The sequence below is a fragment of the Mobula birostris genome, chromosome 17 (assembly GCF_030028105.1).
Source record: "Mobula birostris isolate sMobBir1 chromosome 17, sMobBir1.hap1, whole genome shotgun sequence".
In the NCBI taxonomy this organism is placed as follows: domain Eukaryota; kingdom Metazoa; phylum Chordata; class Chondrichthyes; order Myliobatiformes; family Myliobatidae; genus Mobula; species Mobula birostris.
Window position 1 is genome coordinate 24,492,102 of NC_092386.1, and position 53,706 is coordinate 24,545,807.

Below are 53,706 nucleotides of genomic sequence, written 5' to 3' on the forward strand. Positions count from 1 at the left end.
ATGGAGTTTGCCCATGAGAAATGTGTGTACTTTGATCGGTGGTGTGCTTCAAAAGAGGCGGATGAGGATATTGACAACTTGAAAGAGTTGATGTTGATTGAAGAGTTTAAAAACTGCGTCTCGGCTGAAATAAGGACACACTTAGATGAGAAAGTGGCAGCGACACTGTCAGAGTCTGCTCAGTTAGCAGACGAGTATGCCTTAACTCATAAGGTTTGTTTTTTTCCGAATAGGAATTACTAAAAGGGTAATAGAGATAACCCACCGGCTAAACCAGAAAGTAAACCGGGGACTAGTGACAAAAGTAAGGAGGAAGGAAAGAAGTCGGGGGAAAATTTCCCAGTTTCAAGTGTTATTTTTGTGGGAAGCCTGGTCATGTGGCATCCAATTGTTTTGCTAAGAAAAGGGAAAAAAGAAAAGAGAAAGAGAAAACCGCAAATGCCTGCATCCAGACAGTTAAAACACTGCTGAAGAAAAAGGGGTCTGACCGAGTTCAAGAGGGACTCGAGAGATTTATTTCAAATGGGTTTGTGTCTGTGAAGGAGGGGTCAACCCCAGTTCCTGTGAGAATCTGGAGGGATACCAGAGCTTTTCAGTCACTGATATTAAAGAGTGTTTTGGAATTTGGTGCTGAGTCGGAGACTGGTGAAGTAAATACTATCAAAGGCATTGGAAAGGGAACTGAGGCTGTGCCTTTGCATAAGATAAATTTGGGATGTGACTTAGTATCCGGACCAGTCACAATAGGGGTGCGATCTGACCAATACACAATGTTGATGTCTTACTCAGTAATGACCTTGCAGGTGGAGATGTTTACCCAGCAGTTCGGCTCACAAGTAAGCCTGCTGCTGCTGAGGACCCGCCCATAGATGCTGATGTGTATCCCGCATGCGCAGTGACCCGAAGCATGTCCGAAAAGGTTGCTGTTGCTAACGTTGATTTATCCGAGACTTTCTTACCATCCCTATACCAACAGGACATAGAGGGTAGTAAGGCTGATGAGAGCAAGGAGGAAGGGAAAGACTTGTCCTTATCGAGGAAGGAATTTATAGAGGAACAGAATAAAGATCCTGAAATTGTGGCTTTAAAAGAGACAGCTCTTTCTGAGGATGAAATTCAGAAAGAGACAGTGGGATATTACCTTAAGGATGGGGTGTTGATGAGGAAGTGGAGACCAGCCAGTGAGGATTGGGCGATTGTGCATCAGTTAGTGGTTCCAAAGGTTTACAGGGCTGAAATTTTAAACCTGGCCCACAAGATGCCCTTAGGGGGACATTTTGGAGTAAAGAAGACAGTGCACAGGACTATGAGGGAATTTTATTGGCCTAACGTGAGGAAAGATATTGTCAATTACTGCAGAGAGTGTCATACGTGCCAGGTGGTGGGAAAACCTAACCAGGGGATCCCAAAGGCACCACTTCAGCCAATACCTACTTTTGGTGAACCTTTTTCTAGGGTCATAGTGGATTGTGTAGGCCCGTTGCCAAAGACTGCAGCTGATCATTAGTCCTGACGAAAGGTCTAGGCCTGAAACGTCGACTGTACCTCTTCCTAGAGATGCTGCCTGGCCTGCTGCGTTCACCAGCAACTTTGATGTGTGTAGCTGATCATTAGTACTTGTTAACAATTATGTGTGCTTCATCTAGGTTCCCTGAAGCCGTGGCTCTCAGAAACATCCAGGTCAAGACTGTGGTAAAGGCACTCAGCAAGTTTTTCGCACTGGTAGGTTTACCTAAAGAAATTCAATCTGACCAGGGTAGTAATTTAGTTCAAGAATATTTCAGCAAATAGTTTCTGAGCTGGGGGCTAAACAAATTGTGTCATCTGCCTACCACCCAGAGTCTCAAGGAGCTTTAGAGCGGTTTATTCCACTTTAAAGACCATGATTAAAACCTACTGTTATGAGAATGACAGGGACTGGGATGAGGGGATACACTTATTATTTTTTGCCGTGAGAGACACCATTCAAGAGTCCCTGGGGTTCAGCCTGTTTGAGCTCATTTTCCGCCATAGGCCCAAAGGACCTGTGACCTTGTTCAGGGAGCAATGGTCTAACCCAAAAGTGTGTGTCAGCGTGTTAGATTATGTTTTAAAATTTCGCGAAAGACTTAACAAAGCTTGTGACCTTGCCGGGAAGAATCTGCAAAACTTCCAAATTAAAATGAAACATTGGTTTGATAAGAGAGCGAGGGAGCAGGTGTTTGAGGTTGGAAATAAAGTGCTGGTGCTGTTTCTTCTTGTGACCAACCCCATGCAAGCACAATTCCATGGACCATACCACAAAATTAAGAAAATTGATTCTTTGAATTATGTTATCGAAACTCCCAACAGAAGGAAGGCGACCCAACTGGTACACGTAAATATACTGAAGTCCTATTATGATCCTGAGATGGTATCAATAAGTATTGTTATGAAAACAAATGGGGCTGAGGAATTTGATAAGGAGTTACAAGATCATTTTACCAAACTGAATATCGTATCAACAAGACTTGAGAATTCCACTATTTTGAAAGACCTTACTGATAAAGTCTTGTCATCTAGAGCCTGCAGAGAGAGAGCAATTGCAAGAACTGATTAGCAAGCATAAAAATTTATTTCCTGACACTCGAAGACGATGCACCGGTGCAGTGCATGACGTTATTATAAATTCAGCCCAGCCCATTAAACAGCATCCTTACAGAATGAACTTAGAGAAAAGCAAAATGGTTGAAAAAGAAATTGGCTACATGCTGACAGCTGGTATCATTAGGCCCTCTACCTCAGACTGGGTGTCACCCTGCGTCCTTGTCCCTAAGCCGGATGGTAGCATAAGATTTTGTACTAACTACAGAAAAATCAATGCAATAACCAAGACAGATGCTTATCCTATCCTGAGAGTGGTTGACTGTATCGTAGCACATGTAAATATCTGGATATTTAGCATGGATTTCTTGTTAAAACACAGTGACGCTGTTTCTGTTTACAAATTTGAACGATCCCATCCGAAAATCTGCGCATGCACGGAGAGTTTTCCATTTCTGCTGGTTCTTTAACCCATCACGAGGTACGTGACAATACCCTTCCAGTAGTTAACCTTCCTGATACTACAGGTCTGCTCTGGAGTTGATGTCTTTTGGTAGTATGAACATAGCTCATTCTGTATTTCTTGAAGAAAATTAAGTTACCTTGAAATTTTAGCCTCAATTTATTTTTTGGAACCCGCTAACTACTATTGAATATTCAAGTGATTTTCATTTTCGCAATGTTAATCGAACAGAGCTTTAACTCATAATAACTGAGTATTTGTAGTTTAACTTTCATAGCCCATCTTTGAAGGACAGAATATTAACATTTCAAGTACAACTATGTCAAAATCTGATGTTGCATGTTATATAAATAACTGGATGTGACAAATATTAAAGCTAATGTACTTTCTTTCCCTCTCATAGAAATTCTTGTTCCACCTACCTGAAAAATACTGTCTTCCTCCTTTGCTATCTCAAGCTCTCTCCTGACCTTGGCATACTGCTTGTGATGTGAGGGAAGTTTTAATGTACCCTAATTCCATATCAGCATTGTTTCTGTAGCAGCAAGTGATGTCGATGGTCATGAAGCTCAATTTCAGTCCATTCAACTCCAGATGAAAGTAGCTTTTCTTCAAACTTTAACGCCAAATCAAAATACTGCTGTTTGGATTCCATTTTGTCACAAATTACAATCAATCACCCTTTACTCTCATTTGTAATGCTAATGAACAAATATGTACGTATTCTGACAACACAGGTCTTGAAATTCTACCATTCGTTTGACATTACACTTGGTGAACTATACAACAGTATTAGAGTTCCACAATGGCGTTTATGCTGTGCAATGAAGGATCTGCACTTTCCTCCTTAAACATCTACACCTCTTCACTCTACACTGCTTTTAAAACCTAACTTTTCAACCAGGATTCTTTCAAATTAGTGAACTGTTCATGATCCCCATCAGTAGTTTAAAAAAAAAGCGGTACTGTATTTAATTCACCAACTTGTCTTTATTCAGCTCTGTATCCAAACCATTCACATACACTGAGAATGTTGTATTTACACTCCTCATGACCTGAGGCTTTTTTCTTATCAGTAAGCACAGATTTGACTTGCTCCAAGAACAGCTCAGAGCCACTTTTCCCCCAACATTGCCAGCTGTGGTAGTAAGTTTCAGTTCATTCTAGACTGCATCCTAAACCCTCTACCTTAAGATTTGCAGTGTTATGAAGTTTCTTCCTACCTGCACCCATTCAGATCTATAAATGTCTGTGATGTATGAGACTTGCCAGATTCATCTTTGAAGGAATTTTACTTCTCTTGCTAAAGACACACAATTAAATTGAACTGTTTTTCAGTCACCTGCTGTGAAGACCTCTGGATCTTGTAGCTTTTCCCAAGAAATTGTGATATGTACCTTAATATGGACTTAAATACCAATAGACAATAAGTGCAGGAGTAGGCCATTCGGCCCTTTGAGCCAGCACCACCATTCACCGTGATCATGGCTGATCATCCACTATCAGTATCCAGTTCCTGCCTTATCCCCATAACCTTTGATTCCACTATCTTTCAGAGCTCTATCCATCTCTTTTTTGAAAACAACCAGAGACTTGGCCTCCACAGCCTTCTGGGGCAGAGCGTTCCATATATCCACCACTCTCTGGGTGAAAAAGTTTTTCCTCAACTTCGTTCTAAATGGCCTTCCCCTAATTCTTAAACTGTGGCCTCTGGTTCTGGACTCACTCATGCTTCCTGCCTGCAGCATGTCCAATCCCTTAATAATCTTATATGTTTCAATAAGATCCCCTCTCAGCCTTCTAAATTCCAGAGTACACAAGCCCAGTCGCTCCAATCTTTCGACATATGACAGTCCCGCCATCCCGGGAATTAACCTTGTGAACCTACGCTGCACTCCCTCAATAGCAAGAATGTCCTTCCTCAAATTTGGAGACCAAAACTGCATACAGTACTCCAGGTGTGGTCTCACCAGGGCCCTGTACAGCTGCAGAAGGACCTCTTTGCTCTTATACTGCTAAATCAGTACCTATATTGCTAAATAAACAGTTTAAAACACAGCTAGGTCACATAGTCAAGAGTCTTATTATGAAATGTTTTTTAATAAGGGTGACAGATTGTAAGTATATAGAATATGAAAATTTCATTAGAAATTTATAGTATCCTGATGCGTGAAAAATACCTTCTATGTCTTGCCTCTATCGTGTGATATTCTAGTTTAATTCACAGTACTAGCTACTGATAACATGGCAAAATGCTACAGAAACTGTACTTGCAATTTTAGCATATTTGGCAATTTGAATAAATTGTTCAAAGGAAAAACAATCACTTGATAAGTTTATTGTACATTCACCATACAATGAAAGGACAAGACAAACCAGGGAAATTTCACTCAGAATTAAACCTCTATCATTGACACAGTTCAAGAACTTCTTGCAAGCAATTAAATATTGAATGTAGTATTACATTAAATTTGAGTAATACATTTTCCACTTGCTTTTGGTAAAATTGAGTACATAGATAAGAAACACATTTAAAGTGTGCATTTTTAAAACAACTTTCCAAAGGCAATATCTTAATACTCTGGATGCCAGGGAGCAAAGAATAAAGGCAAGCTTTTTAAAGGTATTGCTTAAGTGCTCTTTTTCTCTTCAAAGATTAGGTTTGCTGTCGCTTTCTTGGCTGGAAAAGACACAAATACACAAAAATTAACAATTTTGAAATACTTATTTTACTTAATCCTAATGTTGCCAAAGAAGTCACAAAGGAACCACCCCACCATATTACCAAATTAATTTTTTCAAACACACTTTTGAAAACATTCTTCACTTACATGTTGCCAGATAACACTTTTCTAGTACTTAGCCCACTTACATGTCTTTGGCCCATAGCCTTCTATCTGTTGGCAATTCAAGTGTTCGTATGGATATGTTGTGGGAGCATCTGCCTCAACCACCTAATCAGTCGGTATTGCTCTGACTTATTTTCCAGCATGACCTACCAAATTAACAAGCAGAAAGCTGATCATTGCAGCCAGGCTTGATCTGATATCTCAGCTCAGTACCTAAAGCAGAACCTTCAGAAGTAATTTGCAATGCAATCTTAAACACAGGAGGTTCTGCAGATGTTGGATGTCTTGAGCAACATGCAAAATGCTTCGTGTCTGCGAACTTTGCAGCGATTTGCCACGCTAATATGATGACTGATACCCAGGCTTTGGGCCAATTCTGGGGATTTGGATCTAAGGATTCAATTTGGGTCCGAATGCTGTTGTTGCTTGCTTCTATTGTTTGCATGATTTGTGATTTTTTTCCCTCCTCTTTTTTGCACATTGGGAATTGTTCTTTATTTTTTTAATAAATTGGGCTCTCTGCTGCTGCCTGTAAGCAGACAAATCTCAAAGTTGTATAATTTGTCCATTCTTTGATAATAAATGTACTTCAAATCTTAGTAGGGACTTTCGGTCCGATGCTCTTCTCCTCACATACCCGATGGAGGTGCAGCTTGATGAACATGAGGAAGCCTGCGGATGCTGGAAATCTGATCAATACACACAAAATGCTGGAGGAACTCAGCAGGTCAGGCAGCATCTATGGGAAAGAGTAAACAATCGATGTTTTGGGCCCTGACCCTTCATCAGGACCGCAGAGGGCCGTGTGCTCAGCACACAGCTGATGTATGACTGGGTCGCAGGATTCAGCTCAAACTGTGTCACCAATTTTGCAGATGACACAACCGTGGTTGGCCTCATCAATAATGATGATGAGTCTCCACTCCTCATCACGGGTCTTAGGCCAAAATGTCGACTGTTCACTCTTTTCCATAGACGCTGCCTGACCTGCTGAATTCCTCCAGCATTGTGTGTGTGGGGATGCGCTTGTCAGGACGGTCTCAGTGGTGCTCCTATAAATTTCAGTTAAAATGGAGGAGGGAAGGGAACCCCATTTGCCTCCGTCTCCTCAGGAAGTGGAGACTCGCCTGTGCCTTCTTATTCAGGGAGGTGATATTGAGGGACCAGGTGAGGTCATCCATGGTGAACTCCCAGGAACTTGGTGCACTTAACTCTCTCCACGGAGATGCCATGTATTTGCAGGGGGGGCTGGTTCATCTGCACCTTCCCAAGGTCCACAATAATTTCCTTGGTCTTTTCCATGTTTGGATTTGGGTGGTGGTTTTTTCACTAATCCACCAACCTCTCCACTTCCTCTCTGTACTGTGACTCACCATCGTTACTGATGAGGCCAACCACTATTGTGTCATGTGCAAACTTAGCAACACAGTTTGAGCTGAATCCTGCGACAGTTGCGTGTCAGCAGTGTGAACGGCAGCGGACTGAGCACACAGCCCTGGGGAGTGTTGGTGTTCAACATAATGGGACTAAAGACGTTGCTACCCATGCAGACTGACTGTGGCATTTCTGTTAAATCCAGGATCCAGTTATAGAGGGAGGTGTTGAGACCCAGTGAGGACAGTTTCCCCACCACTCAGCATGGCAGGCAGCGTCTATGGAGGGGTGTAAACAGCTCAATGCAATCAGACAATGTTTGTAACTCTAGGATAAAGACTCTAGAGTGATGAACGATGTTTGCCTATGGAGACTCTTCATCTATCCCACTCAAAGGACCGAGCATACTGAAGGGTCCTCCTAATAATTATCCTCCTTTTGAATGTTTGCTTTGAGAGAGCCATGTTGCAGGCTCACCAAGCACTCGTTTATAGAAGCAGTTCAACCAATCTACTCACAAAAGCACCATAGTGAAATATGCCTTTTATTTATCTTACCATTTTCTCTAATGCTATCTGAAGCTTCCGAAGCCCTGTCACCTAGATCCTTCACGACCTTATCCAGTCGAGCCTCGTGCTTCAGAAAGAAAGTGCGGATAAAGCGCTTGTAGATTAACTGAGAGCCGTTGTTTGAGATGGGGGCCATACACCAAACCAGGAATGCGCACTAAATGTCAGAGAAAAATACACTTAATAACTGGTGATACTTTAACAGCCTATAGTGCTATTGCATTAAATTACTTGTTATATCAACTGTCACAAAATAATTTGCATGATATCTTGATTTATGAGTTATTAGTTGGATTAGTTGTTAACAAACTTCTACAATGATATCCCCTTGCCATGGGATTTTAAATGTCAGAAAAATATTCAGTCTATCTTTGACCTAAATGGTGCTATAAATCAGGAAGGTAAGATATCCATCCTTTCATTGATGCTGGAAGGCAGAGATAGAGACTTCACCTTATTAATTCTTGGAGATATAAGATCAGGAAAGGTAATTGTCTCTCCAGCGGAACATGAACTGCAACTCACTGTGGGACAACTTACCATTAACAGACTGGTTTTCATTACTGCAAATTATTCAATCCCTTTTGTTTATTAAGTCTGTAGGGGCATAGATCTGTTTAGAGCAAAGCACCACTCTAAAGCAAATCCTTAATGATTGATTGGAAAGTTTTCTGCTGAGATTAGCACTGTGGGAAGCTATCATTTTGACAGGTGGTCACAGAGCCTAGATGCCCTATGAAGCATCTTCAGGATCTATTGGTTGCTGAATGAATTCCTGTCCCATCTAATGAGTGATTCACTCAGGAATTCACCAATTCACAGCACCATCTGTTACTGAAGTTTAGAGTGGAGGTCCTGTTACAAAGCCTGAGTGGAGTTCTAGAATACCTTACTACATGGAGATACTATATTCATGCATTTATCTCACCTCCTCCTCCCCACCATATAAATGCAACCAGCCCTAGAGATATATTCTTACTTTCATAATATTTATTCTATTGCAGAACTTCACATCTAAAATATTCAATACATTTTGAAATGTAATGTTGCAACGTTTGTCCTTTTTTTTACAGTAGCAGTTCTTCCGGTTCTCACTAGAATTTGGAACGACTCAAAAGCTGATGATCATAAATTTTGACTACCTCAAGTTAAAATCTGACCCCTACCCTAGTTCTATGCTGAATAACCAATTCTGGTCTTTAAACAGCAAATGCTGCTTTATTCCACTTTTGAAATGGCCTTTTATGTTCTTTTATAAACCCATAAAGGATCTAGATAATCCTTTTCAGAATTCCTCCCTTTTTGCTTGTTCTTAAGCTAAGCCAGATCAATATTAGTCGTTAGGTTCCTTTGTTGTATCTGGTCTCCCTGAGGAGCACAACTCTAAATGCAACTAAAGGGAAATGGAGACAGCAACCCCTTCCCCTCTACACATAAAATAACTGAAACATTGCGCAGTGTCCTTTATCTTCTCCATAAGGTCAAATCAGCAATGAATCGAAGGCCCCCAGCAACGCTACACCCCACTCCCACCAGACTAGACACACTGTGCAAGGTACGACTCTAGCCACTGTAGTGCTTCCTTTTACAGTGTAATGACTTTAGTGCCTCAAAACCACACTCAGTTCACTGGCTTGAACTGACTTTATTACCTACATCCTTCATGTACATGAGGCGTCAAAATCTTTACGTTACGTCTCTGTCTAAATGTGCATTGTGCAATTTATAGTAATTTATAATAAATAGTATGTACAATACGACAGTCAATATAACATAGAAATACAGTTGTATCAACATGAATTAATCAGTCTGATGGCCTGGTGAAAGAAGCTGTCCCGGAGCCTGTTGGTCCTGGCTTTTATGCTGCGGTACTGTTTCCCGGATGGTAGCAGCTGGAACGGTTTGTAATTGGGGTGACTCAGCTCCCCAGTGATCCTTCTGACCCTTTTTACACACCTGTCTTTGTAAATATCCTAAAAATTGGGAAGTTCATATATACAGATGCGCTGGGCTGTCCACACCACTCTCCGCCGAATCCTGCGATTGAGAGAAGTACAGTTCCCATACCAGGCAGTGATGCAGCCAGTCAGGATGCTCTCAATTGTGCCCTGTAGTAAGTTCTTAGGAGTTGGGGGCCTAGGATTTAGGATTTATGAAGCTTCTTCAACTGTTTGAGGTGAAAGAGGTGCTGTTGTGCCTTTTTCACCACATAGTCGATATGTACAGACCACGTGAGATCTTCGGTGATGTGTATGCTGAGGAACTTAAGAACTTGAGAGCTGTTCACCCTCTCAACCCCAGATTCACTGATGTCAATAAGGGTTAGAACATAGAATAGTACAGCACAGTACAGGCCCTTCGGCCCACAATGTTGTGCCGACCCTCAAACCCTGCATCCCATATAAGCCCCCACCTTAGATTCCTCCATATACCTGTCTAGTAGTCTCTTAAACTTCACTAGTGTATCTGCCTCCACCACTGACTCAGGCAGTGCATTCCACGCACCAACCACTCTCTGAGTAAAAAACCTTCCTCTAATATCCCCCTTGAACTTCCCACCCCTTACCTTAAAGCCATATCCTCTTGTATTGAGCAGTGGTGCCCTGGGGAAGAGGCGCTGGCTATCCACTCTACCTATTCCTCTTATTATCTTGTACTGTTTCCATTCCTCCTGTAGTCCACAACCAGCTCCTTTGTTTTTGCGACATTGAGGGAGAAGTTGTTCTCTTGACACCACTGTGTCAGGGTGATGATTTCTTCCCGGTAGGCAGTCTTGCTATTATTTGACAATAGACCAAGCAGTGCTCAGGCAGGACAGATTAGAGGGCTTGTCTACTGAGTCCTTGTGGGTGGAGCTGAGAAACAGGAAAGGTATGGCCACATTAGTGGCCACATTAGTGGATTGTATTACAGACCACCCAATAGTCAAAGAGAATTGGAAGTGCAAATCTGCAGAGAGATAGCAGGCAACTGCAGGAAACATAAAGTTGTGGTGGTAGGGGATTTTAATTTTCCATATATTGATTGGGTCTCCCATACTGTTAGGGGTCTAGATGATTTAGAGTTTGTAAAATGTGTTCAGGAAAGTTTTCTAAATCAATATATAGAGGGACCAACTAGAGGGGATGCAATATTGGATCTCCTGTTAGGAAACGAGTTAGGACAAGTGACGGAAGTCTGTGTAGGGGAGCACTTTGGTTCCGGTGATCATAACACCATTAGTTTCAACTTGATCATGGACAAGGATAGATCTGGTCCTAGGGTTGAGGTTCTTAACTGGAAGAAGGCCAAATTTGAAGAAATGAGAAAGGATCTAAAAAGCGTGGATTGGGACAGGTTGTTCTCTGGCATGGATGTGACCGGTAGGTGGGAAGCCTTCAAGGCAGAAATTTTGAGAGTGCAGAATTTGTATGTTCCTGTCAGGATTAAAGGCAAGGTGAATAGGAATAAGGAACCTTGGTTCTCAAGGGATATTGCAACTCTGATAAAGAAGAAGAGGGAGTTGTATGACGTGTATAGGAAGCAGGAAGTAAATAAGGTGCTTGAGGAGTATAAGAAGTGCAAGAAAATACTTAAGAAAGAAATCAGGAGGGCTAAAGAAGACATGAGGTTGCATTGTCAGTCAAAGTGAAGGATAATCCAAAGAGCTTTTACAGGTATATTAAGAGCAAAAGGATTGTAAGGGATAAAATTGGTCCTCTTGAAGATCAGAGTGGTCAGCTATGTGCGGAACCAAAGGAAATGGGGGAGATCTTAAATAGGATTTTTGCGTCTGTGTTTACTAAGGAAACTGGCATGAAGTCTATGGAATTAAGGGAAACAAGTAGTGAGATCATGGAAACTGTACAGATCGAAAAGGAGGAGGTCCTTGCTGTCTTGAGGAAAATTAAAGTGGATAAATCCCCGGGACCTGACAGGGTGTTCCCTCGGACCTTGAAGGAGACTAGTGTTGAAATTGCAGGGGCCCTGGCTGAAATATTTAAAATGTCGCTGTCTACAGGTGAGGTGCCAGAGGATTGGAGAGTGGCTCATGTTGTTCCGTTGTTTAAAAAAGGATCGAAAAGTAATCCGGGAAATTATAGGCCAGTAAGTTTATTGGAGGGAGTACTAAGAGACAGAATCTACAAGCATTTGGATAGACTGGGACTTATTAGGGAGAGTCAACATGGCTTTGTGCGTGGTAGGTCATGTTTGACCAATCTATTGGAGCTTTTCCAGGAGGTTACCAGGAAAGTGGATGAAGGGAAGGCAGTGGATATTGTCTACATGGACTTCAGTAAGGCCTTTAACAAGGTCCTGTATGGGAGGTTAGTTAGGAAAATTCAGTCACTAGGTATACATGGAGAGGTGGTAAATTGGATTAGACATTGGCTCGATGGAAGAAGCCAGAGAGTGGTGGTAGAGAATTGCTTCTCTGAGTGGAGGCCTGTGACTAGTGGTGTGCCACAGGGATCAGTGCTGGGTCCATTGTTATTTGTCATCTATATCAATGATCTGGATGATAATGTGGTAAATTGGATCAGCAAGTTTGCTGATGATATGAAGATTAGAGGTGTAGTAGACAGTGAGGAAGGTTTTCAGAGCCTGCAGAGGGACTTGGACCAGCTGGAAAAATGGGCTAAAAAATGGCAGATGGAGTTTAATACTGACAAGTGTGAGGTATTGCACGTTGGAAGGACAAACCAATGTAGAACATACAGGGTTAATGGTAAGGCACTGAGGAGTGCAGTGGAACAGAGGGATCTGGGAATACAGATACAAAATTCCCTAAAAGTGGCGTCACAGGTAGATAGGGTCATACAGAGAGCTTTTGGTACATTGGCCTTTATTAATCAAAGTATTGTGTATAAGAGCTGGAATGTTATGATGAAGTTGTATAAGGCATTGGTGAGGCCGAATCTGGAGTACTGTGTTCAGTTTTGGTCACCAAATTACAGGAAGGATATAAATAAGGTTGAAAGAGTGCAGAGAAGGTTTACAAGGATGTTGCCAGGACTTGAGAAACTCAGTTACACAGAAAGGTTGAATAGGTTGGGACTTTATTCCCTGGAGCGTAGAAGAATGAGGGGAGATTTGATAGAGGTATATAAAATTATGATGGGTATAGACAGAGTGAATGCAAGCAGGCTTCTTCCACTGAGGCAAGGGGAGAAAAAAACCAGAGGACATGGGTTAAGGGTGAGGGGAGAAAAGTTTAAAGGGAACATTAAGGGGGGCTTCTTCACACAGAGAGTGGTGGGAGTATGGAATGAGCTGCCAGACGAGGTGGTAAATGCGGGTTCTTTTTTAACATTTAAGAATAAATTGGACAGATACATGGATGGGAGGTGTATGGAGGGATATGGTCCGTGTGCAGGTCAGTGGGACTAGGCAGAAAATGGTTCAGCATAGCCAAAAAGGGCCAAAAGGCCTGTTTCTGTGCTGTAGTTTCTATGGTTGCTATGTAGTGTCCTCAGCAAATTTAATTAACAGATTGGAGCTGTGGGTCCGACACAGCCACGGGTATACAAAGAGTGAAGGAAGGGGCACAAGGCAGGGTGAGGGCCGAGGTCTTTGAGCTTCTTGTCAAGCCTGGAGGGAATCATGGTGTTGAATGCTGAACTGTAGTCCAAGAACAGCACTCTTACATAAACAGCCTTCTCCAGATGTGTAAGGACGGTGTGTAGAGCTGTGGCTACTGCGTCATCTGTCGATCAGTTATATAGGTAGGTGAATTGTAGGGTGTCCAGTGTGGGTGGTAGCAAGCTGCAGGTGTAGTTCTTAACCAGTCTTACAAAGCACTTGCTTATGTAACATGCTGTAAGTTTTCACTGCTAATGTAACGGACTCTGTAATGCCGCTATGACACTAATTTCCTTTAGGGTCAGTAAAGCATCTAAATTTACATGTATTCATATGAACAGTAGAAACCATTATCTTAATGTTTTTTACCTATACTATTTGAGTAGTAGATGCCAAGAAATATCAGTTATGCTTCAATTATTCCCAATGTACGCTCTAATTTGATTGCAACACCGATCCACTTTTACCCACCTTCAATATATAATACAAAGGAAACCAGGAAAAAAGTATGTCCGAAAAGAATTCAGCGACACTGAAGAGACCGTAAACTACCCAGTACATCAGCCATATCGTGTCATCATCTTTATCAGGGCTTTCAATGGCCTTGATTCTGTAGGAATGAAAAGCAAAACAAAAATTAATTCTTGCAGGCAAGTATTTCAAGAGCATAGAAAATCTGTTTTTAACATTATTTTTAAATAGGCGGTCATACTGGAAGGCCAGATGTAGATACACTGGGATACGGGTTGAAACTCTCTAGTGCAGCACCCTTGGGACTTAGCCAGTGTCAGACCATAGACAAGGACCTGATCATTTCCCTCCGAGTGGGAGAACTGTTCTGACTATAGAACGAAAGACAGAGACCGCACCCCCTCCCACCCTGGATTATGGAGGGTTTCTGAGAATGGCTCGGAACCTAAAATGTCAGAAATTTTGTAGACTGAGATCTCAAAAGTCAAACTGGCAAGTTAATTTGCTCCATATTAGTACAGTTACTTTTAGATCTTTGTCAGATTTAACTAATTAATGCAGATTTGTACTACAGATTCCATCAGTTCTATTCCCCAACATTCCTCCGTAGCCTAACCTCTCACATGTTCAGGAACTCTGCCACCCACCAGTTTACAGCAGTTAATTGGCACCTTGGTGTATCTCTGGGATTTCAGCAGAAACTAGAGAACCTTGAGGAAACCCACAGAGAATTTGGTATTGGTTTATTATTGTCACATGTACCAATAGTGAAAAGCTCGTCTTGCACTCTGTTTATGCAAATAAAATCATTGCCTGATACATTGAGCTAGAATAAAGTGAAACAATAACACTTCAGAATAATATGTACTGTAAAAGCTACCAAAAATGCACAGTGCACGTAAACAAAGTGCAAGATCGTAATGAGTTAGATTGTGAGGTCAAGCATCCATCTTATTGTACAAGAGATCTGTTAAAGAGACTGATAACAGCGGGATAGAAGCTGACCTCTAGCCCGGTGGTATGTGCTTTCAGGCTTCTGTATGTTCTGCCCAATGAGAGAGGGGAGAGAGAATGTCTGGGGTGGTTTGGTCTTTGATACGCTGGCTGCTTTTACTGAGGCAGTGAGAAATGTAGACAACGGGGGGTGGGGGAGGGCTGGTTCCTGAGCTGCGTCCACAACCCCCTGCAGTTTCCTGCAGTCATGCGCAGAGCCATTGCCTTACCAAGCCATTATGCATTCAGACAGAACTAAGACCAACTCAAATTTGCAAACACCAAACAGTGAACACCATAGGTGGCCTTAGCTATGTTTTACCCGTTTCAACTGAAACGGGCCCCGCCCTCCCAGGGGTCTGACATGCAAAAATTTAATGCACAGCTCCCAGACACCACAATATTCTCCCGCTATTGCCAGCCGAACCACCAGTGGGCGCTCGCTGACTGACATCTGAGAAAATACATTAATATTTACTTCACTTGTAAACATTGCTCCCAGCAAAGAAGGCTACTTTTCGTTGAGAGGAAAATGAAACACTTTTATCCTAGTGGCGCTGAAAAACTGAAAATATTAGACAATAAAACGTCTAAATAGTATCCCAAAAGTTATATCTTTCTTTGGTCCAACACCTGTAAAAGGCCCGCCAACCGCAGTTGCTGCTGCACCATCATGACAGCATGGGGCTGCAGTGCCAAGTGACAGTGTAAGCGGTACAGGAGATGTTGATAATCAGAGCAATGAAAATGAGAAGAACAATTCTACTCAAACAGATGGTGATAATGATGACCAAACTTTGTTTGATGAACAAGCACCACAGCTTGATGACAATCCTACAACTGAGACAGGTGAGGGAGATGCCACCACCAGCACACCAGACAGACAGAAAGCCCCACTAACATTCACAGAGACTGATCCGACACGTTGGCCAACACATATTACCAGTGACCAACGGATCGACATTGTTCGGAGAGGTCTCATTCAGTTAGAGGATGTTAACTTTCCACAGAGCCAATCACACCGTCATTTTACCAAGGACAGATATCTTATGAAGATGAATAAAGGAGAACCCATTTGTAGGTCATGGTTAGTGTACTCAGAATCATCTGATTCAATCTTCTGTTTCTGCTGTACCCTATCTGGCAAGCGAAATCACAGTCTCACCTGCGGAGGTTTCAGAGTGTGGGAGCGACTCACTCTCACACTCCAGGATCGTGAGAAGTCAAATGCGCACCATGCCAACATGGATAGCTGGCACAAGCTGGAAACACACTTAAGAATGTGCAGTGCCATCGACAGCACGTACCAAGAAATGCAAATGCTGGAAAAAAAACACTGGAATGATGTCATGAAGAGGTTCATTGCCATAGTCTGTCATCTTGCAGAATGAAAACTTGCTTTCCATGGCTACAATTCCACCCTACATGAACCAAATAATGGGAACTTTCTAGGTCCGGTGAAGCTGCTTGTTGAGTTCAACCCAGTGGTGAGCAAACATGTCAGACAAGCAGAGAAAAAAGAGATTACTGACCACTACATGGGGAAAACCATACAAAACGAGTTAATCACACTTATTAGAAACAAGACACTGGAAGCGACAACAGAGAGAGTAAAACAATCACGTTACTACTCGGTGATAATGGACTGCACTACTGACACTGCACACATAGAGCAGCTCTCTGTGACACTGCGCATTGTCACATGCCAAGTAAATGTCGGAGCTACTGTTAGTGAGCATTTTGTCCGTTTCCTACCAGTGCTTGACACAACAGGTGCAGGCCTAACTGACGTTTTCTTAATGCATATGGAGAAGTTAGGATTAGATATCTCAAAATGCAGGGAGCAGGCATATGATAACGGGAGCAATATGCGGGGGAAAAATAGCGGGGTGCAGAAGAGGGTGCTAGATATTAACAAAAAAGCACTGTTCATGCCATGCGCCAGCCACAACCCAAACCTAGTTATTGTCGATGCTGCAAAATCAACAGTGGAGTCTGTGAGCTTCTTTGGGGTGCTGTAACGTCTATACACATTGTTCAGCTCATCGACACAGAGATGGGAGCTTTTCAAGGAGGGCGTGCCACAGATGATCCTCAAGGCCATATCCAACATGCGATGGGAGTACCGCGTGGAAAGTGTGAAAGTCCTGCGCTACCAGCTTCCCGATGTTGACAATGCACTCCTGTCACTGATTGAACATGCCACACAGAAAGGTGACAGTGAAACCACATCTGCAGCCAGAGGCCGAGAACAGGAGATTATGTCATGGAAATTCCTGCTGTTATCATCTGGTACAGCGTTTTACATGAGGTGAATTGCGTCAGCAAGCTGCTCCAGAGCCTACAAGTGGGAATCGATGTGCTACAGCGCGAGGTGGAATATGTTCTGAAATTTCTCAAGGAATACAGAGAGAATGGCCTTTCATCTGCCCAAACAGATGCCAGAGACATAGCTGAAGAGATAGGGATGTCAATGGTCTTTCCTACTGCATGAATCAGAAAACCAAAACACCAGTTCCAGTACGACTCCCAAAGTGCAGATCCTTCCCTGACAGTGGCACCCGAGGAACGGTACAAGAGAGGTTTTCCTTGCACTAGTGGACTCTGTTATCACAGGCATTAGTGAGCGCTTCAAGCTGATGGAGTCATTTTACAGTCTGTTTGGCTTCATTTATGGAAGAGAGGAAATGAAAAAAGCCACCCAAAGTCGCAAACTGAAAGACAGCTGCGTAAACATGGAGAGGACACTTGGTGATGTGGATGCTGACGACCTTTTGCGTGAAGTGTCGGCTGCTGTCAGTGCCGTGCCTGCAAAAGAAACCACTGGCCTGCAGGTTCTGACCTACGTTTACAGCAACAATCTGGTTGAACTGTATTCTAACCTCACTATTTTTCTGAGACTCATGCTGACAGTGCCTGTTACTGTAGCGAGTGGAGAGAGAAGTTTTTTGAGGCTAAAGCTCATCAAAGCGCATCTGAGGACAACCATGCTCCGGGAGCATCTGTCAGCTCTTGCTCAGATATCAATTGAGCATGAAATAACAAGATCGCTGGACAAAGATGAGCTCATTAAAGCATTCTCAGCACTCAAGCACAGGAGGGTGGTGAAGTTCTAGTGGTAAGTCTTTTAACACATTTTTAGCAGAAATAAAGTTTATAATTAAAATAATAAAATAAACCATGTATTTCACTCAAAATGTGTATAGGTGATTAGGCGGCGTTTCCACAAATCGTAATTTCTCTCTCCCGCTTGCGTCCCCCCTCTCTCTCTCTCTCACTCTCCTCCTATTCGCTCTCCAGGCCTTACGTGAGCTGTCCGTCTCTCCGTGGTGCTGAAAGAGCGCGAGACGCAGTTTGTTGTAAACTTCCAGTAGTTAACTTTCAGGCACTGTTCATTGAATAAATAAAGTGTGAATTTTCATTAAATATGACATTGCTTTTGTTATTAATTTGAGAGAAATTGATTAAGCTGTTCTTATGTCAGCTGATACCTAACACATTGTGCCATTCAACGCAGACTAGTTGCTGAAAAGGGCGAGGCTTCTCACTCCAAAGCAAAAAATGTCATTGTTTCAGTTTTTAATTAAGAGAATTGTTTGGATTATGTTGAGCTGTCTGCCCATTACGCTGAAAGTGCATATAATGCATCAACGTTTAAGTCTGAAATTATACCATTATTGATGCAAACCAACTTGAACATTCGCTTCTTCTCTTTCTTTTTTTTTGGGGAAGCAAGGGTAGGACCCCTTATTAACTCTTGAAACGGTCCCCCAGATGCTTAAGGCCGCCTATGGTGAACACATAATCGTTGGCAGACATAGAGGGATATGGGTCAAACACAGGAAATTGGGTGTAGCTGGGACAGCACTGTGGTTGGCATGAGCTCAATGGGCCAAAGGACCTGTATCTGTGCTGTATTGCCCCAATTCAGGATTTGACCTCTGTCAATACTAGGTTTAACAATAAACTCACAAGAACTGTGAATACAATTTGTGATGTTTTTGTTCTGGACAGGGAGATGAAAAGATTGAATGCAAGGCCAGTGGAGTCAGTACAGTGAAGTGGTACTAAGGTAAAATAACAATCAGCCACGAGCTCGCCGACTGGCCTTATCCTGCTTCTCTTTCCATGTTCTTTGTGTTGATGAGAATAGAATAATGGCTAAAATGGAAACAAGTCCGAGAAACAGAAATTGCAAAATGGAGGTGGTTAAAGAAGAGTAGGTTGGTTAAAAACAGAATCACAAGAGGACAGAGACAGACAGAGAGCATAAATGTGTAGATCACAAGCCCACAGAGAACAGCTGTCCAATGGGATCGCTTGGGTAACGCTTCAAAAGACCTAGTAGTAAAGATAATGTTTCTCAATTAATCAACACTGGTCAAAATGAATGATTTAAGGAGCCTCTGTGTGCTTCTACACTATAGTTAAATTTCAGGCCTATTTTAAGTATAATCAACTGATTTAACCCAAATAAAGAATTCTGTAGGTCACAACCTGAAGATGCTGATGATAAATGTTCACCATGTGACACAAGTACAATATTTTTCCTGAAACTGAATGCAAACATAAAAATTAATTTTCCCAAAAGCTGTTGAACAGATATGCTTTATATTGCTTCAGCTGGCAAACATATTACTGAGAACAGTTTTATGCCCAACTGTCATTTCCCTGTGTAAGCATTGTGATCGTGGCTTAAAACTGCTTCAGAAAAGTAAAATATCTACACAGGAGAAAACCCAAGGGCAGATATGCACAGCACAACTATACTTAATGAAATGTTTAAAAAGAATGTACCTTTGTACTTGTATATATAGAATTTCTGTTGAAAAATGCAAATTTGTTTTTAAATTTTGGTGCTTTTAAAAAATTATGAAAGAAATTACTGAAAGATAGATTTCAATGAGGCCAAGTTACAGATCACTGCACTTTCGGAACAGGAGATATTTTCTGAAAGTGGATACCATCCATTTGGCAGACTAAAGGAGTGGTGTTATAGTCTGCACCATATTCTGGTCATATGTGAAACACAAGAAACAGAAGCAGATGGTCATTTAGTTCCTCTCATCTGCTCTGCCATTCACTGAGATCACAGCTGATCTTTTGGCAGAGTGGCACTTTTCTGCAGAAGCCCTATCTACCCCCCATTCCTTTAATCTTTGAAAATTTGTCACCGTCTAGAATGTACATGGTGACTGGGTCTCCACAGCTACTTGGGTAAAGAATTCCAAAGATCCACTAACCTCTGTCTCATCTCTGTCTTGAATGGCCAAGCCCTTATTTTGAGACGGTGACCTCAGATTTAAGGCACCCCAACTAGCAGAAACATATTCCCGAAAGCTTTCCCATCAAGTCCTCCTTGCAAGCACTTGTGGTGAATGCTAAATTTACTGGTGATCCAAAGATAAGTGGGAAAGTAATTTCTGGAGATAATATAAAGAAGCTCTAGAAGTGGCATATAGATAGATAAAGTAATGGGCAAACATGTAGCAAAGGGAGAATAAGCATATCATTGCCAGCTAGGGTTAAATCAGAGGTTGCTGGCTGATGTGGCTTGAAGGGCCAGAAAGGAATCCAAGCTGTATCTCTAAATAAGTAATAAATATCATTTTCTCAACAAATAATGCTGGAAATGTGAAGTTGTCCTTCCTAGCAAGAAAAACAAAGCAGCACATTATCTGAGTGGTGAGAGCACTAGGATGCAGAGATGGAGGTAGGGCGAACTGCTGCACAAAAGGCTGGTATGCAGGTATATTAAGTAATTAGGAAAACCAATGGAATGTTAAGGGATTATCATGAAGAGAATTAAAGGACAAAGATTATGTTTCAGCTTTATAGAGGAATAGTGAATATAGAGTATTGTTCTATGCAAGGATGGACATCAATGTATTGGAAGCATTTCAAAGGAAGTTTACTTGATTAATATCTGGAATGGTTTGTTTAACATGAAGTTGGACAGTTAGTTTTACACTCAATGAAGTTTTGAAAAACCAGGGCTGACTTGACCAAAACATTCTTGATCCTGCAACTGAGGGATCTTGACAGAATGGATACAGAAGGAATGTTTGCTCTTGTGGGAGAATCTAAACTAGGAGCCTCAGTTAAATAGCGATCAACTATTTAAGGTAGATGAAAATTCCAATGAGAAAAAATAGTGTAGTGAAAGAACAGTCCTTGAATATTTCTTTAAGGCAGAGGTACGACAGATAGATTTTTGATTATTAAGATTTACTTATTTATTTAGCGATACAGTGTGGAGTAGGCCCATTGAGCCACGCAGTCCCAACAACCCCTGATAAACTTGATTAATCTTAACCTAATTACAGGACAATTTACAAAGACCAATTTACCCACCCAGTACGTCTTTGGACTGTGGGAGGAAACCGGAGCACCCAGAAAGAAAACACATTCCACAAGGAGGTAGTACAGAGATTTCTTACAGAATGGCACCGGAATTGAACTCCGAGGTCCAGAACGCCCCGGGCTGTGATAGTGTCGCGCTAACCACTACACAACCCTGGCACCGAATTTAGAAGTGAGGGCTCGAGGTTACAACAGCTCCATTAATCCCATTTTATACATTATTTTAAATCATCCTGTAGTGACCTGTATGCCACATGCAATACTATGGAATAGACAATTGTCCTTTAAGGTCATCACCTGTCGTGTGCGACTTTCTCAAGGTCGTTTTTTTGCAACATTATGAAGCATGAGGCGCAGTGACCTACTGCTGCTCCCAAATTGTTTCTATACTCAAATTTGGTGCCAACCACTGAGAGAGAGGTGGCTACAGAACCCTCTCATGCTGCAAGAGGATCTCAAGCTCTTGAACCTCACCGCCCCCCACCCCATCCTACAGTCATATGCCTTCACCTGAGATTCCATGACTGTTTTTAAGTGGTTAGGTGATGAAGCTCAATGATCATGCTGGTGGAAAATTTGGAAGAGAAAATTTAAAGTGTGTTGGAAATGCACAGTGGTTGGTTACCATCTGTAGCGTGAAAATCAATTAATGCTTAAGGTCAATTACTGGTTGGGGGGGGAAAACATAGGATGTAGGCTTATTACATATAACAACACTTTACACACACATACACTCTACATCAGTTGCCATCAGTCCCAATTCTCCTTCTCCCACCTAACTCCCCTGCAATTTAACCTTCCACATAGGCACTAACTTCCCCTTACTTCTTGATTCCTTAACCATCTACCTGAGGTAAGGGGAAATTTACAGCACATCTTTGGAAACTGGGGCACTCAGAGAAGAACCTACACCGTTACAAAAACTGACAGTGACATCACCCTGTATCAGGTTCGTACCCAGATCTAGGAGATGTAAGACTGCAGTATTAACTGCTTCGTCTTTACTCACTACCAGGCTGCCCCCCACCCCCAGCTTAAACTAGCATCAAGGGAAAGAAAATTCCTATTAATTTTATGTACCAGTTATAAAACTGTGCAAACAGGAAATCCTCAGACGGATCAGAGAGAGTGAGCAATTTCAGATTCCTTGGTGTCAATATCTCTGAGGAGCTAACCTGGACCCAACATATCGATGCAGCTACAAAGAAGGCACAACAGCAGCTATACTTTATTAGGCGTTTGAGAAGATTTCGTATGTCTCCAAAAACACTCAAAATTTCTAGATATACTGCGGAGAGCACTCTAACAGGCTGCCTCACCATCTTGTATAGGTGGGCTTCCGTACAGGATTGAAGTAAGCTGGCAGAGAGTTGTAAACTTAGCCAGCTCCATCACGGGCACGAGCCTCCATAGTAACCAGGACATCTTCAAGGAACGATGCCTCAGAAAGGTGGTGTCCATCATTAAGGACCGCCATTACACAGGTCATGCCTTGTTCTCATTGCTACCATCAGGAAGGAGGTACAGAAACATGAAGGCACACACTCAATCATTTAGGAAAAGATTCCTCCCATCTGCCATCTGTTTTCTGAATGGACATTGAACCCATGAACACTACTTCACTACTTTTTAAAATTCTATTTTGCACTACTTAAATGTAATATATATATATACCTACTGTAATTCACAGCTTTTTTCTTTATTATTATGCATTGCATTGTACTACTGCTGTAAAGTCAAATTTCACATCATTTGGTGGTGATATTAAACCTGATTCTGATTCACTGTATAAGAAAATTAAGATTTATTTCTTAAAATATTTCCATGCATTGATGTCAGCAAGAGTGAAAGAAGCCAGGTGATGACATGGAGAAAATCTGAAGATGTTGGGAGGAGGAGGGTCAAAACAGCAAATATTCTCAGTATAGGAACAGCAATGGAGTTTTCATCGTGACAGCCCTTTCAAAAATGGTACATATTCATTATAAAATAATGTCCTATAAACAATTCCTTGCAAAGGTATGAGCTCATGTATGTACACATCAGGAAGCAGAAAAACTGGTCATGTAGTCTTCAGTGCACGCTGATAAAGTCTACACTGCAGTTGCTGCACAGATGATGGGTGAACTCTACTCATCATGGTGGACAGCACAGTAGCGCTGTAATTAGCGTCAATGCTGTTACGTCGCCAGTGACCCAGGTTCAATGCCATTGCTGTCGGTAGGGAGTTTGTACTGGTTTGCTCCAGTTTCCTCCCATGATGAAATGGCAGAGCAGAGTTGATGGGCCAAATGGCCTAATTGTGCTCCTATCTCTTATGGTCTCTCACATTCCAAAGGTTATGGGAGTTAGTAGGTTAACTGGTCACATGGGTGTAATTGGGTGCTGCAGGCTCACTGAGCCAGAAGGGCCTGTCACCGTGCTGTATCTCGAAACAAAATAAAGTTTAGCCAGGACAGCTCAAACAATGGAATGGTGCACATTGCTACTATGAGTACCTCAAGAAATAATAGCCAAAGAGTTGGATACGTCAGTTTAATGTAACTTTACAACTTTAAGCTCGCCTTTTTAGCCTTACCACCCCAATTCAATATTCTGTAGTAATAGCCGTGCCAAGTGACAGAGGCATTTCACTAATTTCACTTTAAATGATGTCCCACCTTTCTGGTGCAGCAGGAAATCATGTTTCCAAATTACTGGTGCACTTTGCTTTGAAACCCTCAGTGAGTTCATACCCAGGGAAGAAAAGCAGGTCAATTTGATTCACTTCCCAGAACATGCAAGACGAAGCCACTATTTGCAACTCTAGTGCACAATATGAAAGTGTCATACAAGATTCTTTTTTCCCCAATAAGTAAGGTTGAGAGAAGTGCTTTAAAAGAGGTTTTCAAAACTACTGACTGATGGAATTAAGAAGGAACTTTTAGTGTCTTCAGTCAAACTGCCTCTATGACTGGAGGCTGCAGCCAGTGGTGTGTCAGAGGGATCGGTGCTGGATCCATTGTTGTCTATCATCTGCATCAATGAGTTGGATGATTACGTAGCAATCTAGATTAGCAGATTTGTGGATGACACTGAGAATGGGTGCATGGTGGACAGCAAGGAAGGCTATCAAAGCTTGCAAAGTGATCTGGACTAGCTGGGAAAATAGACCAAAAAATTGGAGATGGAATTTAATGTAGGTACATGTGAGATGGAATACAGATCCATAATTCCTTGAAAGTAGCAACATAGGTAGACAGGGTTGTCAAAGGAATTTTAGAACCAACTCATAAACATTATCTATCTTGGCTCTCCTTTTGCACTAATCATTTACTTTTCTTATTTAATTATCTATTTCTTGTTGTAAGTTATAGTTTTTTAAAAAATGTACTTGCATCATACTGCTGCTACAAAACAACATATTTTGCAACATATGATAGAGATATTAAACCAGATTCTGATACTGGCCTTCGTAAATGAGGGTACTGGGTACAGCAGTCGGGATGTTACACTGAAGGCTGAGTTTGGAGTATTGTGCGCAGTTCTGGACACCTACCTACAGGAAAGTTATCAATAGGCTTGAAAGAGAGCAGAGAAAATTTATAAGGATGTTATTGGGACTTGAGGCTTGAGTTACAGAGAAAGGATGAAAAGGTTATGACTTTATTCACTGGAGTGCAAGGGAACAAGGGAAAATCAGACAGAGGTATTCAAAATCATGTATAGATAGGGTGAATGCATAAGGCTTTTTTCCTCTCAGATTGGATGAGACTATAACTAAAGGTTTAGGTTGAAAGGTGAAACATTTAAGGAGAAATCTGAGGGGGATCTTCTTCATTCAGAGGATGATGTAAGTGTGCAATAAGCCGCCAGTGGAAGTGGTGGTCATGGGTTCAGCTGTAACACTTTACAGAAGTTTGTATAGGTACATGGATGAGAATGGTATGGAGGGCTATGGCCCAGGTGCAAGAAATTGGGACTGAGCAGAAGCGAGGCTGGCATGGACTAAATGGGCCGAAGGATCTGTTTATGCTCTATGACTATAACTTATTAATATAATCATAGAGTCAGAGTCAATTGTACAGCATAGAAATGCCCATTTGGCCTCTAGGCAGGTATATGCTGACCTTTTTGCCCATCTACGTCAATGTCATTTGCCCACATTAGGACCATTAGCTCTTTAAACATCTGTCAAAATGCCTCTTAAACAGTAATTGTATATGATTCTATTGGTAGTGCATTCCATATACCATTTACAAAAAAACCTTATTCCTAATGTCTCCTGTAGGGTTGGGAGATGCAGATACAATTACAACATAGTAAAATGCATTTGAACGTGTACTTACATGGTCTAATGAAAACAAATGGCATTAGCATAGGCATGAATCACATTATTGATGAGTTAGTTCCAAAGTGTCTGTTGCAGTGCTGTATGATTTGATGATTCTAAACTTTCCATTATTTACCTTAAAACTAAGTCCTTTTCCTTTTGCCATCAGCAAGCATTTTTGACTATCTACCCTATTTACGCCTCTCTTAATTTTGTTTACTTCCACCAGGTCACTCCTCAATCACCTTTTCTCCAGAGAAAACAAGCCCAGCCTATCCAAAGTCTAAAATTAAAGTCCTCCAATCCAGTCGACGTTCTGGTGAACCTCCTCAATCACAGCCCAACTTTGGTTAGCAACCAGAACACACAACATTCCGAGTATGGCCTAAGCAGTGCTTTGTAAAGTTACAACATTACAACCCAACCCTCGATCCATTAGGGCATGCATGCTATTTGCATTCTTTATGACCATATTCACCTGCATTGTCACTTTCAAGGAATTATGGACTTTGAATCCTAGATACTGTATCTCTGCTCACCAACATTATTTAGTGCCCTACAATCTCCCATGTCCTACTCCTGCTTGACTTCCCAAGATGCTTCCTTCACCTTGGACCTTGAGAAGCCATTTGCCAATACTATGTCCAACTTTCCAGCTGATCATTTAATGAACTGTAAACTTACTTCTTGTATTGCTGGATTTGAAATACAAAATTAAATAGCCTTAATGAGATCTAATTTAATTAACCTGTTAAACAAATGATACAATTTCTTTTCCACCCTCTATCTCCCTTCCCCTCCACCCCCAGAACTCAAATTTACAAATTTCACCAGAAACACAACTGTAAAATAATGCCAAAAACATGATAGTTCACAAATAAGACTTTAAAAAATAATTTACAATTGACCAAGGCATTTCCCTAAGCTACAGAAGGAAAAGGAATAAAGCTTTTTAGATACACTTGATCAGTGGACACCCAGACTTTTTGAAGGTTAAATACTGTAGGCAATACTGCGAACACTGACAGTTCATTAACAAATATGTAGGGAGTTATGGCAATAGTCCAGCTGTCAATAGTTTGACAGTAACACATGTAATAAAACACAACGTAGGTAAATTGGGGTTTCAATGTGCCTTATTGATCCTGAGGGAAAACCAATTTCCCTCGGGATCAATAAAGTATGACTATGACTACTTGCAATTAAACATAATTAGTACTGTTTGATTATATCGACATCAGTTTAAGATAAATTGTTACGTACAATTTCCTGCAAATTATTTCTCACATTTTTTTCTCCAAGAGTCTATTTTTGGGACTTAAACTGACATTCCACTGCAGTAATAAGGCACTGATGCATTGCCAGAGGTGCCACATTTTTAATGAGAGATTGAACCAATACTCTGTACATCTGTTCATGTGAATAGAAAAAGTCCTTCATACACTTTTCCTTTAACCACCAGGGAGTTCCCCTGACATCCAGGCCAATATTCTTACCCCAGTCAATGCCAGGAATACTACTAACTTCCACAGTAAGAGTAGTCCATTTGGCCCCTCATTGTTAGTCCATCATTCAACAAGTTCATGGATGTCCACCTCAGCTTCACATTCCTGCATCAACACCATATTGCTCGATTCCAGTAACATCCAAAACTTAACTTCTCTGCCTTAAACATATGCAATGACCCAGCATGCACAGCCAGCTGGTGTGGAAATCAGAAGATTTGCTAGCCTTTATGTAAATAGACTGCTTCATTGTCATGTACTGGCTGGACAATACTATATTTCAGTACAATCAGGAGAAACATCAAGCGTGCATCTACGCTTGAACCCTACCAGAATGTTGTATGCTTCACTGAGATCCACTCTCACGCTTACAAATTCAAAATAGCATAGTATGCCTAATCCAGCAGCAAATTCACAATTTCAGGAATCAATCTGGCCATCACTCACTGCACTCTCTGTTGTATGTGTGGCCACTTTATTAGCTATACCTGTATAACCTGCTTGTTAATGCAAATGTCTAATCAGTCAATCATGTGGCAGCAACTCAATGCATGAAAGCATGCAGACTTGGTTCAAACTAAATATCAGAATGGAGTGAGTTTGACCGTGGAATGGTTGTTGGTGCACGATAGGGTGGTTTGAGTGTCTCAGAAACTGATAATCTTTTGGGATTTTCATGCAGAACACTTTCTAGAGTTTACAGGGAAAGATGCAAGAAACAAAAAGAAAGTCCAGCGTGCGGCAGTTCTGCGGACGTAAATGCCTTGCTAAAGAGAGAGTTCAGAGGAGAACGGCCAGACTGGTTCCCAGGGTATCCAAAATACAAGAATAAACAAGGAAATTGGTCAAGGTTCATTTTGAACCAATCTACCATCAGCAGTCTTCCATCCCCAGTCATGATGAAAATTGCCTTTGTTCTTCCTCCTCTCTCAAATTCTTCATCACATTACCTGGAAGGATTCTCCCTCATATGCATGCACACATAAATAAGTAAAATGCCACAAATATTTGGAACAAAAGGATTGCAGACCCAGAAATGGAAAATTTGACGGAAGTTACAAAAGTAGGCAAGGAGTACGTAAGCCATTGAAAGACAACACGGAATTACATTTTAAATTTATAGACCTTTTAAGGCAAATTAAGCAAGAAATTTTCAAACACATCCTGAGCAATAGTTGAGACCACCCAAGTCACTTTCAAAACTGCCCTTTGTTAGTCAAGGAAGTTTAGAAGCAAGAGATAAACAGGAAAGCCTTTTCCTGATGGAAAACATTGTCTCAAAAAAGCACTGAACATAGATTCAACCAAAATACTCAAAAGTGAATGAGAAACATCAGGCATGGAAAATTCCGCAAGGACAAGCAGGGTTGTGGGACCAATTGAATTATTTTATTTCCATAAAGTGCTATGGCTGCCATCTGTGATTATCGTGATTCAAATGGAGCTATATTTGTTAAAGGAAAATGGTGCACTTTCTCTGAGCATTTATTAAGGTGATCTTCCACAAAAAGGTAAAGCTGCAGCAAGGAGACAAAGAGATGATGCCTCCTGAGAGACAGTGTATTTAAAATAGCTCACATGGCAATCAAGCCACATTTTCAAATTGGGTCAGCCTGGAGAAGTAAAACATGATACATTGAGTATAATTACCTTGGGAAGAGTTAAATTACAAATAATAGAATCAAAACAAAAATCATTAATGCTGAAAATACAGGGCAGATGCCATCTGTAAGGCCTGGGTGCCAATTCAAAATTTAAAATTTTAAAGCAGCAATGAAAGCTGACACAGAAAAGGAGGTATGAACTGTGAATTCTGCACCTGACAAAGGAATCTGAGGATGATTGGCAGCAGATTTCAATTTACACCATCTTTTTGTTGTGCTCCTAATATTTTAAAATGGAGTCTCTCCAAAATTTTCAAACAAGAGGTCAAACAGTAAATGCTACTTCATCTCTACAGAGCACAAAAATCAATCTGTTGTCCAAAAAATTAAATGCATTTCTGGTTCAGATACAAATGAGGAAGGTCACCTGAAGTTGTTGAATTCACTATCAAGTCCAGAAAGCTGCATTACTTTATTTGTGTATGTGTCAGAATTTTCACCAGCATTGGGCCAACACGATTTATTTAAATTTTTGTTTACAGATACAGCAGGCGTGTGACCAATTAACCGACTAACTTGTTAACTTGTACATCTTGGGAATGTGGGAGGAAACCAGAGCACTCAGCAAAACCACACAGTCACGGACAGAATGTACAAAAAATAACATTTGTAATACAATAGCATCCAAAAAATGTGCTACAAATCTATCCTACCTGTCACATTCATGTACTTTTACCCAACCTTTTCTCAAATTATTTTTAAATTTTAATCTCACCATGTCCGTGCATTATAACTCTAAATTACAAGCTCTAAATTAGCAAGTTCTGAACTAACAACTTAAGTAAAAAAAATAAACTTCTCAGATTGGTAAGTGAATCATTAGCCATCACCTTATGTCTCATACATATTTCTGCTGTAAGTAGCAGTTTCTCCTTATCTTCGCAATCATGAACAACTATCAAATCCTCTCCGCATCGACAACATGCAGTTTACTCTTATAACAAATATATTCATTCTCACTACCACCTTAAAAATATTCTCCATCTACTTATGACTAAATAGAACATTCTCATAATTTTAAAGGCATTCAAAAAATTATGATTAAAAATTCAAGAATCTAACACATGAAAACATCATATCAATGTGGAATAATTGGCTATCAGACAGAAAATATGGCTTTGAGAGTTAATGAAGATCCTTTGATTGGAGAAAGATTGAACTTCCACAGCACAAGAGTCATGGTTGAATAATTTATTCAGGCTTTGAATATTGTACATTCAAAATGTAAAATGCCCCATAAATAACAAAGTTGAGACAGGTTGTAAAAAAAACTTTAAAATGCAACTTATTGTGGAGAAACTCACATTGTAGGGTGTGATTTGGAGAGTGGATTACACTTTTTCTCAACAACACCGGTTGGCAAAACTGACATCCAATGAGAGGTGTGTGTGTGAGATACAAACGTTTGTACAATAAAGTCAAAAAAATTATGAAAATGGAGTCCCTTTAAACAGTGGTGGGAACAGAAACTATATCAACTACTCCCGATAGAAGCAAAGCAATTTCTCAAAAAGACCCGTTGAATGGAGGAAAGTTGCAGGTATATTATGTGCATTATAGCAATCTTACTCATTTTATAATAGTATTGCACCAAACTTGATTGAGAGGGAAATTACCCAGTCAACTTTATTCAAGCTGACTAATACAATGTCATTATCTGCAGCTTTTAAAATATATACAAGTCCACTAGGTGATTAGTCAGACAAGGACCATGATTAGCATATCTAAGATTAGATTCCTGCAGTCAAAGGTTGTTCAAAAAAAATCTACAATCTACATAAAGCAAAATTTCTTCAAAAATTTTATTTACCTTCTATCCTACCCATCAGTTGAGAGAGACAATTAAAATGCTAAAATTCAGAAATAATTGAATTCCTGGGTGATTCTGGCTGTCTGCAGAAATGCATGGTCTACATTCATTGGCAAAGTCACTAATGATGTTATAAAGGATGAGCTTGTCTCTCAGGTTTCATTGCACTGAGTATAAAATTCAAAAGTGCAGCAATTGCTCCACCCATTTTTTTTCAGCAGCAAAACAGCGCCTTAAAGTTGTCTTTGAAGTCTTAACACAAAAAAAACTTAATTTTCCAGTTTCACAGCATAGTGTTCCCATGCCACCGTGCAATATTGAACAGATTGCCAGTTTTAGCACATTTCCTAATGATATGTTGCAATTTCTCAGAGATCTCTACCAGCAGCTCTTAAAGGGACATTCCACAATTCAAGTAACACTTTTGTAGCTCTGTGTAGCGACTGAATGATAGGAGGGAGAGGGTTCCCAACTTGGGGTGCACGGACCCCTTACTTAATGGTAGTGGTCCATGGTATAAAAAAGTTTGTGAGGGTCACTGGGACCTCAACAAGCTGGCGAAAAACAGTGCAGCGCAAAGAAATCTTCTTTGAGCAAGGGAAGCATCTTAATAAAACAGCGAGCAGCCAACTGAGATGTAACAGAGATAAGAAATACCCAGAAAGAGCCTGAGCCTTAGATGTTGAGAGAGACTGAATAATTTCCATGTCAAAAAGATTCCAGACACACGAGATTGTAATGTAAAGCTGCACAAAATAGACCACACTTTGGACAAAGAACAACTTGAGCATTAACTCTTAAAGTAGCACAATTTTAACATTAGCATTTATAAGAAAGCCTGATTACTATGTAACCATATAAAAATTATCAAATATAATTATACAAAAATTATCATTTGCTGGCTACAAGAAAATGAATTGCAGGGTTGTAGATGCTGACATATGTACTTTGATAATAAATTTACTTTGAAATTGAAGTTGAAAATTTCATGTTTACTGATATTTTTTCCTGTTGCTTTAGTGCTATCGCCATTTCATCTGGCAGGGGAAAGAGGAGAGAAAGAGAGGGAAAGAGAAAGTTTATGCTTGGCAAAAATGAGTTTTTGGAGAATAGCCAAAAACAGACAAGCACCAACAGGCCCAGAAAAATAACAAGCAACACACATAAAAGTCAGGACTAACTGAAAGAAGAGATAGCAAGAGATTTGAAAGTGGGAGGGGCAGGGGGAGATCCGAAATGATAGGAGAAGACAGGAGGGGGAGGGATGGAGCTAACAGATGGAAAGTTGATTGGCAAAAGGGATACCCCCTCCCCCTCCCACTTTCAAATCTCTTACTATCTCTTCTTTCAGTTAGTCCTGACGAAGGGTCTCGGCCCGAAACATCGACTGTACCTCTTCCTTGGGATGCTGCCTGGCCTGCTGCGTTCACCAGCAACTTTATGTGTGTTGCTTGAAATTCCAGCATCTGCAGATCTCCTCATGTTTGCAGAAAAATAGCATACAATTGCTCTACATAAAATTGTATCTGTTTTTAAATCTCACAGGTTTTGGTTTTGGAATATGAACGGATCTTTTACCACTCATTAATAGCACGAAAATCTAAAAGACAGGAACAGGTCAAGCATTGTTGGTAGTGAAATAGCGAGGCAGATCTTAGGGATGAGAAAACGGGTAAAGTGCTGTATTAGGAGTAGCTGAGTAGTTTTCAGCAGCACCAAAGTAGTCCAAGTGTAATTTGATATTCATTGACACTTCACTGCCTGGCCCTCTTTCCACAGTCCAACTCTTGCATCATGGTGCCTTAAAATCCAGTAAGTTCCTCAATCTGCCACTCACTTCGCCCTCAATGGTATTGACACAGCCACACCTGGTTAGTTAAATACAAGTCACCCAGTGTCCCATTCCCAGATCAAGCATCATCCCACCATCTCAATACATCTTCCCACTGAGATTTCCCTCATTCTCCCACAATACCAGTCCTCTCGATCTCTAGCCACATTTTCTCTTCCCATGTTTTTCCAGGTTATGGAACATGATCTTAGAACTTCTCTCACCCTGGTATTTTGGGATGTTTGTGAAATAATAGTATAAAGTGAAACTCTCAAATTACTACCATTAAGCAAATATCCACCCAAGGATGCCAGACCACATTTTTGAAACACTCAGTTCTCACTCTTTGAGCTTCAGTCGGGTAATTCATTTGGGCCTAGCCCAGCTCCTAACACAGCTTCCTCCTGCCTGTGCTCACCTGCTCTGGATGTGGAGAACCCATCTCGCAGACCCACCACCCATAGTACCCAGATGCAGAGGCATCGGCCTCAGGTGCATATTGTTGAGACACTTACCCCAGAATAATCCCCTAACCATCTGGAGATAAAGCCTTGGTTTCTGTGAGGTATTGCACGTTATGTCTAATGTTTCTGATATTCAACAACAGAGTTAAGGAGGAGAAATACTGGCCGATGTCACCGCCCCACATCCCTCCCATTTGGCTGCACAAATGTAGGAACTTCAAGAATTATTGAGATTTAAGTCAGTAAGATTCATGCTGGTTTGAATAAACAAAATTCAACAAAACTGAACACAACACAACGAAACAATTAATTTGCAGCAATTACACTGCCCATATATAATTCAAATACACAGATGTGGGCATTCTCAAACTACTAACCAAGTGAGAAATATTATGAAGAGTATATGGTTTCATCAAGTGGTGCAGCCTGGGAGCACCGGGAATATTTTGTCCTCGAAAAGTGGGCCGGATTTTTAATATTTATGTTCACAAAGAAGGCTTAAAATGTAAAACTGTCCTTCTTTGAAGTCATTGTGTTGAAATATATAGACAAGCAATTGAATCATCAAGCTGTGGAAGGCTTAGAGCCAAGTGCTGGAAAATGGCATTGGGTACTAGAGAGTTGGCACGAACTGTGTGGGCTGAAGAGCTCATCTCTGCTGCGCAACTCTCCCACTCGTCTACTCTGGTTAGCAAAACATTCACTATTCAATCATCTGGATGAATATTAAAAACATTTTCATATAAATATGCAGATGAAGGGGAAGAGTCATCTTTAAAACTGCAAAATCTATTCATGTGTAACACTGTAGGCAATAAATATATCTATAGTTTTATAGGATTTTTAAAGATCCTGTTTATGGAATATCAGTTGTATTCGATACAAACATTACACACACTTCAATCGTTCAATGTTATGAGGGAGTAAAATCGAACCAACAGTGCACTCACGTAGCTGCTTGAACTGCTGTCAATGCAGTCCTTACGAAATACTTAAAGTCAAGAAGAACAGGGAGTAAGACAGCTCTTTAATCTTCGTTGGTCGGCTGGTGACGCAGTGAGATCAGCGCCAGGCTCGAGAACGGAGGTTCCCGAGTTTGATCCAGTGACAGACCGCCCTCGTGCACGCTCTCCATCCGCGCTGGGTTGATGTCGAGCTCGCAACTCGGCCTCGTAAAATAATACTGTGAAATATCTGTGCGAGGAGTGGCGCCCCACACAGCCTTTCGAACTGCGCCCTGTAAGGCATGAAAATACCCGACGCTGGCCTCTCAGGTCTGAATCGACGTCATCATAATCACCATCACTAATCTTGGTTGCAACTCTACAGCGCTAAGTACTTCAATGACGTGAACTGATAACATATCACTTTAGCTACTCCTCCAACCCGAGACAAACTCGAATTAGAACCCATTTTACGTCCAGTGAACAAACCGTACATTAAGCTCCCTTTTCCATGCCAGATATTTCAACATGCGTTCATGTTTCAGGTGCTTAACAGCTGGACTCTAAATATTTCTTCTCATTCTGCCATAAAGAGGCAGGTACCTCTTCAAAAAAAGTTGGAAAAGTTCATCTTTAGAAGTAATATTTACACTTTCATGCTCCATGGCAACTAAGTTATTACTTAGTTCCAGCTACTGTTACCAACATGCAGTAAGATCAGAAGGTCCATATTTCCTGTAGTGGCGTATATTCTATACCTCAGAAATTCTGGATACTACCAAAAACTGCAAGACTGAGTAAAAATTGCTGCAACAATTAACTTACAGCTCTTAATTACTTGTATCCAATTCTGGTCACGTAAATTTAGGGAAGATGTGAAGGATTTGGACTGGGTGCGGAAAAGATTTCCGAGAATGGTTCCAGGGATGAGGGGTTTCAACTACAAGATTAAAGTGGAGATGCTTGTTCTCCTTGTGTAAAAAATAATGTTTATAGAGTTGTTGGAAGTCATGGTTGGTTTAGATAGAGGAAATGACAGGAAACTATTCTTATTAATGGATGGTTCAAGGTTGGCAGGCCCAAATTTAAAGTTGGAGACAAGGTACAAAGAAAATCCTTTTTCTTAAAAAAAACACCCCAAGAATCTATGATCTAAACATTGTTCTCAGTAAGGGAGTAGAAACAGAATAAACTAGGACTTTAAAAAAAATGAACTGTATGGGCGCTCAAGGAAGAACAAATTACAGTGTTGTGGAGAGGTAGGTATTGGAATTGACTGTACCATAGCAATTTTAATTGTGATTCTAGATACTATAATTCAGTCACTTTGCTTTAACAGATGAACAGATCATAGGATATAGTCTAGTGCTAAAGGTATTATTTCAAATAGGCTTTTCACTCATGGCAAGATTATATATTCACCGCTGATAATAAATGTTAAGTAAAATAATACACATATAAATTAACCTAATGACTGAGTGGATAAAACATACCTACATAAATAGCAAAGACACAATTAGACCAGCGAAAAGCCAAGTTTTATCTTGGATTGTGCTGAGTTAGCCAAGGCAACAGTCTGTGCTAAGATTAGACTCAGGATCCTGGAAATAGGGAAGAGGATTGGTACGACAACTGCTGCGCCCACAACGGCAAGAAACTGCAGAGTGTTGTGGATAGAGCTCTACACATTATGGGAATTCACCTCCCCTCCACAAAATCACAAAAAAAGCTTGCAGTGTAAAGTACTGAAACAATATCCACTCCCTAACTGGTGACTCTGAACCTATTTGCCTCATTGGATTACAATTACATCCCTTATTATATGGGCCACACCCAAACAGGTTATTTCCAATTAATGATTTTTTTAAAAAATCTAACAGCAATGCAAATAAATATCTTGTAGTACATCATTCTTACATTTAATATATGTGCTAGACATTTCACAAGGAGCAAAGAAAAATAATATTTACTGCTAAGATGAATCTAGCTTAAAAGGAAGTCATGTTGCCTGCAATGAATAGGCTATATGGCCCACAGTCTGAGAGCCACTGCACAGAAAACCTACATCCTAATATGTTTCACCGTGATCTAGAATGGCAAACAAACATTCCGAGTTCTTCATTAGTTTTTGTTTGGACGAAATATAGAATACTGTACATCATTATGATCTCATTGAAACCTATCAAGTATTGACTCAGAATACAAGGATGCCCCTTCAGATCAAAGATGAGGAGGAATTTCTTTAGCTAGAAGGAGGTGAATCTGTACAGCTCTTTGTCATAGATGGCTGTGGCGGCCAAGTCATTGGGTATATTTAAAGTGGAAATCAATAGTTTCTTGATTAGTAATGGAGAAGCCAAGAGAATAAAGTTGAGGGGGATAATAAATAATTCATGATTAAATGATGGAGCAAACCCGATGGGCTGAATAGCCCCATTCGGTTCTTACACCTTGTGGTCGTTGTATGTTCAGATAACTTAGCAGGTATACAGCTAAAAATATACAAGCAAACCTTTGCATTTCTCTACTAGACCATAAGTGACCTTGATCGAAATCATGTGAGAGCCATGCTATCAATCATGTTCTGCTGTGAAAAAGGCCTAAAGTATGGAGAGCAAAATAGCAAAAGGGAAAATTTCTATAGCAGAGGTGAATAGCAGAATATACTGAACTGGTGAAAAATCAAAATAACATTGTGTGAGTTTGCTTCAGTTATTTTAATAATAATAATAATAATAATTAGACAACTATTATTCCTATCTAATTCCACATACATAAAAACTGAAATATATTTGAAGGACTACATTTTCCGGTAAACTAATGCACCCAAAGAATCACATATTTTATATTTTCAAACTATTTTACTAAGTTTATTAATCTCACCCATAATTGTAGATACATGATTTATGCTTCCAACAGCCATTGTATGTATATTATTCTAATGCATTTATCTCTATTAGTAGGTCATTCAGACTACTTGCCACAAGAACATAAATGACAGAGAAATAAATTCTATAAAATAATGAATCTCAGAAGTTAAGAGATTTCAGAAACATGTTTGGGAAAAGGTTTTCAGATGACCTACATTAATCTTAGTTAAAAAACAGATAGTGTGATGTTCCACAGATATGACAGCGGTCTGCTTCTCATCAGGGCCCATTCAATATGCCTTTTGATAAAGAGCTACCTTTAAGTACATCACATGACATTACATCATAATTTTTAAAAATGCATTATGTCATCATCTGCATGATTGAAAAAACACATTGGTTTTCCCACCTCCTGTAAACCTCTATAATTTCAACATCTGTTTGAAGGTCACAGATCTCTTTACAGTTTTCATTTTATTCCAAAACAAAAGCACTAATCTTGCAACCCTCCTTACAGTCTACAACTCCCTACTTTCGAACAATCCCCATTAACTACACACTATGTTTGCCAGGCTGCTGTACAAATTAATAAATAATCGCTTTCCCAGTTCTGACAACAGATATTTGGCACGGAATATTAACGCTGCTTCTCTTTTGAGAAATGCTACCTGACCTGAGTGTTTCTAGCACTTTGGTCTTTTTTTTTCCTTTGCACGTTGGATGCTCAGAAGGTCTTCTTCTGTTTTTATGGGTTCTATTGGTTTTTTTTTTGTTTTGTGGCTGCCTGAAAGGAGATGAATCTCAAATGTTATATAAAGTATACATAATTTGAACTTCATTGTAGATTTCCAGCACTTGCAGGGAGTCTTTGATGTTCACTTGTATATAGTGCTTTGAATGCTCTAGTTTATTTTGAAAATACAATGGATTCCAGTTAATTGGGCTATCGATTAATCAGGGCAGCTGCTTATTTGGGACAACCTTTAAAGAACAAAAACTAATCAAGAAAACAGCCAGGATTCCTTTTATTTATTTGGGACACTAATCCACTTAATTGGGCAGGAGACTGTTGCTAAACAGTTTCTAACTAGTGTCAGTCACATGCACTTGTATGGCTGTTTGACACCACACCATGCTTGGAGTGAACAGTTTTTAAATAGTGCCAGCTGCATGCACTTGTGTTCAATATTGATTTTGTTCATTTGCAGTCAATCAAAAGAACACACAGTATACACTGAATGAATTCCTCCGTTGATAACTATTAGGTATCACATGATCGGCAACAATGAATTATCAATTGAGGCAGGTTTCATAAAAACAAACAAACATTTATTAAACTCTGCTCAACAATAACGAAAAATATTCAAACGACTAACTTAACCGGAAGTTAACTGCTATATGGCAACTCTGGGACAGTTCTTAAAAGGGTAAATGCGAAAACCATTCTTAAAGTGGTAAGTTGGAACCCAGTCTTAAAATGGTAAATTTGAAAATCCAAGTGATTTACACAGTCAATAAGGAGAGACTTCTCAGGAAATGGATTTCTTCGAAGACGTGAGGTTACTGCTGATTCTCGACGAAGGAAATAAAACGGCTTAAAGGAACTGACCTTTTTCCTGGCGAGTAGACACTGCTCAAACTTCACTGCTCTTGCAGGAGTTATCTCAGAAACAGGTCACCATATTCTGAATGAAACCTCAATAAGGTCGATCCTTTATTAAACCGCCAAACAACTCCAACTTTATTCGATCCTTCAGGTTTCCGTCCTTTAGTAAGGTCTTCACTCTCCAATACTACTGCAAAGGTAAATCAAAAATTCACCAACAAAGCTGGCAGCGATTGGTGAAACTGCCGGCACAACGATTTTACCTTGCAATAGAAAGTAAAACTCCATTTTAAAATGAAACTGCATCATGAGATGAATACGCAGCATAACGGAGTAACTAACAAAGCAAACAACAACTCAACTGAAAACTAACTGCGTCACACCAAGGGTCTCCTTTATACCTTTTGAGAACAGGTCATCATGTGACCTCACACTGGCGGGAAAATTACATCCTGCTCATAGGACGGTCACACGGGTTATGTAACCCGACTAGGAGTTGAGGATGCCATTGTCTACCTGCTGAACCGTGTCTATGCCCACCTGGACAAGCCAGCGAGCACCGTGAGGGTCATGTTTTTTGACCTCTCCAGTGCGTTCAACACCATCTGCCCTGCTCTGCTGGGGGAGAAGCTGACAGCGATGCAGGTGGATGCTTTCCTGGTGTCATGGATTCTTGATTACCTGACTGGCAGACCACAGTACGTGTGCTTGCAACACTGTGTGTCCGACAGAGTGATCAGCAGCACTGGGGCTCCACAGGGGACTGTCTTGTCTCCCTTTCTCTTCGTCATACCTCGGTCTTAAATTACTGCACAGAGTTTTGTCATCTTCAGAAGTTTTCTGATGACTCTGCCATAGTTGGATGCATCAGCAAGGCAGATGAGGCTGAGTACAGAGCTACGGTAGGAAACTTTGTCACTTGGTGTGAGCAGAATTATCTGCAGCTTAATGTGAAAAAGACATTGAGCTGGTGGTAGATCTGAGGAGAACTAAAGTACCGGTGACCCCTGTTTCCATCCAGGGGGTCAGTGTGGACATGGTGGAGGATTACAAATACCTGGGGATACGAATTGACAATAAACTGGACCGGTCAAAGAACACTGAGGCTGTCTACAAGAAGGGTCAGAGCTGTCTTTATTTCCTGAGGAGACTGAGGTCCTTTAACATCTGCCGGACGATGCTGAGGATGTTCTACGAGTCTGTGGTGGCCAGTGCGATCATGTCTGCTGTTGTGTACTGGGGCAGCAGGCTGAGGGTAGCAGACACCAAAAGAATCAACAAACTCATTCGTAAGGCCAGTGATGTTGTGGGGATGGAACTGGACTCTCTGACAGTGGTGTTTGAAAAGAGGATGCTGTCCAAGTTGCATGCCATCTTGGACAATGTCTCCCATCCACTACATAATATACTGGTTGGGCACAGGAGTACATTCAGCCAGAGACTCATTCCACCGAGATGCAACACAGAGCGTCATAGGAAGTCATTCCTGCCTGTGGCCATCAAACTTCACAACTCCTCCCTTGGAGGGTCAGACACCCTGAGCGAATAGTCTGGTCCTGGACTTATTTCCTGGCATAATTTACATATTCCTATTTAACTATTTATGGTTTTGTTACTATTTAATTATTTATGGTGCAACTGTAATGAAAACCAATTTCCCCCGGGATCAATAAAGTATGACTATGTAACACCTCCCTCCAAAAAAGAAAATTTTGGTCTTTTAGGAGCAAAATTTTAACAACTATTCACACAAAAAATACAAGTGTATAAAATTTACAACATACAGTCATCTTCTATTTTTGTTTTTCATCTTTCTCAAAAACACTAACGGATTATGATCAATATAAATTATGAGTGGTTTCTGAGCAGTACCAACATACACTTCAAAATGTTGTAAAGCCAAAACAAGAGATAATAATTCCTTTTCTATAGTTGAATAATTTCTTTGATGGGCATTAGATTTCTTAGAAAAGTAAGCTACCAGATGATCAACTTCATCACCCTCATCCTTTTGAAGTAACACTGCCCCTGCAGCTTCATCACTAGCATCTAAAGCTAATGAAAATGGGTTTTCAAAGTCAGGGGATTTGAGCACAGGTTGACCACATAGTATAGTTTTCAATTTATCAAAGGCCTCTTGACAAGGCTCTGTCCAAACAAACTTTTCATTTTTCTTCAAGAGGTTAGTTAATGGAAGGGCAATGTTAGCAAAATCTTTACAAAATTTTTGGTAATATCCTACTATTCCCAAGAATCTTCTGAGAATTTTTTTACCAGTTGGAGTGGGTACCTCTAAAATTGCCCAAACTTTTGCCTGAACAGGAGCTAATTTTCCTTGACCCACAACATAACCAAGGTAGGTCACCGTGGCATGACCAAATTCACTCTTAGCTTAGTTAAGTTAACTTTTGAAAGTCTTTCAAATAGTTTCTCCACCGCAGTAATATGTGCTTTCCAAGTATCATTTTCTGTAACTAAATCATCAATATAGGCCCATGAATCACAGTATTAATCATCCGTTGGAAAGTACTTGGTGCATTCTTCATCACAAAGGGAAGAACGTTATATTCATATAACCCAGATGGGGTTACAAATGCAGAAATCTCTCTACCTCTATCCGTCAGTGGAAAACACCAATAACCTTTTAACAAATCAATCTTTGTAAGGAACTTTGCTTGTCCAACTTTGTCCACACAATTATCTACCCTAGGGATTGGATACGCATCAATTTTTGTCACAGCATTCACCTTCCTGTAATCTGTACAAAACCGAATACTATTGTCTGGCTTAGGCACCACAACACACGGTGAACTCCAGTTCGAAGCAGAAGGTCTAATAATACTATTCTCTAACATACTTAATTTCTTGTTCAGCAAGTTCACATTTTTCCCTGTTCATCTGATATGGATGTTGCTTTATGGGTTTTGCATCTCCAACATCTACATCATGCGAAGCTACGGTGGTTCTTTTAGGAATGTCTGGAAATAAATCCCTATATTTAAAAATTAACTGTTTCATCTGCTCTCTCTGCTCTGGCTGTAAGTGAGCTAATTTCTCATCAATATTTTCCAGAATTGTTGAGTTTGGTAATCTGGCAGAAATAATGTTGGGTTTGAAATGAGTTTCAGATGAATCATCCATTAAATTCGTAGTGGGATCAGACTCATTATTATTGACCACAACAGTCATAGTAGCAGCCTGTTTCTCATAATACGGTTTTATCATATTTATATGACACAGCTGTATTGGCTTTCTTCGATCTGGGGTTTTGATCACATAATCCACATCATTAACTTTAGATTTAATCTCATAAGGACCATGAAATTTAGCTTGTAATGGGTTCGTTTGTACCAAGAAAAGAACCAACATCGCTTAAATGACCTCATTCTAGCTTCCTTATTATACCAAGTTTTCATTTTCTCCTGAGCCAATTTTAAATTTTCCTTGGCTAAGCTACAAGCTTTATGTAATCTTTCTTTAAATTTTAAAACATAATCCAACAAATTAGTGTGTACCTCTTTATTAATCCACTGTTCTTTCAACAAGGCCAAAGGTCCTCGCACTCTATGCCCAACGACAATTTCAAAAGGACTAAAACTTAATGATTCCTGCACTGCCTCCCATACTGCAAAAAGTAGTAAATGTATGCCCTCATCCCAGTCATTTTCATTTTCCACACAATATGTCCTAATCATAGTTTTGAGGGTAAAATGGAACCTCTCCAAGGCTCCTTGCGATTCTGGATGATATGCAGATGAGGTAATCTGTTCTGCTCCCAGTTTATAAACTATCTGCTGGAACAATCCAGACATAAAGTTACTACCTTGATCAGATTATATTTCCTTAGGCAACCCAAAATAAGTAAAGAATTTTATAAGAGCCTTTATTACAGCTTTAGCTGTTATATTCCTGAGTGGTATTGCCGCTGGAAACCTAGACGCTGTGCACATAATGGTCAGCAAATATTGATGTCCAGTTTTAGTTTTTGGCAATAGGCCTACACAATCTATAATAATTTTGGAAAACAGCTCACCAAATGCGGGAATAAGTTGCAGTGGGGCCACTGGAGTAACTTGATTAGGTTTACCCACAATCTGACAACTATGACACGTCCTGCAAAATGTCGCAATATCTTTTCTTAAACTAGGCCAATAAAAATGCTTAATAACCTTGCTCATAGTTTTCTTTACACCTTGATGGCTACCCAAAGGCATACTATCAGCCACAGTTAAAATCTCATTTCGATAAACTTTAGGAACTACTACCTGCTGATTAACTTCCCATTCCTCACTTGCAGGAATTGTAGGTGATCTCCACTTCCTCATTAATACTCCCTTTTCAAAATAATATCCTACCTGCACCTTCTCAATTTCACTATCTGGAAGAGCTTGTTCCTTTAACTTGATAATCTCAGGGTCTCTACTCTGCTCTGCTATCATCTCCTTCCGAGATAAAGACAAATCTTCATGGCAGGCTTACTACAATAATATTGATCAAATAATGTAGGTAAGAAAGTTTCTGACACCTCCACAAAATTTGAAACCCGAGTTGAACAGTCATGGGTAACAGACCCATCCTGCACATCAATCTTTTTAGCCATAGCTCGGGTTACAACACAGGAAGAATCTGTGTTAGAATCCATCTTTGGTTCCTCAGAAATAGGCCTTATTTTCAAATGCACTTCAGGAAAAACTTGTCCATCTGCTAAGTCATTCCCTAATAACAGAGAAACAGCATTCACGGATAAACTGGGTTGTAGCCTTACTTGCACAGGTCCTGTAACTAACCCTGACCTTAAATTTACTCTATGCAAGTGTACCGGCATAAGGGCACTCCCAACTCCTCGTATATAGTCTACCTCATCAATGTCAGACTCATCACTATACTTTAGAACACTGTCTAATATAAGTGATTGAGAAGCTCCAGTATCCCTAAGTATTTTTATTGGTACAGGAGTGGATCCCTCTTGCAAGGATACAAATCCCTCGGTTACAAAATGTTCATATCCCCTCTTAACTTGGGCAGACTCTGACAAAACTTCATTTGTATTTATCGAACTCTGTGGACTTATAGGTATTTCAATATGCTGCACACAAACATCTGGGACTGCCTCCTTCTCCTTCTTTTTCAATCGAAAACAGTTAGCTATTACGTGTCCAGGTTTCTTACAATAATTACAAATAGGACCAAAATGTCTTTCCTTCACTTGCCTCCCTTCATCCTTACCTTTCTCACTAACTTCAGATTTAATTTCTGGTTTACCTTGACTCTCTGTGCTATTTTTCCTTTTAAAAGTTCTACCTGGAGAAAATTTACTCTTATGAATTAAAGCATACTCATCAGCTAATTTCGCAGTCTTCTGCAATATAGCAGTATCCCTCTCATTTAAATATGTCCTTACTTCAACAGGAATGCTCCTTTTAAATTCCTCCAATAAAATCAACTCTTTTAATTTATCATACTCCCCATTCACATTTTTAGAGGAAACCCATCTTTCAAAACACACAGATTTCTCTTAGGCAAATTCCACATAAGTTTTTTTTCCACGGATTTCTTCAAATTTCTGAATCTTTCTCTACAAGCTTCTGGAACCAGTTCATATGCATTCAGTATATGCTGCTTCACAAAATCATAATCAAGTGCTTGGTCAGCAGTTACAGCTGTATAAACTTCTTGTGCCTTACCTCTAATTATACTTTGTAACATCACTGGCCATTGATCTTTCGGCCACCCTGAACTCAAAAGCAACAATTTCAAAATATTGGAAATATTTGTCCGCTTTTGTTTCATTAAATGGAGGAGCCAAAATAACTTCTCGACTAGCAACAAACTGTTTCCTAGAACCAGAGGACTGATTTTCCATCCTTAATTTCTCCATTTCTAGCTCAAATTTCCTCTGGTTATCAGCTTCTCTTTCTTTAAATTCCCTTTGTTTATTTGCCTCTCTTTCTTCAAATTCCCTTATTTTATTTGCCTCTCTTTCCATCAATTCTGCTTTAAATTGTTCAAACTTTATCTGTTCAATAAGTAACTGAATTTCCAGTTTACTCATTGGAAACCTCCCTAACACCTCATCATCAAACTTTCCCGTACTTATATAATGTTCTGCTATTTTCCTCTGAATTATTGGTTTTGTTCCTTTAAGGTCCAACTTTCTAGCAGTCTCAGACACTTCACCCTTTTTCGCCTTTGCTAATACCTCCAGGTCTGGCAATTCCATAAATTCCTCAATATTCATTGCTGCCGAATACCACCCACAGACCAATCAAAAAAAAGAATCGGGTATTTCCCTTTTCCAAATCAGATTGATAATTAAACAAGCACTTAAACTCAAAATTGGAACAATTCTGGACGAGCCCCCAGTTTTATGTCACGTGATTGACAACAATGAATTATCAATTGAGGCAGGCTTCATAGAAACAAACTCTGCTCAATTTATTAAACTCTGCTCAACAATAGTGAAAAATACTCAAACGACTAACTTAACTGGAAGTAAACTGCTATACAGCAACTCTGGAACAGTTCTTAAAAGGGTAAATGCCAAAACGGTTCTTAAAGTGGTAAATTTGAACCCAGTCTTAAAATGGTAAATTCGAAAGTCCAAGTGATTTACACAGTCAATAAGCAGAGACTTCTCTGGAAACGGATTTCTTCAGAGACGTGAGGTTACTGCTGATTCTCCAAAGGATTCATGACGAAGGAAATAAAACGACTTTTAGGAACTGACCTTTTTCCTGGCGAGTAGAAACTGCTCAAACTCCCTGCTCTTGCAAGAGTTATCTCAGAAACAGGTCACCATATTCTGAATGAAACCTCAATAAGGTCGATTCTTTATTAAACCGCCAAACGATTCCAACTTTATTCGATCCTTCAGGTTCCTGTCCTTTAGTAAGGTCTTCACTCTCCAATACTACTGTAAAGGTAAATCAAAGATACACCAACAAAGCTCGCAGCGATTGGTGAAACTGCTGGCACAACGATTTTACCTTGCAATAGAAAGTAAAACTTCGTTTTAAAACGAAACTGTGTCATGAGACGAATACGCAGCATAACGGAGTAACTAACGAAGCAAACAACAACTCAACTGAAAACTAACTGCGTCACATCAGGGGTCTCCCTTATACCTATTGAGAACACACTGGCAGGAAAATTACATCATGCTCATAAGACAGTCACAAGACACCCACGGGGTATGTAACATAGGAACAAATACACAGTTTTATATAGCACAGTAGTAGTTTAACTACTGTACTATATAAAACTGTTCTAATTTTCATTTAAAATACATAAATTGTTATTTAGTTAAAAAGGTAGCTTGTCTTTTTCATAACCTTTTAACTATTTCCATGAAATTTCTAATTGGGGCAGCTGCTTTAATTGAGCCAAAATGTGCTGGTCCTTATGTGTCCCAATTAATCGGAATCCGCTGTATATCAAGCTCTTCAAATAGTTCAGTACTAAATGCAAATCTTTCACATTACATTGAAGCTAGAAAGATCAATTTCTATGCTCGGATGAATTTGATATAGTGGCCAGTGGGACTACGATTAAAGATTAAGTTGAGTAATCCAGGTGAGGTCACTTCTGAGCACTACTGGGAACTGCAGGATGTGAACAATCAAATGCAAAATTGATTTAGGTTAAGGCGACTGCAACAAGATCAAGGTTAGCACAGTGGAGAGGCGATCCCCATATTACAGAAGGTTTGCTTTTCTAGAAAGCGGTCTATATCACTATTTCACATAACGCAAAGCAGCGTCATCTGCGCATGTGTCAATAAATACAAACTGAAAAATTATCGTTTGGATTTACTTACTTCCCACAGAAATATGACAATTCCGTAACGGCAAATTTCTATAACCCAGGGGTTGCCTGTATATGTTAACTAGACAAATATGTAAGAGACCGGTGGACAATTGACACTTGTGGAATGGAATACAATCATGATTTAATAATTTTAAAGGATAAAGTAATAAGGGTACTGAATGTAACATGCATTTTAGAATATAATGTGTTCATTTAAAGAAGAAATGGGGGCACGATTACCCATAAACAGAAAACTATTAAATACAAATTTAGTACAACATCCTACCAAATTATTCCACAATTCACAGAATGTCTCGATATTTAAATATGTGGGCCATTCCCGTTTCACAAACCATTAATTCATACAGCAAAACAGACCAGCTCTGAATCGCTAATAGAGATTAAAAACTTTACAGATTCAGATTATAATAAAGCGGATGTCACTTACGATACATAAGCGGGGTAAACGAATCCGATCAAGTTGCAAAGTAAAGATGCTGCATAGCCGACTACAAGGTAAATGGAAATCAATCCAATGCAGGCTGCGAAAATAAACAGAAACACCGTAACACAGGGCACATTAACGGCTTCTTAGCTATATCAAAGGAAACCAGTTCAACAACAGGGCGGAGGCAGGGTATTGTTTACCCGTCGGAGCCCGTTTTCTCAGCAAATGTCGTTAACAGACCCAAAGTAACAGTTTTACATGACGAATCTTTTCACTGTAGTTTTCGACATCGGTGAGTTGGCATATAAAAGTAACATTGGCAGCGACAGGATATTAAGCATTAATCTGAAATGGCCACCTCGCCGTGTTAAATTACGGCAAAAAATATGAATACACGCCACTTCGTTTATAGAAATACTCACTATTCGCACGATGATTCGCAGTCCCGATCGGGACACGTTGTACAATAAAGTACAAAATCAACTGAACTATAATCGGACACTGATTTTACAAATCATCTACTTAAGTAGCATATAGGTGATGCTGTTTCAAAGCAGACTATCTGCCGTTTACCATTTAATAGCAATAGAGTGTTGGAAATAAACGCAGCACAGGTTGTCTCCACCCTGCGCTGACTCACCCAAAGCGATGTAAGTTCTTTTAATTCCCGTCTTGCTTTCGATTTTCCCCAAAACATCCGACAACAGATTTTTCTCCTTCAGGAAGTTATCCAGGCGCTGCATAATGGAAGCGGCCATGACTTTCACTGGCTCACTCAGTGTTCGCAGGTTGCAACACTGATCTCAAACACTGCGACTGAGAACGTCTGCAGCAGGCAGAGCGGGGCGGGGACGCGGGGCGCGTCGCCGATTTCTTCCTCCGCGCCGTCTGTCCGAGGACGTCAAACCCCGGACGTCACAATATCCCCGGCCGGCTTTCTGTCCCATAGCGGGGGGCAAAGGGGACCAGGAGGCACACTTGTTTCAAACATGAACATCCATATTCGTTAATATGCTCGACTTCCTATCGTGTTCTTTTTGATCGTAACTTCTGCGTAAATGTTTATAGTGTATCTTCTAAATTTTCCGTGACCATGTTTACGTAACAAAGTTGCCACACTTGTGATTTCAGGCCTGGTTCCTGACTATCATGGTAGAAAAAAGACTTACAACATCTTGTTTCTCTGAAGTTTTAATTTTCAAGTTTAAGATTCACTTTGAAAATATTCAGCAATACAGCAACGATTTGAAGAGAGGATGGGAGTAATGGATCTAATTGAAACAAGAAAAAGACGTTGGCACAGTAATGCATGGGATCTGTGCTTGGCTATCATTTTGTAGGGAACCTGTGACACTAAAACTCAGACCAATTTATTTACATAAAGTTACATTCCCACTCTTACCATAATCTGGAGAAGACCACGAACTCTCAAAATTGCCTGGATTTCTTCATCTTTTGAAGAAAAGGTGCATCAGCTTGCATGTGGCCAATGGGGAAGAAAGAACTGTTGTTAATTCTGTGGTACCACAGTATGTCAGCTATATGCTACTTAAAACGTTAAAGTAAAATGTAAGAAAAACTCACAATTTCAGTTTGAAGAACTATCAAATCCTCAACCATGCAGACTTGAGGATGGATGGGAGGTAATTTGCAAAATTTCTCTCTCTCTCTCTCATACCAAGCTAAGAGAAATAATAATAATGCATTCAAACAATAATCAGAGCAGGCAGCCATCAGAGAGTCTGCAGATGCTGGAAATCCAGAGTAACACACACAAAATGCTGGAGAAACTCAACAGATTCAGGCAGCATCTCTGGAGAGGAATAAACAGTGGATATTTTGGGCTGAGACCGTTCATTGGGACAAAATTTCTCCAGTGTTTTAGCTATCAATTTCTTTTCCAACTTGACTTTCTGAACTCAAAAGATATTCTTCACCCTTGAAAATTAAAGCTGTAAACTGATAGTCATCTTGGATAAGGGGAACATATTCCTACTGTATATGTCAGTAACTGTCCTAATAGAAGGTTGTACATTACAGCACAGTACAGGCTTTTTGGCCCACACTGATCTTTTAACCTACTCCGGGATCATTCTAATCTTTCCCTTCTCCATTTTTCTTGTGTCTATGTGCCTCTCTAAGAGTCTCACAAATGTCCCTATTGTATCTGCCTCTACCACCACCACTGGCAGCATATTCCATGCACCCACCTCTCTCTGTGTAAAAGACTGACCTCTGACATCTCCCTTATACTTTCTAACGATCACATTAAAATTCTGCCCTCTCGTACTAGCCATTTCTGCCCTGAGAAAAAGTCTCTGACTGTCCACTCATTCCTCATATTATCTTATACACCTCCATCAAGTCTCTTCTCTTCCTCCTTTTCTCCAAAGAGAAAAGCCGGTGGTTGCTCAGTTGATCCTGATAAAGTATGCTCTCTAGTTCAGGCAGCATCCTGGTAAATCTCATGTGCACCCTCACTAAAATTTCCACATCCTTCCGATAATGAGGCGATCAGAACTGGACACAATATTCCAAGTGTGGCCTATCCAGAGTTTTATAGAGCTATAACATTACTTTGAACGCAATCCCCTGACTAATGAAGGCCAACGCATCATACATCTTCTTAACCACCCCATCGCCTGCACGTTAACTTTGGATATGGACCCCAAGTTCCATCTGTACCTCCACATTGTTAGGAATCCTGTCATTTCCTCTCTCAACCCAACTCTGCATCCTCTTAATGTCCAGTTGTAATCTACACCAACCTTCTCCACTATCTACAACATCATCAACTGTCATGGCATCAGCAGACTTAATAACCTACCCTTCCACTTCCTCATTCAAGTCATTTATAAAAATCACAAAGAGCAGGGGTTGCAGAACAGATCCCTGCGGTACACCACTGGTCACCGATCTTCAGGCAAAACACACACCATCTAATACCACCTTCTTCCTTCAGTGAGCAAGCCAATTATGAATTCACACAGCCAAGTTTCCCTCAATTCCATGCTTCCTGACTTTCTGAATAAGCCTGCCATGGAGAATCTTGTAGAACGTGTTACTGAAATCCAAATACACCACATCCACTGCTCTACCTTCATTAATTTGTTTTGTCTCCTACTTGAATGATTCCATTAGACTCATGAAGTATGACCTGACCCTCGCAAAGCTATGCTGACTATTATTAATCAGATTGTTGCAAATGCTCGTAAATCATGTCCCTAAGCATCTTCTCCAATAATTTGCCCATCACTATGTAAGACTCACTGGTCTATAATTCCCAGGGTTATCCCTACTCCCTTTCTTGAACAAAGGAGTAACATTTGCCATCCTCCAATCTCTGGTACTCCTCATGTGGCTAGTGAGGACATAAAGATGATCACCAAAGGCACAGCAATATTTTCTCTTGCTTCCTGTGGTAACCTGGGATACTATGTTCCGTATAGCCCAGGGGACATTATCTATCTCAATGTTTCTCAAAAGTTCCAAAACATACTCTTTCTTAACATCAATATGTTTCAGCATATCAATCTGTTTTACACTGTCCTTGCACTCATCAAGGCCCCTCTCCCTGGTGAATACTGAAGCAAAGTATTCATTAGGACCTCCTCTATGTACTCTCACTCCAGGCACGTGTTTTCTCTTTTATTACTGATCGGTCCTATGCTCACTCTAGCCACCCTCCTGTTCTTCACATATGTGTTCACAACTTGGTGGTTTCCTTAATCCTACTTGCCAAGGGCTTCTCATATCCCGTTTTACAGTAGTTCTCCTACTGCTCCTTAAGTTACTTCCTGGCTATCTCATAACTCTCATGCTTCCTCCCTGAAGTTTACTTCTTAAACCTTAAGCAAGCTTCTTTCCTCCTCTTGCTTAGTTGTTCCACATTTGTTGTCAACGATGGTTCCTACCATCCTTTCCCTGCCCCAACAGGGCAAACCTATCCAGAACCCACAGTAAGTGCTCCCTGAACAACCTCCACATTTCTGTTGTGCATTTCCCTGAGTACATCTGTTCCCAATTTATGCTCCAAAATTTCTGACTAATAAAATAATAATTCACCCTCTCTCAGTTAAATACTTTTACATACCATCTTCTCCTATCCCTGTCCAACATTATGGTAAAGGCCTGGAAGTTGTGGTCACTGTTTCCGAAATGTAACCCACTGAAAGATGTGTCACCTGAGCTAGCTCATTGCTTAGTACTTGATCCAGTATGGCCTCTCACCAAGTCAGCCTGTCCATATATTATGTCAGGAATCTGTTCTGGGCACAGCTAACAAATTCCACCTCATCGAAACCTTTTGCATGAAGAAGGTGTCAATCAATTTTAGGGAAGTACTAAGGAGATGACAATCAGAATCAAAGTCAGGTTTATCATGAAGTTAGTTGTTTTGCGGCAGTGGTACAGTATAATATGTACAAAGTTAGTATAAATAAGAATAATATATATGTATATATATTCATTGTAATTTATATATACAGATACGTGCTATATATATTACATAGTTGCTAGCATGCCTTCTTTATAATTGCATCAATTTGCTGAGCCTTGGATATATCTTCAGATTTGTGTGTGTATATATATATGTATGTAAAACAGAGTAAAATAGTTAAGCTAGTGTTCACGGGTTCACAGACCACTCAGAAATCTGATGATGGAGAGTAAGAAGCCGTTGCTGAACAATTATGTGTGTGTCTTCAGGCTCCTGTATCTCTACCTCCTCCCTGATGGTAGTAATGAGAAGAGCACAATTCCTGGAAGGTGAGGGTCCTTAAAGATAGATGTTGCCCTTAAGTTGTCACCTATCAAAGATGTCTTTGATAGTGGTGTGGCTAGTGTCCACAATGGAGCAGGCTGTTTTTACAATTCTTCCGATCCTTTGTATTGGTGCCTCCATACCAGACAGACTGTGATGAAACCAGTCAGAATTCTCTCCATGGAGAAATTTGCTAGAGTTTTTGGTGACTTATGAAATATCCTCAAACTTCTAATGAAATATAGCTGCTGGCATGCCTTCTTCGTAATTGCATCAATATGTTAGCCCCTGGATAGACCTTCAGAGATGTTGACATCCTGGAAGTTGAAGCTGCTCAGTCTTTCCGCCATTGCCCCTTTGATAAGAACTGTTGTGTGTTCCCACAATTTCCCCTTCCTGAAATCCAGAATCACTTCCTTGGTTTTATTGACATTGTGTGGAAGGTTGTTGTTGTGACACCATTCATCTATCTATCTAACTCCAGTAGGCTTCCTAGTCATCATCTGAGATTCTGCCAACAACAGTTGTGTCATTGTTAAATCCATAAGTGGCATTTGACCTGTACCTAGCCACACAGTTATGAGTGTCAAGAGGTGAGCTGACCAAGCACCTGTATTGATTGTCAGTGAGGTGTAATCAATATTAGATAAGTACTAAAGAAGTGCCAATCAATATTATGTAAGTTACAAGTAGGTGCCAATCAATAATGGGGAAATAGAATTTACATTGGTAACCTTCCTTTATGAGTATTCTCAAAGGATAGAATTTTACAGCACAGAAGAAAATTACAGCGAATTATACAAAACTGAATCCATCGTTTCCTTAATCTAAGAAAGCTATATTACATTTTAAATACAATATGGTTTTCTATGTGGCAATGAATTTCATATTTATAACACAGGTCAAATGTTATAAATTTTTGTCACACTAGAAGGTCATGTTGCAGAAAAAAAATCGGCTTACTGGTAAAGTTGACTGGTGGATTTTAAGGTGATGTACGTATGATGTATTAATCCCCTGTTAAAACCCCTGAGCCTCCTCTGCTCCAGAGAAAACAACAGTCTATGTAACCTCTCTTCATTGCTGAAGTTCTCCTGTGTTGTCGAATTTTCAGAAATCTCTGTAGCCTCACTGCCACAAACATTCTTTTTTCTTCACTATGATGATCAGAACTGAATACAAAACCTGAAATATGATTGACATGTTTCTTTTACCATTTTAGTATAATCTTTCTCTAACTAATAAAGGAATGTATCCCATACCTGCTCTTAGCTCTCTTTTTCTGGATATGCATTCCATGGTCCATCTTTTCAGCTAATTACACAAAATCCAACCATTTATAGTGACATCTTTAAATATATTCAAAGCTGAAGTAGATTAGTTTTTACTCAATAGGCGAGTCAAGTATTATGGTAAACAGATAGGAAAATGGAGCTGAGGCCAAGATCAGATCCTCAGTTATCTCACTGAATGGTGCAGAAAGCTCAAAGGACCATAAGTCCAGTCTTATCCCTATTTTTATGTTCCTGTTATAGCCTGTATTATTCACTATTTATCCTTCCCTCTTTACTGTATAATAGTAATAAATGTAAATTACTATCAATGTGTTACTTTTCAGAAGTCTTGAAAGTTTCTTACAAGTTTCACCCTAACGTAACTACCAATGTGGATACTGCATGGGTTTGCGTTTCCACCTTCTTCCACACATTTCCTAATACATACTTTGCTAAATTGATTTTATTCAGTTTGGCCTTCATCAGCCATTCTTTTGGATAACTGCCTGTTGCTGTAGTTCCTCTTGGTGTTGGAATTGGAACTGATTTATCATTGTCACATGCACTGAGGTGTGGTGAGAAGCTTGCCTTGTATGCTGTTCATGTAGATCAATTCATTATGCAGTAAATTGAGGTAATACAAGGTAAAACAATAACAGAATGCAGAATAAAGTAACAGAGAAAGTGCAGTTCAGCTAAACAATAAGGTGCAAGGTCATAACCAGGTAGATTGTGAGGTCAAGATTCCGTCGTATTGTATTAGGTAACTATCCGATAGTCTTATAACAGAGGGACAGAAGCTGTTGTTGAGCCTGGAGGTACCTGCTTTTGTATCTTCTGCCCAATGGGAGAGGAGAAAAGAGAGACTGCCCAGATGGGGCTTTTGATTATGCTGGCTGCTTTACTGAGGCAGCAAGAAATATAGGCAGAGTCCATGGAGGGGACATGGACATGCTGAGCTGTGTCCATAACTTGGCCCTTTCTTGCGGTAACAGGCAGAGCAGTTGCTGCCAAGCTGTGATGCTTCAGAATCTGAGTCTAAGTTGAAGGAGATAAAGGTATTTAATTTAGTCAAGATGGTGTTAACAATTGTGGATGTACAGTGCTGGAAATCTGACTGAAGTCAAAGTTCAGTCCCGTTCACTGGCGGAGTAGCTGCATTGCCTCAGTTGTGGTGAGGAGTAGGCCCAAGCTGTGGACTCAT

General features: G+C 40.2%; 1 protein-coding gene and 1 long non-coding RNA gene across 2 annotated transcripts; both read right to left on the reverse strand.

Annotated features, from left to right (window-relative positions):
• Window positions 1-5,343: 5,343 nt before the first annotated feature.
• On the reverse strand, window positions 5,344-47,514 carry LOC140211561 (receptor expression-enhancing protein 5-like). Its single transcript, XM_072281394.1, has 5 exons — window positions 47,107-47,514; window positions 46,467-46,560; window positions 13,851-13,989; window positions 7,806-7,974; window positions 5,344-5,705 (listed from the first exon to the last, which is right to left on the reverse strand). The coding sequence occupies exons 1-5, from the start codon at window positions 47,222-47,224 to the stop codon at window positions 5,656-5,658; spliced, it is 570 nt and encodes a 189-aa protein (XP_072137495.1). The 5' UTR covers window positions 47,225-47,514; the 3' UTR covers window positions 5,344-5,655.
• LOC140211382 (uncharacterized) lies at window positions 36,990-45,159 on the reverse strand. The gene is made up of 3 exons (XR_011889441.1): window positions 44,940-45,159; window positions 38,216-38,402; window positions 36,990-37,390 (listed from the first exon to the last, which is right to left on the reverse strand). It is a non-coding gene; the product is annotated as an uncharacterized lncRNA (long non-coding RNA).
• Window positions 47,515-53,706: the final 6,192 nt, after the last annotated feature.

Bases quoted from the DNA above. Each gene is read 5' to 3' on its own strand.
- LOC140211561 (XM_072281394.1), bottom strand. From the start codon at position 47,224: ATGGCCGCTTCCATTATGCAGCGCCTGGATAACTTCCTGAAGGAGAAA. The intron at 7,975-13,850 runs GTGGGTAAAAGT...TCTGACATTTAG, and splicing joins CTTTGTATTATATATTGAAG to TGCGCATTCCTGGTTTGGTG. The intron at 5,706-7,805 runs GTAAGATAAATA...TGTCTTTTCCAG, and splicing joins AGATAGCATTAGAGAAAATG to CCAAGAAAGCGACAGCAAAC.